The 56872-nt window shown below is 36.1% G+C and overlaps 7 protein-coding genes across 14 annotated transcripts; 5 read left to right on the top strand and 2 right to left on the bottom strand.

Annotated features, from left to right (window-relative positions):
* The first annotated feature begins 8817 nt into the window (after positions 1 to 8817).
* Positions 8818 to 9168, top strand: LOC138895404 (uncharacterized). Its single transcript, XM_070180090.1, has one exon. It carries the CDS (start codon positions 8818 to 8820, stop codon positions 9166 to 9168), a length of 351 nt encoding a protein of 116 aa, XP_070036191.1.
* Positions 9169 to 10241: 1073 nt separating this feature from the next.
* On the top strand, positions 10242 to 11404 carry LOC138895405 (uncharacterized). The gene is made up of 2 exons (XM_070180091.1): positions 10242 to 10501; positions 11116 to 11404. The coding sequence occupies exons 1-2, from the start codon at positions 10242 to 10244 to the stop codon at positions 11402 to 11404; spliced, it is 549 nt and encodes a 182-aa protein (XP_070036192.1).
* A 5641-nt stretch (positions 11405 to 17045) lies between these two features.
* Positions 17046 to 18401, top strand: LOC104090395 (uncharacterized). Its single transcript, XM_009595473.4, has 2 exons — positions 17046 to 17526; positions 17943 to 18401. Exons 1-2 carry the CDS (start codon positions 17108 to 17110, stop codon positions 18187 to 18189), a joined length of 666 nt encoding a protein of 221 aa, XP_009593768.1. The 5' UTR covers positions 17046 to 17107; the 3' UTR covers positions 18190 to 18401.
* Positions 18402 to 19562: 1161 nt separating this feature from the next.
* LOC104090396 (putative pentatricopeptide repeat-containing protein At4g17915) lies at positions 19563 to 26114 on the bottom strand. Of its 7 annotated transcripts, none has more exons than XM_018768853.3 (6): positions 25378 to 26114; positions 22767 to 24498; positions 22457 to 22647; positions 20835 to 20902; positions 20664 to 20744; positions 19563 to 20431 (listed from the first exon to the last, which is right to left on the bottom strand). In XM_018768853.3, the coding sequence occupies exon 2, from the start codon at positions 24470 to 24472 to the stop codon at positions 23090 to 23092; it is 1383 nt and encodes a 460-aa protein (XP_018624369.1). In that variant the 5' UTR covers positions 24473 to 24498; positions 25378 to 26114; the 3' UTR covers positions 19563 to 20431; positions 20664 to 20744; positions 20835 to 20902; positions 22457 to 22647; positions 22767 to 23089. The 7 variants fall into 7 exon arrangements, with proteins under 7 accessions (XP_018624369.1, XP_018624368.1, XP_009593769.1 ...); XM_018768852.3 differs by having other exon boundaries at positions 19563 to 20537; XM_009595474.4 differs by having other exon boundaries at positions 19563 to 20744; positions 25890 to 26114.
* Positions 26115 to 27444: 1330 nt separating this feature from the next.
* On the top strand, positions 27445 to 29509 carry LOC104090394 (large ribosomal subunit protein uL5z-like). Its single transcript, XM_009595472.4, has 5 exons — positions 27445 to 27577; positions 27673 to 27780; positions 27878 to 27920; positions 28678 to 28873; positions 29091 to 29509. The coding sequence occupies exons 1-5, from the start codon at positions 27575 to 27577 to the stop codon at positions 29284 to 29286; spliced, it is 546 nt and encodes a 181-aa protein (XP_009593767.1). The 5' UTR covers positions 27445 to 27574; the 3' UTR covers positions 29287 to 29509.
* A 3956-nt stretch (positions 29510 to 33465) lies between these two features.
* Positions 33466 to 34943, bottom strand: LOC104090393 (uncharacterized). Of its 2 annotated transcripts, none has more exons than XM_009595470.4 (3): positions 34403 to 34943; positions 34203 to 34304; positions 33466 to 33808 (listed from the first exon to the last, which is right to left on the bottom strand). In XM_009595470.4, exons 1-3 carry the CDS (start codon positions 34691 to 34693, stop codon positions 33728 to 33730), a joined length of 474 nt encoding a protein of 157 aa, XP_009593765.1. In that variant the 5' UTR covers positions 34694 to 34943; the 3' UTR covers positions 33466 to 33727. The 2 variants fall into 2 exon arrangements, with proteins under 2 accessions (XP_009593765.1, XP_009593764.1); XM_009595469.4 differs by having other exon boundaries at positions 34197 to 34304; positions 34403 to 34858.
* An 11279-nt stretch (positions 34944 to 46222) lies between these two features.
* Positions 46223 to 52173, top strand: LOC104090392 (uncharacterized). Its single transcript, XM_009595468.4, has 9 exons — positions 46223 to 46577; positions 47145 to 47273; positions 47347 to 47476; positions 47941 to 48061; positions 49078 to 49159; positions 49992 to 50045; positions 51086 to 51124; positions 51646 to 51745; positions 51822 to 52173. Exons 1-9 carry the CDS (start codon positions 46344 to 46346, stop codon positions 51947 to 51949), a joined length of 1017 nt encoding a protein of 338 aa, XP_009593763.1. The 5' UTR covers positions 46223 to 46343; the 3' UTR covers positions 51950 to 52173.
* The last annotated feature ends 4699 nt before the right edge of the window (positions 52174 to 56872 follow it).

The following is a 56872-nucleotide window of genomic DNA, read 5'->3' on the forward strand; positions in this document are numbered from 1 at the left end:
GTACCCTTCAGCAGGTACACTCAAAATCTCTCCCAGCTCCTTTGCATCAAAAGTGACTTTCACTCCTTTCACCGCACTGGTAACCCTTCCATCTTTTATCTCACAATTGGCCATAAACTCTACAATTTCATTTCTAGCCAGTCTGCCATCCATCTAAAGGACCATGTCCTTCCAGCATTGCAATTGTAACTTTTTCAAAAGCAGCACCATTCCTTCCTCTTCCAAGTCCCTAAGGAGTCTGCCTTTCAATATAGTCCTCTTTCCAAATTTGACCATCTTGTCTTTCTCAACATCATAATCATCTTCTTCTTCTTTTCCACTCCATTGTTCTTCCTCCGCAATTTTCACTTTTCTTGATTTCACAGTATACCCGATTCTTTTTGCCAAAGTGGATGGTTCAGCGGACTCTGACTTTGAAACAGACTTCTTAGTGGAAGTCTTGGCTTTCTTGGCTTTAGGAGTTAGAACTTCCACTTCTTCTGTCTCATCTTTATCTCGAAGGACCAGGTCCATATCATCAATGTCAATAGCCTCAACAGGCTCACCCATCTTCTTCTTTCCCTTAGCAACCGCTTTTCTTATACTTTCTTCTAAGGCTTTCTCCAATTCCGCCTCATTCTGCTTCTTGTGGTTCTTCCTCTTGTGGGAGGAATTTCAACAGTGACAGAAAGGGCAACCTTCCTTTTCTTGTTTTCCCTAGCAGTGCCAGGGGTTTTAGCCTTTGAACTTCCTTTCTTCTTTGGATTATAACACTCGGTCACTCTTTTCAGTAGGTCTGCAAAGGTTTCCTGTTCAGATGGAACAGGTTCATCTACATTTATCCCAAGTTGAACCAGCCCTCAGCAGCTTCACCTGACCCACTTCCCCCTATTTTCCTCACACTCTCTTCTATTCCAGCAGATTCCTCTCCCCAAACAACCATTGCACATGTTTCTTTGGTTACTAACAAGAGTGGGTGAAGAATCAACCACTCTTTTTCTATTTCCCCTCACAGCACTCCGAGCACCCTCACTCTCCTTTTCTTTTCCTTTTTCATTTTTACCACCAACCCCTCCAGACTCTGTAGTTTCAACACCTACTACCAGTACAAACCTATTCTCCAAATTTGTAGCAACTTCAGAAATTATTTCAGGAGTAACTTTAGGGACAAATGATGCATGTTCAGTGTCAGAAGAAACCGTTTCATGGACCTAGCTAGCCTTTAATTCTTTATCTAATTTCTTAGATAATTTGCTCCCAGCCACAGTCTTGCGAGCAAGAGTTTTAAACTTTACCTTTTTAGCCAGAGGTGTGGTTGAAGGTGTGATAGATGGTGTGGGTATGGGTTCCTTTGGTGGGGATGAAGGATTTTCAGAGGTATTTGCCATTTATGAGTTTGGGAGAATTAGACAATGAGTTTGTGTGAGAGCAGAAGATGAGAGAAGTTTGAGAGAATATTGACGGCTTGAAGGTTTAGAAGTGAAGAAACAAATTAACTCCTAATCAATATAAAGTGGTGGAATTCAATTGAGTAACGACTGCTTTGCAGAAGTCTAATCAAACTGCAAGTTAGTTTGAAAAGACGTTCAAGACTATCCCTAGAATCTAGGCACTAAATGCGGTTAGGATTTCTTTGAAATATAACTGGTTCATTTGTAATAGATAAGTCCAAAAAGGATTTGTGATTAGATGGGACTCTGCTTTTAATCATGATCCAAATATAGTTATTTCAAATTCTGCAAAGTGTAGAATACATACCTAGTGATCTTGACGAACCAGGTTCTTCACTGAGAATCTCTTGTGTAAGTCTAAATTTTCCAAGAAAATAGAGATAATATCATTAGAGAATAACAAGTCATTTTAGCACATGGCACAAGAGTATACTATAGAAAGTATGAGACTGAGCAAAATTTAATCTAATTATATACAAAGTTTACAGATTTTCTAACCCAAAAAAAAATCTTTTTCATTTTCATTTTTTTTATTTTTTTCAATTCTTTTTTCGATTGTGAATTTTGAACTGGTCCTTTTAGGTTATCTTAATCATTCCTAATTCTAACATGTTCCTTTTAAAGTGATCTCTACTTAGAGCTTCTGTAAAGATGTCAGCTATTTGTTTGTGAGTAGCACAAAATTCCACAGTGATCAAACCTTTTTCATAGTTATCCCTCAAAAGGTGATGCCTAACATCTATATGCTTAGTTCTCTTGTGATGAACCGGGTTCTTGGTCATACTAATTGCACTAGTGTTATCATAAAAAATGGGAATACAACTAACATCAATTTCAAAGTCCATTAATTATTATTTGATCCACAACAATTGACCACAACATGAAGCAGCAACAACATACTCAGCTTCGGCAGTAGATAAGACCACAGAATTTTGCTTTTGGGTGGCCCAAGACACAAGATATGAGCCAAGAAAGTGTGCCATACCTGAGGTGCTCTTTCTATCCACAAGAAACCCTTCATAGTCAGTATCAACATATCCTACTAGATTGAAATTACTACCTTTTGGATACCAAAGACAAAGGTCAATGGTGCCTTTTAGGTATCTCAAAATCTTCTTGACAGCAGTCAAGAGAGACTCCTTTGGATTCGCCTAAAATCTTTCACAGAGGCCTACACTGAAAACAATGTCAGGTCTGGTAGTAGTGAGATACAACAATGAGCCAATCATTCCCCTATACAACTTCTGATCAACAGATGAACCAGGTTCATCTATATCCAACTTTGTAGCTGTTGCAATAGGAGTGTCAATTTCTTTGGAATCTTCTATTTTAAAACTTTTAAGCAACTTTTTTACATACTTCTGTTGATGGATCATAGTTCCATTTGAATTTTGTTTAATTTGTAAGCCTAAAAAGAAATTAAGCTCACCCATCATGCTCATTTCAAATTCACTCCCCATTAATTTAGCAAGTTCTTTACTTAACTCATCGGTGGTTGCTCCAAAGATTATATCATCAACATATATCTGAACTACCAAGAGATCCTTACATTTTTCTTTCAAGAACAAAGTATTGTCAATTTTACCTCTCTTGTAGTCATGCTCAAGAAATTTTTTTGATGATCTTTCATACCATTCTCTTGGAGCCTGCTTGAGCCCGTAAAGTGTCTTGCAAGCTTGTACACGTGATCAAGACATTCCTTGCTTTCAAACCCCGGAGGTTGCTTGACAAACACTTCTTCTTTTAGATATCCATTGAGGAAGGAACTCTTGACATCCATCTGGTGAAGAGTGAATTCCATGTAAGCAGCAAAGACTATGAGGAGTCTTATTGCTTCCAACCTTGCAACTGGATTAAAGGTTTCATCATAGTCTATGACCCTCCTCTTGACTATATCCTTGAACCACTAATCTTGCCTTGTTCCTTGTAACTATTCCATCTTCATCAAGTTTGTTTCTGAAGACCCATTTAGTGCCAATTACTGATTTGTCCTTGGGTCTTGGTACCATATGCCAAACTTGACTTATTTTAAATTGGTTGAGTTCATCTTGCATTGCATTTACCCAGTCTGCATCCTGAAAAGCCTCAGCAACATTTTTAGGTTCAATAAGAGATAAGAAAGCATCAAAAGCACAGCGATTCTTTAATGAAGATCTGGTATTGATTCCAGAGGTTTGATCAGTAATTATGTTCTCAATGGGATGAGAACTTTGATACATGTAAGATTTCTCAACCAGCTAGTTTCCCCTTGATATTCCTTTAATATTTTGTTGCTGAAGAACAGGTTCATGGACAGGTTTCCTTAAGGTTTGAAGATTATTTCATCTTTGTTCTATTCCCCCTGTTATGTTGCCCTGGATGGAAGAACTTGTTATTTCCCATGTTCCTTCCTCCAGTGCAACTTCAGTCTGAGCTGTGGTATCATTTGAGTTTCTTACCAGCCCAATTGCTTCATTATCATATTCCTGCCTCTCAGAAAGAATGTTAGTTTCATCAAAAATCACATGAACACTTTCTTCTACACACATAGTTCGTTTGTTATAGACCTTATAAGATTTGCTATGTGAAGAATATCCTAAGAATACTCCCTCATCACTTCTGGGATCAAACTTACCTAGGGAGTCTTTACCATTATTGTGCACAAAGCACTTGCATCCAAATGCCCTAAGATGGGATATGTTTGGTTTTTTCCCTTTAAGTAACTCATAGGGAGTCTTCTCTACAAGAGTTCTAGTCATGCACCTATTTATGATGTAGCATGCAGTGTTTACAGCTTCTGCCTAGAAGCTATGGGGCAATTTACTAGAAACAAGCATAATCCTAGCCATATCTTCAAGTGTCCTATTCTTTCTTTCAACTATTCCATTTTGTTGTGGAGTACTAGGAGTAGAGAAATTATGATCTACGCCATGCTCATCACAAAATTCAGTAAATTTAGCATTTTCAAATTCAGTGCCATGATCAGACCTATTTGATGCAAATTGATTACCTAGTTGTTTATGAGTTTTTCTAACAAAAGAAGTAAACATGTCAAATGCTTCATCTTTAGATGTTAAAAACAAAGTCCAAGTAAATCTAGAGTAATCATCAACAAGCACCATCACATATCTTTTACCACCTCGGCTTAATATTTTTATTGGACCACAGAGATCCATATGGACCAGTTCCATCGTCCTGGTGGTACTTACCATTTTTTTGCATTTAAAAGAGGATCTTACATGCTTCGCCCTTGCACAAGCCTCACAAACTTTATCTTCCTTGAATTTGATGTTAGGCAACCCTATCACCAGGTCCTTGGAGACTAACTTGTTGAGTTGACTCAGACCGGCATGTCCAAGTCTCTTGTGCCAAAGTAGGGGATCATTATCCAACACACTTAAGCAAGTGAGGTCATTTTCTGAAAGTGTGGACAGATCTACAACATATATATTATTCACTCTTTTTCCCTGCAAAACAATCTTGTCAGTGGTAAGATTAATCACAAAATATTTGGTAGAGGTGAATGCTAACATGTTACCTCTATCACACAATTGTGATACACTTATTAGACTGTACCTTAGGCCATCTATCAAGTAGACATTCGAAATAGAGTGAGAATCAGTCCAACCCCAATGATCTCACATTTCTTCCTATTTCCAAAGGAGACATTACCTCCTTTGAGGTCCTCAAGTGAAAGGAACTAGTTCTTGCTTCCTGTCATATGCTTTGAGCAGCCACTATCCATGTACCATATCTGGCGGCTCCCCTTCACTTGGACCTGCAAAAGGAAATCAGGGGTTAGTCTTAGGAACCCAAACTAGTTTGGGTCCCTTTCTATAGGCAAAAGGATGAATCAAATTCTTTTTAGCCCAACTTGGTAGCGTATTCTTCCCTTGAATAAATTCTTTGTTCTTTTGACTTGCCTTTTCTTCTGTAGTGCATTCACTTTTATAGTGACATGTTTTACCACAGTGAGTGCAAATCTTGTTCTCACGGAGTGTGAGGTACTTGCTTTAGGGATCCTATTTAGGTGGCAGATTCCCAAAGCCAAGTCCTCTTCTGTTGCTACTATGATGTTCCTGTAGCCATGAAAGTGCAACAGAGGACCTGTTCCATTTACAAGTTCTGTCCAGCTCATGCTTGACCTTGCTTAGATCCTCCTTCAAAATTCTTACCTACTCATCCTTCTTATACAACTCATCTTTTAGTTTACCTACATTTTCTTCTAGAGTGAGTTGTGTGCAATCAGTTGTCTTCTTACCTATTCCTAATTTCAATTTTAGATTTTCATAACTAAGTTCTAGGGCATTTGACTCAAGTGTATGAACCTGGTTCTTCAAAGCGGTATTTTCAATTACAGTTTCACTAACCCTAAGTTCCAGGTTTTTGCACTTTGCTTTCAAAATCACACATTCCTTAGCCAGCTGTTCTTTTTCGTTGTTTACATCCTCAGATTCGTCAATTAAACCTAAAAGTAACTCAGATAGCCTTTCTTTAGACAAAAATTTAATCTTGTCTTTGAGATGAATTACACTTACCTCAGTTTCCTCATCAGATTCTCCAATGGCCATAAGTGCTTGTTCATCTCCATCTTCATCATCTGAGCTTTCATCTGAGCTTTCTCCCCAAGCAGCTACCATAGCTTTTGTTGATCCTTTGTTTTTCTTAGGTTGAACCTGTTCCTTCTTCCTGTTCCTTCGTTCAACTCTTTCCTTCTTCTATTCAATTTCTCATTGAGGGCAGTTCTTGATGTGGTGATCAGTTTTCCCACACTTGTAGCATCTTTCATTGGTTTGTTTTTCATGAATATTTGGCTTGCTGTAGCTTCCACTTCTAGAAGGACCATTTCCTCTCCTTAGGTACTTCTTGAAGTCCTTTGCGATCATAGCCATTTTATTATCTTCTAGATCAAAACCTTCAGTGATTTTGAGTGCCATGCATCTTTCCTTATTAGGTACATCCATCTTCATGGTTTGCCTCCTAAGTTCATAAGCAGTGAGATTTCCAATTAGCTCATCCAATTTAAGAGTGGCAATGTTCTTTCATTCCTGAATGGCAGTGATTTTGCTCTCCCAAGTAACTAGCAGAACCCTTGTCAAAATCTTCTCAACTCTGTCTTCTTCAGAAATAACCCTTCCAAGAGACTTCAGTTCATTTGTCAATGTGGTGAACCTTGTAAACATCTCTTGGATGGTTTCCCCTTTCTTTATGGTAAAGTTCTCATATTGAGAATATAGTAGAGTTCCTCTGGACCTCTTCACTTGAGGTGTTTCTTCATGGGCCACTTGCAGAGTGTCCCAAATTTTCTTAGCAGCGATACAACTTTGGATTCTACTGTACTCGTCTGGACCAAGTCCACAAACAAGCCATTTCTTGGCTTTAGTATTCTTCTCCCATTTCCTCAAATCCTTAGCAGTGCAGTCAACTCTTGTCTTTGGCACATCAACTCCTTCAGCATTTTTCTTCAGTGTAGCCATTGGACCATCAGTGACAATGTCCCACAGCTCATTGTTTTCTCATATGATGTGATCTCTCATCCTGTTTTTCCACCAGGAGTAGTACTGTCCGTTGAAGAGTGGTGGCCTAGCAGTGGATTGCCCTTCACAGTTTTCAAGTGGTGCACTCATCTTGATCTTCTCCTAAGGTGATAGCCTCTTCAATGATAACCTGCTCTGATACCAATTGATGTTTTAACTTCAATACCACACAAGGGGGGAGGAGATTTATATAGTCTCCAATTTTTCGCGTGCACTGATTATAGAAGGACCTAGTTCGTCTAAGTGTTCCTTAACCTACTATTGTTGAAATAGTAAATGCGAAAAGTAAAGAACACAAATATTTTTACGTGGAAAACACCTGGCTCAAAAGGTAAAAAAAACCACGACCTACTACTCAGTTGGATTTTCCCAAACACTCCAGTAAATCACTATGCCAAAACAGCATTTGCAAAACACTTTGTAAACCTAAGGATTAATTCTTATCCCGTTATGGCAACCAACCTTTAACTGTTGCGATAACTTCAAGTTAACTCTAACTTGAATACTCTGTGTACCTATTACAATTGCTTCTAGATAAAGCTGAAAGGTACAATATGAAAACATCAACTACAATTGAACTAGAATAAAAGACAGACACTTGGAACTGGTTCTTCTATCTGGTTCATGTAGCTTCAGGTTTGCACACTTGAATCACACACGAATTGCTTGCAAAATGCCTTGCTATTTTGCTCTCAATTCATGTTTAACTTCAGCTTTTGTGCGTACAGGTAGAATGAGAACATACTGCAATATATAGAGTTAGTATATGAAGAAACAACTAAAGTCCTAATGCTACTCTTCCTTGGTGAAAAAGTTCTAGTTGTTCTCAACTTCTAACTCCCCCCTTATCTTGGATAGTGTTCTTTTTGAGTAAGGAGTCCTTCTACTTATTAATTATATAACATTTTCGATCAGGAGATATCAAATATACCAAGTTAAGCCTATCTCCTTCACGTGCATCCCATATGCTCGAATTTGCCCGTGTCTGTGTACATAGGGGATGGACTTGGTTCATGCATGAGCTTCCTTTGTCAATCTTCAAAACAAACCTTCACTTGGGCCAACATTTTCCACGTAAAATTTTATTATGTTATTTACTTAATGCAGTGTGCGTGCATTCGTGAAAACTAATAGAGAACCTGGTTCTCTATTATTTGGTGGACCCTTAGTTTCTATCAGGTGTGTTTGGTATGAAGGAAAACATTTTCCGAAAAATATTTTCTAATTTTCTCATGTTTGGTTGGCTTAAATGTTTTGAAAAATATTTTCCTTATGATCACATTTTCCTCCAATCGGAGGAAAATATTTTCCTTATCAAGAGAAGGGAAAATATTTTTCAAAACTCCTTCTCAACCTTCCCCACCCTATTCCCCATCCCCTCCAACCCACCCCCACACCCACCACCACCCTAACCCAACCCCATGCCTACCCACCTATGTTCCTCACCCCCACCCCCACCCTAAATAATAATATTATTAATATTACTTTCTTTTCATGTTATAGATAGATTTTTTTTTTGCATTTCAACAAATGAGTATATTTTTTACATTATATAAAAAAGTATTTTGAGGGGAGGGTCGGGAGGCAAGGGAGGTAAAGGGAACAAGGTGTCCGCTGGTTGAGAATTGGGTCGTGGAATGTAGGTATTTTGACGGATAAGTCTATAGAGTTGGCAAAGATCCTCCAGAAGATGAGGGTCAATATAGCGAGCGTCCAAGAGACAAGGTGGGTAGGGTCGAGGGCGAGGGACGCGGGGGGGGTATAAACTTTGGTACTCAGGAGTCCAGAAGGGTAAGAATGGAGTGGGTATCTTAGTGGATAGGAAACTTAGAGAGTCTGTGGTTGAGGTTAGACGAGTGAATAATAGATTGATGATTATTAAGTTGGTGGTTAGAGAGTGCACCCTAAATGTCGTTAGCGCCTATGCACCACATGCGGGCCTAGATGAGGAGGTTAAACGGCATTTCTGGGAGGGGTTGGATGAGATTATGCGCCAGGTTCTACCTGCTGAGAAGCTATTCATAGGAGGGGATTTCAATGGTCATATTGGGTCGACTGCAGGTGGTTATGGCGAGGTGGATGGAGGCTTCGGTTTTGGGGAGAGGAACGGAGGAGGTACCTCGTTGTTGGATTTCGCTAAGGCTTTTGGGTTGGTGATTGCGAACTCTACCTTTCCAAAGAGGGAGGAGCATTTGGTTACTTTTCAAAATGCGGTGGCATAGACTCAGATTGACTATCTCCTCCTCAGGAGGTGTGACAAAGGGTTGTGCAAGGATTGCAAGGTGATTCCAGGTGAGATACTCGTGACGTAGAATGTGCTCTTGGTACTGGACGTTGGTATTATGTTGAAGAGGAGGAAAAGGTCTGCTCGAGGAAGACCAAGAATCAGGTGGGGAGCCTTAACTAAGGATAAAGCCCAAGAGTTGGAGGGGCGGTTGTCGGCTATAGGAGCTTGGAGGAGAAGTGGCTACGCGAGCACTATGTGGTCAACGACAACAGACTATATAAGGGAGGATTCAAGAAAGGTGTTAGGGGTCTCGACAGGCGTCGCTGGCGGATACAAAGGAGACTGGTGATGGAATGAAGTGGTCCAGGGTAAAGTGGAAGCGAAGAAAGCGGCGTACCTGAAGTTAGTGGTGAAGATGAGAGCAGTACGTGCATGGAGAGGTATAAGGTAGCTAGGAAGGAAGCTAAGTTGGCGGTCACGGAGGCTAAGACTGCAGCTTATGGTCGTATGTACGAGGAACTGGGGGGAAAAGGCGGGGAGAAGAAGTTATTCCGGCTGGCCAAGTTGAGAGAGAGGAAGGATCGGGATTTGGACCAAGTGAGATGCATCAAGGACGACGATGGTAGAGTATTGATGGAAGATTCCCAGATTAAGAAGAGATGACAAACTTAATTTCATAAACTTCTTAATGAAGAAGGGGATCGGGATATCGTGCTAGGTGAATTGGAGCATTCCGAGAGTCACCGTGACTTTGGGTACTGCAGGCGCATCAAGGTGGAGGAGGTCATGGGAGTTATGAGTAAGATGAGTAGGGGTAGAGCGACAGGGCCTGGCGAGATTCCGGTGGAATTTTGGAAGTGTAAGGGGAGAGCAAGTTTGGAGTGGTTGACTGGGTTGTTCAAAGTTATATTTAAGGCGAAGAGGATGCCGGATGAGTGGAAGTGGAGTACGGTGGTTCCATTGTATAATAACAAAGGTGATATCCAGAGTTGTAACAATTATAGGGGTATCAAATTACTAAGTCATACCATGAAAGTGTGGGAGAGGGTGGTTGAAGCGAGGGTGAGGATGTCGGTGTCTGTTTCCGACAATCAGTTCGGGTTCATGCCGGGTCGTTCTACTACAGAAGCTATACACCTTGTTAGGCAGTTGGTGGAACAGTACAGAGATAGGAAGAAGGACCTGCACATGGTTTTTATTGACCTAGAGAAAGCATATGACAAGGTTCCTAGAGAAGTTCTCTGGAGATGCTTGGAGGCAAAAAATGTATCGGTTCCTTACATTATGGCGATTAAGGACATGTATGATGGAGATAAGACACAGGTAAGGTCAGTAGGAGGTGACTCTGAGCATTTTTTGATTGTTATGGGGCTACATCAAGTCTCTGCGCTCAGTCCGTTCTTATTCGCCCTTGTGTTGGACGCGTTAATACACCATATTCAAGGGGAGGTGCCATGGTGCATGATATTCGCCGATGACATAGTTTTGATTGATGAAACGCGAGCCGGTGTTAACGAGAGGCTGGAGGTTTGGAGACAGGCTCTTGAGTCTAAGGGTTTCAAGCTGAGCAGGACAAAGACGGAATACCTGGAGTATAAGTTCAGCGCTGAGCCGGGGGAAGTGGGCGTGGATGTGAGGCTTGACTCACAGGTCATCCCAAGTAGAGGCAGCTTCAAGTACCTTGGGTTGATTATCCAGGGGGATGGGAGATCGACGAGGACGTCACACACCGTATTGGGATAGGATGGATGAAGTGGAGGTTAGTATCTGGAGTCCTGTGTGACAAGAAAGTGCCACCGATACTCAAATGTAAGTTCTGTAAAGCGGTGGTTAGACCGGCCATGATGTACGGGGCTGAGTGTTGGGCTGTTAAGAACTCACATATCCAGAAGATGAGAGTAGCATAAATGAGGATGTTGAGATGGATGTGCGGGCACACTAGGATGGATAAGATCAGGAATGTTGATATTCGGAAAAAGGTGTACGTGGCTCCCATTGATGACAAGATGCGGGAAGCGAGGCTCAGATGGTTCGGGCATATACATAGGAGGAGCCCAGATGCCCCGGTAAGGTGTGAGCAACTGGTTGTGGAGGGCAAGAGAAGAGGTAGAGGGCGGCCGAAGAAGTATTGGGGAAAGGTGATCAGGCAAGATATGGCGAGGCTTCAGATTTCCGAGGACATGGCACTTGATAGGAAGATGTGGAGGTCGAGTATTAGGGTTGTAGATTAGGAGGTAGTTGAGTCTTGTCTTATTCTGTACCGTTGTGAGACTAGTCTGGTAGGGTTTTTGTCTAAGCTAGCTATTGGCAATGTCATGTCTTACTATTTTGCGTTTCAATATCGGACCTATTTACTAGTTATCATTTTTGTTTTTGCTTTTTTTCGTTTTTGCTTTGCATCTTTCTTCTGGATTTCATGTTGTTCCTATTTTTCCTATGATTTCTGTGGTGATACTGATATTGTCTTATTTTGTCTTTTCGTCCTCTTGAGCTGAGGGTCTTTCGGAAATAGCCTCTCTATCTCTTCGAGGTAGGGGTAAGGTCTGCGTACACGCTACCCCCCAGACCATACTAGTGGGATTTCACTAGGTTATTATTGTTGTTGTTGTTGTTTTGCGTAAAAAGTAAAGCAACACATTAGTTACTTTGGGATTAGGTAAATTTTTAGAAAAATAATTAAATTCTTGAAAAAAATAAAGTCCTGAAAATATTGAGTATTGGTGGACGGGGGACGGGGGAGGGGCTGAGCAAGGAAACATGGGACTTGGGGGAATGGGGGTGAGGAGAGTAGCATAAAAAATATTTTTCTAAAAAATATTTTCTACTCACTAACCAAGCACTAGAAAATATTTTTCGGAAAAAGTTTTTCACTCACCAACCAAACAAGGAAAAATGAGTGATAAAACCACTCATTTTTTGAAAAATATTTTCCTTCATACCAAACACAACCGAAGTTATTTTCTCTTTTCAGCAATTTTATCAATGTGGATAATGAATACAAATGCTCCTATTTGTACTGATGAAATTTATTGAAATGTATCAGGGAGAAATTCAAAAATAGTCAGATTTATAAGTGATCATTCAAAAATAGCCACAGTTTTAAAAGTAATCGAAATTTAGTCATTTTTCATGTAAAGATAAATCTGAACGAAAACATTGTTCAAAATCCGGAAAATACTCCAGCATAATATACTAAAAATATATTGGAGTTCCAGCATAAGTATACTGGACTTCCATTATAATATACTGGAGTTCCAGTATAATATACCGGTCCAGCATAATATGCTGAAAGTTCAAACACAAGTGCTCCTATCTCCAGTATATTATGTTGGAACTTTCCGCGTGTTGGAGTTTCAACATAATATGCTAGAAGTTCATACACAGGTGCACCGATCTCCAGTATATTAAGCTGGAACTTTCAGTGTTGCAGCAAAATAGTGGCTATTTTTCAATGACATTGCAAACGTTGGCTATTTTTGAATAACCAGTCCGAAAACTGGCTAGTCCGTGCTATTTTTACAATGTATCAGGAGAGCAGAATACTTCTTTCACTATATATGAAAAAGAAATATTTCTTAACATGCAATTAAATTTTTTACCAGGCACGTAAAAATAAGTTAAAGAAAAATTCCAAAGGATCTAAACCTGTGCAATTACGAATTTTTAATTGAATAATTACTTGATTGAAAGAAATATAAGACCCAATTCATCTTTTAGTAAGGTATTTAACACGGGAAAAATAATTTTATATATTTGGCTTCTTCCAACAAAAAATTTTAGTTCTTAGAATAATTCCTAGGGAATATTCCAAAAAAAAAACACTAATTACCAATAACTAGCCATTTTAGTCATGCTATCAAAAATAGTCCCAAAAAATTATCAATGATATAAAACATTCAAAAAATATAGGCAAAAAAAGATTTTTTTTTTTCAATGGATATTATTGTTATCGTTAAAAACACATAGATAAGGCAATATGCAAAATTTGACGAAATTTTGAAGGTGACTTAGACTAGTTTGGAGTCAAAATTCATTATCAATGATAAATAATATTAAACATACGCAAAAAAAAGAGAAGATTGTTTTTCAATGGGTATGGTTGGAATTCGTTGAAAACATATAGATGACTCAATATACAATATTTGAGCAAGATTAGAGGTGATTTGGACTGATTTGGTATCAAAATTTATAATTAAAATCGAGTTTAAGAAATTCTTCTGTGATAAATTATCAAACATGTATCACGCATCTATCTCACACATAGGTACATATGTGATACATATTTTATACACATATGATACATAAATGATAGATATGTGTGATACACACATGATCTTCTTCCATGTTCATCTTGTGTATTTCGAGTTTGGCTCAAATTTCAATTCGAACCATCTAAAACCTCCACCAAATTATCCCAAAATTGAGATTCATACTCATTAAGATGTATCCAATCTATTTCAAAAATACCCACTCGAAATAAATTCTAATTTCGAAAACCCAAATTTTTGAATTCAAGCTTAAGCAAGTTTCAATAGCTGTCTATGGCTTTTTCAGTTTAATCCTTCGACCCAATCCAACAAACTAATGTTTAATAGTGATTTCTAAATCGAGTTAAAATGCTCAATTATCTGAATTTCAACTTAAAGGAATTAGAGTAGTATGACAAAATTGCTATAGTCTCAAAAAGTTTGAACTATCTTTGTGTATTAGCAAAATAGATGTGCTACAAAATAAATATGTGTTATTTTCAATAGAAATTTTATTTTGAACTAGTTTTGATTGAAATTGTTTATGGAGTAACAGTTTGGATAATTTCTCTCCTTGTTACTCGTACAAATTTGAGCCAGGTCACATAACAGAAACTATGGGCACTCATAGGAATTTTCTTTTAAAAAAATTAATAATATGTTCTTACGAACTACCTCTAAATCCTAGACACTAGGCAATTGATTAATTACATGCTTGTACGTGTGTACAGAAGAAATATTTACAAAATACTAAGCAATATTTTGTACAAACGTAGCCACCCACGAATCCGAGGATCTATAGGCAACTCTTGTGCCTCCGACCTACTGGGTAAAGTTTATAGGACTAGTCACATATTTGTTCGTTCGGTCAAAAATAAGTAATACACAAATAATATGTATAAAATATGTATAATATATTTGTAGAGGGAGTTTAAGTGGTCTGTTTGAGCATTTAAAACCATGCATATATAGCATCACCCTTAAGAAGAGATATGAACTTATGTGCATCTATTCAGGGTTCACTTGCTTCCTCGTAGTCTTATGTTGTTCGAACTATCTAAAAATATAATCGGGTGCATTTCTAGAGGATCTGACACGGGTGCATGAGGGTACATATTAGCTTGACTTAGAGATTTCTTGGTGAACTGCTATATGGATTCACACTTGCGGAGTTCTCCATCCAATCAAAGACCTCCATACCATAGAATATCAGCCTCGGCAAAAATGAAACTAGGGAACATGCTCTCTGTTTTCTCCCTGTGGTTACTATTAGAACATAAGCCAAGAAACTCAAAACCACAACACAATCACCCTTTATTACTAGTATTGGAGTTTTCGTCCAGTGATTCACACTTGAGTTTGTAGTTGTGGCTGCACTTAATACCGATAAAAATCTCTCGTTGTGTTTTATATATCAAATGAGCATATTGATTGAGGAGTGTAATCTCGGGCGTAACTATGTGTTGGAGCATGGGGCACGTGAACGGTGAACCCATGCTCCTCTCTCGATACTATATATAATAATGTTATATTTCTTAAAAATTCTTTAAATATACATGTGGACACCCAAGCTCAAAAGTCATGTGTTGCAATGATTATTGGGTGCACCTTTACAAGTGAAGTTAGAGGTTCAAATCTCAATTTGTAGGCATGTCTAGTTGTCCCTCTTCTGTTTTTAATTAAGTATTTTTTCTTCTTTTTTTATTTGGTTTATTTATTAAAAATCCACAAATCGAACACCTTGAAATCCTTGATCTCCTTTATTATTGCAAAATTTTATATAATTAAAACAAATAGCAGTAAATGATGTAGCACGGTTTAATGATTCCATCATTTTTTATATGGAACATAAGTATATATTAAAAAATTCACTAAAAATGCAAGAATTTTTTAATTTTAACCTATAATTTCTAAATGATAATGGTTATATGATAAGAACCTAAAGGTTGAATCCGTCAAATATAAATTTTAGATTCAACTCTGTATAATAGTGCATCCTTCTTGGAATCTTATATTCGCCTATGAATGTAACATCATTCTTATATTTTCTTGTGAGTTTGCAGATTATGCGAAATATGTGAGAAGACAGCAAAAAATGTGCAAATAAGATTACAGGAGAGTAGAATAATGGTGACAGAATGGAATCAAGGGGAAGTAGAACCCATAAATTCATACACAACCAGTTCATCTACTACACAAAATGCTTGTTTAAGAAGATGTCAGCAATACTTCTGTAATTTCCTGCTTGCCTGCTTAGTAATTTATTTTCTTTTTATTTTACATTCTTTCAACGCTAAGAAATAGACTCTGAATTATCTCTGTTTCTATTTTTCTACCAAATTCTCATACCTTGACTCTATGTATAGAAGGAACTACTTAATTTATATTTGTTCTCCTATTTCATTGTCCTTTTTATTTTATTTTATTTTTTTAGGGGGTGGCGTAATAATACTGTATTAGAGTTAGTTATTTTTGTAGAACTATCTTAGCTTTAATTTCATATTTACCGCTCAAACAAGCAATTAGACATTATTATTAATTTTTAGTACTCAAAATTCTCATCAAAGCACTCCAATTTGCTAATAATACCATTAACTTGTAATATTTTTTTATTTCAAGAAATATTTTCGACTCATGAACCAAAAACATTTTTCATGCAAAATAACTTTCATCATGCTAAACACACTCGTCTTAGCTTGTTTTATCCTGATAATCTTCTAAGTTCTTTTTCAAATGTTTTAAATGATAGATTTTTCATTTTCCAATGAATAAGATACAAAATATTACTCATTGTTTTCTCATATTTTTGAAGCATGAAGGTGGAAAAGACAAACTAAATAAGATAACAATGGGAATGCGTTCTTCCAGCAACGTTACAAGCCATCTCTTTAAGCACCTGCCATTCTCACATGAAGGAAAATATATAAACATGTACAAATTCATCAAAATCATCAACATATTATTTTTTTATTATTTAGAGCAGTGCTTTTAGAAGATGATTGCCAAAGCATGATGAGCAGCCAAAACAATTTTGATTTATATTTATTTCTACCACGTTTTTTACTTGGAAATTAAAAAGGTATTCTTTAAAATGAACTATTCCTAGATTTCTCCCATTCAAACTCGCACTCTCTGCCATCTAAAGTAATGGTTAAATTCTATCACCTTTCGTACAAATTCACCAATATAATACTATTCAGTATCGTTCAACTTTCTATATACAAGGAGTATATATTATCTACCCAATTATGTTAAAGCTTACAACAACAACAAATCCTTGTAATCCCATAAGTGGGGTTTGGGAGGGTAGTGTGTACGCAGACCTTATTCCTACATTTTGAAGGTAGAGAGGTTGTTTCCGATAGACCCCGGCTTAAGAAACGCTAAACAGGAAGTAACCAACAATAACAACAACAAGAAAAAAAACAAAGACACTACGTGTAATAAAAAAGATTTAAAAATAAGAAATACAAGAATGCTACTAGCAATAAAATTATGTTAAAGCTTGTTGCCTACTAAATAACGACCGGAAGCAAAGCATATTCAGGTGAAAATCGTGTAAAGAAGATATGCTTTTTCATTCATTTTCTTTATTCCTTCTTCCATGACTATACTTCCTTTATTTCCCTCAAAGTTATAATTCTGCACTAAACTAACCTTTAATCTTAAGAGTGTTTTTGGCAAATTATGCAGGATTCTGCAGCAAGCGGTGGAAATTCCAAAAAAGAAGAGCTTTCAAACTGTTCCAAGAATCCAGGGATGGCAGAAAATAAAGAAGCTGAGATAACACAAGGAGAAGTTAAGGAGACTGGGACAAAACAAGGAGAAGATGGAAATATAAATACTAGTACTAAATGTGGAGGTAATTCAGAGAAGGTTTCTAATAATGGAGAAGGTCAAGAATTAGGAGAAATAATATTAGAGAAAGGTACTGAAGTAGTAGTAGATATTGATGATGAAAATCCAGGAATGGAAAAAGTATGTCGTATTTGTCATTTGAATGAAGAATCCAAGGAAATAATTGAGCTTGGTTGTGACTGTAAAGCTGAGCTTGGTATTTGTCATCGTCATTGTGCTGAAGCCTGGTTTAATCAGAGAGGCAACAGGTTCCATTCTATCATCCTATTATTTTTCTTAGAAGTCTTCTTGTACATTAAAAAGGCAGTCTGGTGCACGAAGCATCCCGCGTTCACACAAATTTGGGAGAAGGACCGCACCCAAAGGCGTGTGATGTAGGCAGCTTACTCTAATGCAAGCATCAGTGGCTGATTTCACGGCTCGAACACGTGATCAAGAGGTCACACGGGGATAACTTTATTATTGCTCCAACGCTCCCCTTCACAATGACAGTGCAAAAAAAATTATGTTTTGAATAGTGTAGTTTAATTTCTCACTTATTACGTCATATACCATGTCTTCTTATTCAGATAATTATTTTTACTTATTAAGGACAAATTACTTGTAGTGTGAAAATTCTTTACATCGACATGGTATAAAACTTTAAATTCTATCGAATTTACAGATTATGTGAAATATGTGGGAAGACAGCAAAAAATGTGCAAACAAGATTACAGGAGAGCAGAATAATGGTGGTTGAATGGAGCCAACGGCCAGTAGAATCCAGAAGTTCATATATCACATCTAGTTCATCTACTATACAGCAGAATGGTTGTAGGTGGAGATGTCAGCAATCCTGCTGTAATTTCCTGCTTGCCTGTTTTGTAATGGCATTTACCCTCCCATGGTTCTTCCGAGTTGAAATTCCTTAACAAATAGACAGTTGAGAGTTCTTAATTTGTATCTGTTCAACTCATTGTAATGTCCTCCATTTGGAAAGGGGGTTGGGGGATTAAATGTTTATTAGCCAATTATACTCCTTTCACTATACTAAAAAAAAAAAAATCAATATTCTAAGTTCTTTTTATGAATGTTAAATCATAGATGTTTCATTTGTCAATGAATAAGATCTGCACAATTCGAATGTTATTGCTTTCTCAAATATGTGAAGCACGAAGATGCTGGAGTAGACAAACTAAATAAGAGAACAATTTGGGTATGCTTGGTTTTCCAGCAACGTTTCAGGTTATCTATTTGACTTGAAAATTATATATACCTAGTGAGCCATTATTTACGCGTAAAGTTTTTACAACTGCAACAAAGATCATGCTTGTTTAAAATAAATATATAAAAAACAAGAATTACAGGACCAATTTCTTGATATCAGACTCGCACCTTTCTTTGCTTGTGTAATCTGCTTCATTGACAGCGCTTCGTTTTTCCTTGGCTTCAGAGGAGTGTTGTTAGAAGATGGCAAAAGCATGATAAGCAGCAAATTTAACTCAGAAGGAATGAGACACAATTTATAAGAGCAAAAAGGAGCGCAAAGCCCCTTCCAGCTTTGCAATAGATACTTCACACTCTTGAGGCATTGCCCAGTATACACCAAAATATCCAGAAAACATGCCCATATCTGCCAAGTTTGAGAGCAAAGTAGCAGCAGATGATTGCAAGACTCTAGTCACTTCCATAGAAATAGCATTCACCGCAAATGTTGAATATCTTCTTCTGTAGAACATCTTGGGTCAAACAAGAATTGAGTGTCCAAGTCCACCCAAAGCAAGGAACTTTAGGAGGAGCTTTAGTTTTCCATAGTAGTTCGCATGGCCATTCTTTTTCCCATACCCTTGCCTGCTTCAGCAACAAAATGTAGCAAGTCACAGCTCCTCCATTTCCCAAGCATTAGAATTTCTGAATTATAATCGCCAGCCAGATTCAGAGAAAATGTCAACAACTACAGACTCCTTATTTACAGCTATGTTGTATAAATTACGCAAAGATATCCTTAAGACATCCTTCCTCTAACCATCTGCCTAGCCAAAATCTGATCATATCCCCTCTGCCAGCTTTTAACATAGTATTCTGGAGTTCATCCCATAAGCTGCAGATTTGTTTCCATACAACCATTTTATTTGGCTGTGAGACAGATTTAGAAGCTCAATTAACAGATTTACCATATTTAGTGTCGATCACCTCTCTCCACAAGTCATTTCCTCCATCATTTAGTCTCCACAACCATTTACTCAGAAGCACTTGTTATGGCTCTTTAGGTTTTTAACACCCCCACCCCCACCCCACCCCTCTCTTTTGTATTCTAACTGAATGAAACTTTTCTTATCTGAATTTTTGCTTCTTAATGAGAAAAGTCTTTTTCCAACTCTTGTGAGATATAGAACAGTGATATCTAAGTAGGAATACCATCAAGACAGTGTTTACTGAAGTGTCTGCTTCCAAAAGATAGGAACTGCTTCTTCCATGATGTTAGCTTCTTTTCACATCTATCAATTACCCCTTGCTATATACCAATGTGATTCTGTTTATCCCCAAGAGGAATGCATCTCTTAATCCTTTATGTTCCAACAAGTAATACTACACTTTTAGAAGAAATATCAGCATAAAACTTCCACTCACCTTCAATTAGAACAGGAAAACCGAAAAAATAAGTTCCAAGTAACCCTGATCCTACCCACTAACTCCTTTTTCTTCTGCCTTGGGCTTCCTAATGTCTTTGACTTTTTTTTTTTAAATGACAGTAGTGTCCAAGCCATTTTGCGTGCGGCTTGACTATTCCACTGGGTAGTTGCTACCTCCCACTAGCACATGTACCCTAACTCTCTCCATCAAAGCTAAGGCATATGAGAAGAAATCACCTAGTATTTTTTGCCTCCACTGGAATATGAACCTAAGACCTCTTGATTCTCCCCTCCACTTCATTGACCCCCAGGCCACACCCCTTGGGTGCGTCTTTGACTCTTTCCAATCTCAGATACTGTCATTCTTGCAGATTCAAGGACAAAATTACCTTGTAAGAATCAGCTTCGACAGTAGATGGACATAAATGCTTTGATGTGGAACTACTAGAGTAAGCTGTGGCCTTGGATAGGACATGCAACATTAAAAGGAACCAAAAACCACGCTGTTCCTTTTACAGTATTTTGCTGCCACATCCTTCTCCTGAGATGAAAATCATTTGTAATTTAAACTTGTGCACTGCCTTGCTCCGATAAGGGGTAAAAGCTTCTTAAATCGAGATAGGAAAGTGCTATCTTACCAAGAAAATCTACAAAAACCTCGGGCATTAAGGAGAATTAGTATAACGTAACAAATTTTGAGAGAAATAAATTTCCTTTCAATTCCTACCAAGGAAAGCTCTAAGTGATGGAGAAAATTAGAAACTTAAACTCACCAGATTAAGTACATGGTCTTTGACAGAAGAAGCTTTAGAAGCTGGCTTCCTTGTCCCAAATCTTTGAAGTTGCTCAATCTCCTATCATAGAGAAAGAGGGAGCAAGGAAAAAGTTCACACCTGAAGCTGCTATGAAAATCCATTCGGAAAATGAAGATGAAGGGAACTTACAACTTCAAACTTAAATAGACAAAGCTTGTCCTCCAGTAGTAACCTATTGTGCAACCGCATTAAAAAATCTGCAAATGATCAAAGGTATACCACAACATCAATTATCAATGAATTTGATAACAGCCAATAGTTGTGGTCAGTCTGGTCATCTCCAGGTTGTTGAGAGTTTGTCATATTCATTTACATTGTACCTCTCATCAAATGCTGAGACAAACTGACTAGAAGCAGGCATTAATCTATTCAGTTTAATGATGAATAATTACTCTATGTGAGATCTAATTGCTATAATATGTGAAATTATATTCTTGTTTCCAGCATGCATAACTGCAAATATGTTAAGCTTGAAACTTAAGAATGAAAAGGATTTCAAGCAAAGAATATAAACCAAACACTTTCAGTCAGAAAAATGGTGGAACTCAAAGTATAAGTTTTTACTTCCAAAGGGCTAAGCTACAAATAACTTGCCAAGAGAAAACAAGAGCAGTGTAGTGCTTTTATACAAATTATATAACATAAAACTACTATGTTTTCCAAAGATGTTTATAAACTACAAGAAGACTTGATAAGTTCAAGGCAGAAAGATGTGCAGGTCCTGATTTGGGGAAAAAAAGTTATACCTTGGAGAAAGTGAAAATTCTATTGATTAGTGCAAAATCCCCTGAGTACAAGAGCAAGGAAAACTAAATACATTAAAAGTGCTTGATGAGATCCAGGAATTGAACATTTGAACCAGTCAGATTAAGAAATTGAATTACATCCTTTAGAAGTTAATAGATGATAGTTGCAGAAGCTCCGTACTCTAGAATAGCTGCAAAATCAGATCTAGGAAAAGAATATCACTAAACCTTTATTCAATGCTATAACATTCATATATAAGATTCTTTTATCCATTCCTATAGCACAAAATCCAGAACTATAAATCTAAGTCACTTGTCGAATTATTAACAAAACTATAAATCTAACTTGAATAATTTGTTGAATTTAAATAACATTTAGTTAATCCAGCATCAGTTCAGAGAGAGAACCTCCATTACCTAAGCTTACCGCTACTTTCAAGGCTCTGTCTATGAACTACTTTTTCAGGTTCAGATCTAGACACTTCCCATTTTGGACGCTCCCAAATGTTTTGACACCATTTCCATTTCTATACAAACTTTCAGTTATTCAAATGCATTCAACTATTCAAACTTTAAAATTAGACATGATTTTTTCTCCATCAAATAAACTTTTCAGCATTACTTTAACATTTTCTTTTATAATCGCTCATTTAAAATATAAGTCAAATGAATATCTTGAACTCTGTACCAATGAAATACCATCATATAAAATGCTAGAAAAGAGGGAGTGTAACTTTTGGTTTGAAACACTGAAGTTGTTCTTTTTTACAAAAGGCCTCAAAAGAGGAACTGGGGAGACAGAGAGCATAAAAGCATGATGCATGTATTAACTGTATAACCGTGATCCCTACTAACTATCTAGCTTAACAGACCTTCGTTCCCCGAGTCAATTGGCTAGAATCAACACATCTTAAGCAACTTCAAACAGGAGAAAAAAGCATTCTGGCTCAAATATGTAAGACCAATTCATTTCTAGATAAAGGAAAAGAGGAATACAATCCTCACCTTTGATTTATCTTCAGCCAATCACAACTGCTTAATGATTTCGGATTCAGAGCCCAGAATGTCATGCTGCAGAAAAGAGTCACTCCTTGAACTGATTGGCTCAAGGTGAGGAATACAATCCTCACCTTTGATTTATCTTCAGCCAATCACAACTGCTTAATGATTTCGGATTCAGAGCCCAGAATGTCATGCTGCAGAAAAGAGTCACTCCTTGAACTGATTGTACTCTACTATCTAACTTTGGAATACAATACTAAACAATACACCAAAATAAGTGAAAAGAGATTATTTAGAAGTACAAATGACTTACAGTCCGACCCGCCTAGTTGTTTAGCATCTGTGATAAAGCATGCTTTTACTTCCACAGAATAACTCTTCACAATTTCAACAGCATGTCATCAGTATCCTTAGGGTGAGGGAAAGTATATAATTAACAACCTCCTGACAGAAGTGTCATTGTGTTTGCCTCTTACAAGAGGATCGAATACTTGACTTGAAACTGGTTACTGTAGGTTGTATTCTCAGTTGCATTAACGCTCGAGGTTTTTCAGCCTCCATAAAGCGTTATAGTGCAAAACCGTAGGCAATTAATAAGGTTAACATTTGAGTGGCAGCGTTGAGCACCATTCCTAATTAATAATGCAGTATCTTAGCCAATCGAATTTTAGACTGGACCTTCCTTGCTTCATGCGAAAACCCAGAAGAACGAAGGCCAGTAATAACAACACGTTTATTTGATTTAAGAATTCTCATGCCACCTCTAACACACGATAGTAATAGCTTAGATGCTGCACGAAACCTCCCAGCTTTGCAAAGACCATGCACTATAGTGGAGTAAGTAAAGGAATCTTTGGCATCCATTGATTCAAACATCTGCAAAGCATGATCAAGGTGACCAGCTTTACACAGCCCATTAATAAAAGAATTCAAAGCAACTAAGTTAGAATCAAAACCCATCATACTCATACAGTCCAAATGTTGCTGGGCCTCTTTGAAATTACCAGTCCTGCACAAGCCATCAATTAAGATAGTATGGGTGTACTTGTCAGATTCCAAGCCTTTTTTTTCCGCCTCGTACAGCAACTTATAAGCATTATCCAGCTGACCTTCCTTACAATATAGATTAATAATGTTGTTAAAAGACACCGTATCAAGGTCAAAGCCATTTGTAATGATATAGCCCAGGTACTCATTGGCCTCATTCATCCTCCCGGTTTTAAGTAACATACTAGCAACTGTACAGTAAGCAAAGGCATCATATGTATATCCTTTCCTTCTCATCTCTGCAAAGATTTTAAGGCCTTCTTCAAATTGTCTACATCTGAAGCAGCACTTCATTACTGTCGTATAAGTGATGGCATTTGGGATATGACCTGCTTCTACCAATTCATTGAGAAACTCTTTTGCAGTTTTTCCTCGACCTGACTTGCACAGCCCATGAATAAGAATGTTGTAAGTTACTAATTGGGGAGTAAATCCATGACGTTTTAAACTCCTAAATAACATTAGGGCATTCTCTGTATATCCATTCTTACAAAGACCATTCATTAATATATTGAATGTTGCTGGATGAAGAGAAATATCTTTCAAAATAATATCCTGAAAAACTCTGTAAGCCTCATCTGGCTTTCTCAATTTAAAGAAGCAATGCATTAAGGTGTTGTAACTCCAAATATCAGGAAGAATACTCATCTCAAGCATTTCATCAAACAGATCGAGACATCGGGATAACATGCAATATCTAGTAGCTCCAGCTATTAAAGAGTTATACGTAATAACATCAGGACTAATTCCAGCCTCCTTCATCCTATAAAGGATGGAATAACCTGCATCAATGCCAACAAAGCGGCAATATGCAGCAATTACTGTATTGTAAGTGACGACATCTGGTTGTACTCCGATTCTTATGCCATCAACTAGTACAGCTTCAGCTTTCTCCAATTGTTTCGCTTTGCAAAGAGATGCTATGCAAATATTCATTAACCTTGTTGATAATTTATCTTTGATACTCCACATCTAATCTGGAAGTTAAGAACTGCGACCTGAATCATTTTTGAACAAAATTATCAGACAAATCCTTTTCAGATATCAACTCTTTCTTTTGGAAGTACAAAATAGTAACATATTTTACAGTAAGCATTTTTGAGTTCAAATCGAAAGATGGACATGCCACCGTGCAATACTACTATTATCAGCAACCCAACATTTGAGGAAGGAGTCACCTGCTAAGGTACAAGGAGGTAGAGCTCCTTCTTTTTCAAAGGAGGATCCAGGATTTGGAAGTAGAGGATTTTTAACTTCTACAATGGCGGTCAGCCATCACTTGTGAACTGAGTCACGAGCAAGAAACTTTGGTTTAAGGACTGAAAGGGAGATAAATCTCATATGAAATACGAGAGTTAGAACTCAAAAGCAAGGAACTTTGGCTTGAGAGCGACAAGAATTTTCAGAGAACAAGAATAGATGCATTAACAAGCAATGTCAAGAGCCCGTCAACCATTGGCCGTCTGTACAAAGAGGGTAGGTAACAAGAACGAAGTTGCGACCATTGGAGGCTATGTTGATTGGGCTCTCCAAAAATGTTGTCGCACCCGTGTCGTATGCTCCAAAATTTGCACTATTTTTGGAGGATGTGTTGACACGTACCACACAACATTTTTTAAAAGTACGAGCAACATAGATTGAAGGATACTCAATTAGCAGAAACAATCATGAAATAGTAACTTATTTTACCCAAATATGAAATTGCAAAAGCTACTAGTCAAGCAATACCAACTTGTTTTATTTACTATTGATAAAAGATTTAAAGGCAAATGAAATCTAGAATTAGAATGGAATAGTATCAATAATAGAAATGCTTTGAATAGTTCATAAAAGTAAGTGTCAAATTAAAACAACAAGTACTTCATTTTACTTCTCACCTTGCAAAATTAATAGGAATAAATCTAGGGCAGCACATAAACACACACGAATTTAAACCTAACTTCAGACCTTATATCTGAATTTAAACTTATTCAAACTTCGGATCTTAGATTTTCCCAGAGAATTTAACTTTAAAATCTTCAAACCTCGATTGTCATTTCAGAACCGCATATTTGAAGTTGATTCTAAAGTGGCTAAACATTTAAAAACTCTGTAAATTTCGGCTATGTTTTAAATAAGGGACGGGTTATTTGCGCACTTCACCCTTCCCGGGAGCAATACAAGTTGCGGCCCACGTCAAAAATTAGATAGGTTTAGGGTTTTCTTTTTGGATCTTCTTCGCGCCATCAGTAGTACCCTACAACTCTCCCTGCAGCTGCAACATCTTCATTTTTCATATTTCAAGTCAAGGCAAATTCTTTTTTAAGGGAAACTAGTTTCTGAATAACAAAACTTGACCGTCATGAAAATCAATTATCCAGAAGAATCCATAACTGGAAAGAGTAAACACCTTTGGATTAGACGAGCTCGTTTCGACGGAGAAGGAAGAATGCGTTCGGATAATTAATGACCCAATCTCAAGTTGGTGCCGGTAGCAAAGACTACCGGGAAACTTCAAACGACACTTCGACGGCTACCACGGCAAACGTCGTTTGGATTCTGGATTTGGGTAATCATGGCAGCTTTGCGTTTTTGTAATTGGGCTGGGCCGCATTGTTGTCTATTGGGCCATCTCTTGTGACATATTGGGAGTTTTTACACAAATAGGCTATTCTGGTGTCTTGTTTAATTTTTGTCCGCGTTTGAAAAAATTGTGCTCAAACATCTCAAACTTCACAATAATTGTGATGCATGTGACGGAGGGCGGAGCGCTGAGGGTGGGTCAAGCATGATTGACAGGCTTCTAGACTACAAGCTTCTGAAAAAGGGGTGCATATGTTATGTTAAGGTGAATCTCACATCGGAATAGAAGAGGAAAGTGAAGAGCTTTATAAAACATGACGTAAGTTCACAAGGCAAGCGCGCTTTTCGAGCTTAATGTGGTAGCCCGAAAGACAAATTCGTGCAAGCCTACGCCCAAAGCGAATAATACGTACCATGAACTTGGTCATGACATTAATGTTTGTGGTGTAGAAGTTTGAATTCCAAAACACTCTCAGCATTCATGTATATATATTTCATTATGGGATAATTTTAGTTTGTAATGTACAAAAAAACTACAATGGGGTGATTTTACGAGTGGTACTTAAATAAAGTTAAATTCCAAGACACTATCTTGGAGTTCCAAGATAGTTTGTGTTCCACTCCAATAGAGTATGTTGGAGCTTAACACATGAAAGCATGAAACTCTACTATACTGCGTTGGATTCCATGTGTAGGGAATTATAATTCATCAAATGTGTTAAAGTTTCACTTGTAAAATTTCTAAACTACAGTAGAACGCGCTGAAGTGGAGAGTTTCTAACTCCAACACACAATCCTGAATTTTTTTCGTGTTTTAGTTGGAAATATTTTTTATCTAAGTTTTACTTCCATCTTAAAAATATCTATTTTTAATTAAACTTCAAAAGATTAACTAAATATTAATAAACAATCCAAAAACTAAACATCCACTCCACTTACTAAAAATTGACAGATGTGAGAAGTAGAGATGACACTATATAGCCACTAGTAACACTCCTATTTTAAAATATATGAAGTTATTAAAAATAATTTAAAGCTATTTCTTTTTCTTCTTGAAATCATCATACTCGTAATTAGACTCGTTCAGAACCTTAGTGAAAATTTAAAGTTTAATAAGTCAAAGTTCAAATATAGACCTTCGAGCCTAGAGTTGGATTTTCCTAAACCTAACTTCAGACCTTATATCTGAATTTAAACTTATTCAAACTTCGGATCTTAGATTTTCTCAGAGAATTTAACTTTAAAATCTTCAAACCTCGATTTTCATTTCAGAACAGCATATTTGAAGTTGATTCTAAAGTGGCTAAACATTTAAAAACTTTGTAAATTTCGGCTATGTTTTAAATAGGGGACGGGTTATTTGTGCACTTCACACTTCTCGGGAGCAATACAAGTTGCGGCCCACGTCAAAAATTAGATAGGTTTAGGGTTTTTTTTTTTGGATCTTCTTCGCGCCATCAGTAGTACCGTACAACTCTCCCTGCAGCTGCAACATCTTCCAGCAGAAACGCCATGGTATCTCTCTGCGATTTCCATTCAGTGTGTATTCATGTTTATCTTATGTATACGCCAATAACTTAAGCATTTCTTGTTGTGTAAAATGAGAGCAGGCTTCAGAGAAGAAACTGAGCAATCCCATGAGGGAAATCAAGGTTCAGAAGCTTGTCCTCAACATCTCCGTTGGTGAGAGTGGAGATCGACTCACCAGAGCTGCAAAGGTTCAGCCCCTTTTCACAACATCACCCTGAATTTATTATATTCCATTCTATTGATATTGATCCTAAAATTGGATCTATTTTTATTTTGATACTTAAGGTGTTGGAGCAACTTAGTGGTCAATCACCTGTTTTCTCCAAGGGTAAGACTTTGAATATTATGTGCTTTTAAATATAATAATCGGCACCTTTGTATTAAGGACATTGTCAGGAAATATTAGACCTGCACTATGAACATTTGTCTAATGAATGAAATGAGGCCTATGTATACTTTCAAGGTGATTGGTTAACATATTGCATTTGTAATATTTGGCCTTAATATATAATTAGTTGCAGTTTATGTGTTGGCGCGAATAGAGCTGGATAGATACAGAGGACTTGTATAGAAGACCCCAGTTAGTTTTGGGATTGAGGCCTAGTTGATTATAGTTTTGGTATTAAGGCCTGGTTGATTGATTGATTGATTAATTACAGTTTCAATGAAAGGTTGCGAGGAGTAACTTGTCTTTTTGTCTACCTGTATATGGAAGGCCCTTATTTGTGATGAATGAAAACCTCAAGCAACTAGCTATGTTAGTTGCACGTTCTTGTAATAGCACTGAATTTTTGTTCTTTTAGGCAACATAGATATGCTAGTATTTTTGCTAGATGTTGATCCAAGCCAGCCTTACTCACAATATAAGATTGTAGAAATTTGATGACCATGTTATTCACGAGTTATGGTTAGCTTAACTTGCTTCCTGCTTTTATTTGTGCATTGGCATGTGTGATATGGCTGGTGAATGGAATATCCACTGTTTTGTTTGTGGACATTTAACTGATTTTTGTATTTATCTTGATCTACCTGTTTGAAGATGATATTTAATTTCTCACACATGCTTGCATGGTTCTCATTAACAGCAAGGTACACTGTGAGGTCCTTCGGAATCAGGCGTAATGAAAAGATAGCTTGCTATGTGACTGTCAGAGGGGAAAAAGCTATGCAGCTACTTGAGAGTGGATTGAAAGTTAAGGAATATGAATTGTTGAGAAGGAACTTCAGTGAAACCGGCTGTTTTGGGTTTGGTATTCAGGAGCACATTGATCTTGGAATCAAGTAAGCAAATTGTCATCTAAGTATCTTTCCTGTTTTTAGCTTCATAATCAACAAAATTAGCTGCTTCCAACATTAGTCTGTTGATGGTATTCCTTGTTCATAACACGAATTGCCTTAAATTTTTTGCTGGAATTTCCTTGTGTGTAGCTTTTTAAATTATATATATATAAATCGTTTCTAAGCTGTATCATTCTGTTTTTTCTTGTCTGTTTCACAGATATGACCCTTCAACTGGTATTTATGGTATGGATTTCTACGTTGTATTGGAGCGCCCTGGATACCGTGTTGCTCGTCGTCGTAGGTGCAAGTCTCGAGTTGGGATCCAGCACAGGGTCACAAAGGAGGACGCAATGAAGTGGTTCCAGGTTAAATATGAAGGTGTTATTCTTAACAAGTCCTCAAACATTCAGTGATAAGCTGAGAGCCGGCTTCTTGATCAGTTTGTCTCCTAGCAAGTTTATGTTTATGTATTTTGTAGACAGACATCTACATTACTCCTAGAGGAAAGTTTTGGAAAGTTTTTATTAGTTGGTGTACGAGGATGTGTTAGTTCTCATTTTGGCATCAGATGAATTCAATCCATTTTTGTGGTCATGTTCTTTTGTTGCAATCTACCAGTATGTTATTAGTGTTTTACTGTAACTGGTCTTTAACTATGCTGGATCTAGAGATTCTGATCGTGTGCTGATGAAGCAGTTACTTGACAGCTGCATCTGGAGACGGTGTTGGAGATGGTTTTGTTTCTAAATCTGTATCTGCACTGTATACTTCACACAACTCACTGCAATATTTGTTGCCTGTGTAGCCATAAGTAGCATGACTATCCTTAAGAACTTAAAGAAGAGTGACTACGTGAGAAGTTACTGCATCATCAAATATTCAAATGGCGTCTCTCATCCACTTGATCATCTCTATCGCAATGTAAACAGCTTGGTATGAGGATGCACTCTCATTCATGACTCGCTCACAATTGCAATGGACCTATAACTTCTTGCTTGGCGCTGATAAAATTTCGGAAGAATAGAATAATACAGTGTGTATTCACAGTAACTTCACAAGATCACTTCTGAAATTTGTACTTATTATATTATGCTACTATCGAAATAAAGAAAACGTAAGACAACGCTGCAAACTTGGAATTGAAGGAAAACCGAAGTTTTATACTTGACGATATGAATGGTGTTTACATGATAAAAAGAAATTGGTGCAAACTTGATGGAACACCTCGAATATAATAGCACGATATTCCTCTGCATTCATAGAAACATAATAATTCAAAAGTCGCCTTAAATCCTTCGTATCATGAATCCTATTTGCTATTATCATCTGCTCAATGGACTCCCTAAAATCCTCTCTTGGATCGTAAGAAGATTTCTCCATTGCTATCATCACTATAAACTTGGTCTTTTCATCTCGCGCCTTCCTCCTCTCTTCATTTTTAGCCTCTTCTCTTTCTCTAATCATCTTATCTAACCTTTCTTGCACCATGGCATGTGTTAGGCTTGAAATGGTTGGATATCTATCAGAATTGGAACTTTCAGCTTCTTCTGAAGACGACGAAACACTCAGCCTACAACTGCAGCACAAGGCACTGCATCCCCTAAGTTGAACCTTCTGCTTCTTCGCTGCTGCCTTAGAGTTCTGCATTCTTTGAGCAGTGACACGGAGCTCTGATTTGAAGGAGAGATGTTAAGAGAAAATCATTTATGTAATTAGAAAGTGGGTCTTACTAATCATGATTATGTCTCAAGATTAATGAACCTGTGAAGATCACTAGGGATATAGGGAAACATTCTTTTAGCTCATAAAGCCTATGATGATGATGTTAATAAGATATTCTTGATTACCTTTAAAGATTGTATTAGGTGGCATGCTTTAGAAGCTGTGGTTGAAACAGAATCACCACGTTTCTATACACGATTAATCACAATAAGAAAGAAAAAAATGAATGAGATAAAGAAACAGAAAAGGAGCAAAAAAGTGAGAACTTTTGATTGTTTTCACATGCTAGTACAAGGTCCTATGTACTAGTTGATTTCAAGAATCTGGAAAAGCTTTGTGGTAGTGTGTGAATGAAATGGCTGCAGAGGGATAATAATTCAAGTTGATGAAACAGGAGGAGGACATTCTATTGTAGAAACCATTTGGCCTCATCATTGAAGATGCAAAAGCTCCTGCACAATAGACTTTACTAATCAACCAGTTGAATAAAAGTTATAAGAAAATGGATTTGGTTTGAACATATAGTTTTAATGTGAGTCAGATTTAACTTTTCTTTGCCAGAACCCACAGTTACTTTAGATACCTCATCTTAGTTGGCTACATCAGATTTGATCTCTGACTTTGCAGGGTGAATATAATATAGTAAATACAGAATTAAATCAACAAGAAAATGCAAAACTCCCATCAAAACCCAGAATTTTGGTCTACACAGCGTAAACGCCAATTATGAAGGACAACCCAGTACACGAAGCATCCCGCGTTTACGCAGAGTCCGTGGAAGGGCCGCATCTCAAGGGAGTGTGATGTAAGCATCATACCCTAATAATACCACTGCTCGAACCCATGACCTATAGGTCACACGAAGACATCTTTACCGTTGCTACAAGGCTCCCTTCATAAACGCCAATTATGCAAAAATTAAAACGTTTACTAAAAAGGCCTAATTCTTCTTGAGGACAATATCCATTGCAATTTGCAAGTAGGACCTGTGATACAAAATGATTGCAAGGGAGCACGAAAAAACAGTAGGGCCTATGAAATCATGTTAAAATATATAAACTCAACCCAGAAAGTAAGGCTAGTCAGTAGCTTAGGGAATATAGTATGCAAGATTCTAGGCATTAGGCTTCTTTATCCTTTCAAAACTGAGTAGGTGAATGCAAAATCATAAACTATGCTGGGTTCTCTGAAGCAGTTCATAAATAATAGACTTCTTTTAAATAAGTATTCCATCAATGATAAACATCTTCCTTCTCTTATGGAGCAATTCAAGAGTAGCTCACAAGGAAAGCTTGAAACTCAATCCCAATTCACTTATTTTTTGTGAATTTTGAGAATAATAATTTGCTTCTTATTTTGAAAGGAGGGTCATGTTCCACCCTGTTGTACTCATTTTCAAGTTTACAAATTTCAAATCTGGTCCAAGTATGGTCCCCAATTAAGAGCTCCGAAAGGAAAAAAGAAGGGAGGGAAACATTCAAGTTTTGTGTATGATCACATAGAACCACTCCACTATCCACATTTTTTGGTTCTAAGCTTGCAATGCACTATGGCAAGTTCCAATATTTATCCGTTATCACGTTTTTTGTTCAATGGAACTAAACTTCATTACATTCTTGAACTGCATAACAATTTGAGGAGATAATAAAATAAAAGGGACAAAAAAAGATGAAGTTAATTTTAAATATGGGCAAACTACAAAATTGTAAGTTCCATTTTCAGACTACCACTGATTCTAGAGTAAACTGACAAACCAGAGGAAGTTCAGTGTATTCGTCCAGCATTTTGCTGTTTCTGTCAATTTAAGAAAAAGAGCAGGAAGAGCTGTTTCTGTCAATTTAAGTGAGTAAGAAGAAGGGGGGGGGGGGATATAAGGCCATCATGTATACCCACATAATAAGCAATGCTTAATTAAGTCAAAGACGTTAAGAGGCCAGATTCAATTGATTCCTAGCCAAAACAACAAGTATAGGAGCCAAGACATTATTAATAAATGGAAGAACCATACCAAGCATAAGAAATGCGCCATACTTGCACCAAAAATAGAAAGAAGCCTACAGTATGGTGGAAGAAGAGCACATGCATGTGGGAAGACCTGATGGACAAGATTGATCTCACACTCCATGATGAGAGATTTATGAGCTTCCACCATTACAGAGTGGGAGGTGAAGTGGATACGTATCCCTTGCTTCATAGTCCATTGTAGGTTTTCATTGTTTCTCTAGTTTCAATGCTAATATTCACATGTTGACAGGTTTCTATGCTGCAACATAGCAGTAGTCTATCAGAACTTGCCATTACAAGCTCAGAACATTGTAATAGTTGTTGTCAAGTGAAAAAATGATAATATGGTGAAACATTCTATTGGATAGTTACTTTGGAGCCAATATAACGAAATCATAAAAGCTAACTTTTACAATCTATAATTAGTGAAGATTCAATAAGTTCATGCATCAAATGGTAAAGCAGAACAAATGCAATGAAGGCTTTCCTAGACGGAAGACATCAGTAGATTTGAAGCTTTAAATCCTACATATATTAGGAAAGATTTACGCCCAAATTTCTTCCATCCCATCCACCCTCACTGGGAAAATACTTGTGATTGATGATCACAACCCCTTACATTTTCTTTTGATAGGTTCAAAACCCCTTTACTTTTCATTTCTGTTAACATTTTGCTTGTTCAGTTTCTTGTTGCTTTTGTTATATATAAAAAAATGATCTTATTGCTAACTGCATTTCTCTTGCTTTTGCAACAGAATTAAAATTGGAAGTTTGACTTGCTACCAAATATAATACCATGGAGGATGCAACTAAACAAAGAGAAATACAATAATACACATGATAAAGGGCAACAAAACAAAAGAGGATTTGGAAAGTAAGCATTTCTTCTACATGATAAAATATTGTGAGTCAAGATACAAGTTCATCATAGCAGCTAAGATTTTCCTCATTTTACATAGCTCAGAACCAATCTCACATCCCTATCTCCAATGGCAGCCATAGCGTTGGTCTCAAACTACAAAAGTTTCTGCCCTAATACAGCTTACCCAATAGACAAAAAGAAAAAAGAAAAAAAACCTCACATGAAAAGTAATGATACAACAACAAGAAGCAATGAGAAGGACCACATTAGGGTATTACAAGTTTCTTGCCAGCATAGATGGTGTCCCCTTCAAGCCCGTTAGCCTCCTTAATTGCCTCAATTGAGACCTATGAAGCCAAAATATACATTCAATATGCTACCATGTCATCAACTGGTAAATGAAGATTTTTGTCATCTTTTTTTTCTTTGGAATAAAGGAGAAACCAATATTCTAATAAAATACTCAATCTTTCACATTTTATATGACGGCAAGATTAAAATGTTAGTAATTTGATTCATATAATATTTAGTGATATCGGAAAAAATATTAAAGAAATAGTTCAATAATTGATTTTGACAACGGAAAAGTGCAGCACAATTTAAAATTTAAATAGCTTAATGAATTTGAATTCTTAACAATTATAAAAAGCATAAAAAATGGAATGGTGAACATATGGAAACATCTCAAAATGAAAAGAATGTCATATAAATAGAGATAGAGAAAATAAAACGAACGCAAACCCCATATTGTCTAGAGAGCCCCCAAAGAGTGTCTCCCCGCTCAATCTCTATTACATTTTGTGAAGCTTCCTTCGCTCTTTTCTCCGCACAACAATTCGGTTTCTAAAAGAGCCACAAAACAAACACATTTATAAAAATAAACTTCAAATGATTGAACATAAAAGTTAACAAACGTATGCAATTACAAACGAGTCAACAACCTTGACAATGGGCTCAGGCTCTGGCTGGCATTGTTGAAGCACTTGAGGCTGAGTTTGAAGTTGAGCTAACTCAAAAACTGTTGCCTTTACCTCACTGCTTTGACTATTGAGGTTTGGATTATTGAAAGGATTGACGGCTTTGAGAATGCTCATTGCGATTCCCGAGAAAACCACGAACCCTGCTGCCTTTGCTATCGTCTTCTCCTTATTGTTATCGTCATTATCCTTGCCGTTGTCGGATCCATTTTCCGACGGCCGTCCATTTTCCCACATCGATATAATGTTCCTCATCGATCGATCTGTACTACGTCGTATTGTTGGAGTGTTTGGTTTGCGAGGGAGGAAAAAGGGGTTTTAGGGATTTCGGAATTCAGACAGAGTACTCAATGTGACTGAGGTTTGAATTTCGAGGGAAATCAGCACGCGCTCAGATTACGCGCTCTCTGCCTCTCTTCACGAGTTAAGTCACCTAACCATTTTTGCAACTAAAATCCTGTATCTCTGAAACATTTTCCCCTCAAATTTCTAAAAGTTTCTCCTTATCCCCTCCAAGTTCTGAAATTTTCTTATCATCTTAAAAAGTTATTGGTAAAGTTGATGTCATATGACCAGAAGGTCACGAGTTCGAGCCTTTTACAGAAATATAAGATAAAACTGTGTATAATAGACATTTGTGATCCGACCCTTCCCCATACCCACGCATAGCGAAAACTTAGTGCACCGGGCTGCCTTTTTAAAAAACTTTAAGATTGTGTCTAAAATATTTGTAAATCATTTCGGAGATATATATATTGATGATAGAATAAATAATAAATATATATTTGAAGTCATAAATTTATTAATTATAGGATAACATATTATACTAGCTATAGTCAAATACTTTGAAGAATTTAAAGATACATGTTATATGGAATATTATATTATGATATTTTTGGTGAGGTATGAGACGAGCAAGCAAATATGTACATGGGCAAATGTCTCGCCTCTAGATTTTTATATTTCATGATTATGTTGGGGTGTTTAAAAATTGCATCATCTGTGACATGTCCTTACTTAACCTTTAAAAACATTCTTTCTAAATACTTACAATATTAAAAATAATTAGATATGATTTAAATTCTACAAATTAGTCACACTAACTTTGAATAAATAAAAAATATAATAAAAATTAAGACGGAAGAATATATCACAAATAATTCCTTGTTGGATTGCCCAATGAAGGACACGGGCATTTCACTCAACAAATAAATAACCTTGTACTTTTATTCATCTCGGATTCGATTAATCAAGATTCTCGTCCTATAAAGCCCATTATAGGGAGAAGCTTTGTTGGAAATTTTTCAGTTATGTCAGCCCATAAGTAAGTTAGTACAAAAATTAGTCAATTCATAAAATATTATCAATATTAAACAATTAGCTATTTATAGCAAAATAAATTAATTTTTTGCTTTTTTGAGTGTGTGTTGTTGGAATAGATTAGATAGATCTTAAGGAGTTTTTTTTTATTTTTATAAATTGCAACTTCTATTTTATTTCCTTCCCATAAAAGAGTACATGGATGGGGACTTAATACCTTACCCTCTAGTAGATCATGAGAGTTTATAAGCCTAAACTCTATTATTCTATTACCATGACTATTTCTAGTTTGCGTAAATATGAAACTAAAATGGTAAGGTTGCTTGCGTGCTGCTGAATCTTGATTACGGAGGTTCATTATTAATTTTAGCTGCCTTCATTTGTCTAACCCTGAATGAAGCAAGTTTCCACTTGTCCAGTTGCATAAGTCCCCTAACCTGCTTTGGTAGATCCTCATACCTAGTGAAAATAAGTTCTTGTCAGTGTGTGTGACTGATTGTAGCCAACTTGTCCGCAACTATATTAGCTTCCATGTAGCAATGTTGCATTGTTATATTCCTTTCAATGATAATTCTCTTGATCTCTTCTGCAATTTGTATAATTCTCCATGGTGTTGTTGCTCCCTCATTCACGCATGAGGTTATCAGTTTGGAGTCTGTCTCTGCTACAATAGCGTGTAGCCCCCTTTGCCAGCATTGTTGCAGTCCATAGAGCATAGCCTTACTTTCTGCCAAGTTGCTAGTGCCTGGTCCAATGTATATAGAGTAAGCTCGTATGAATTTTCCATTGTTATCTCTAGTGACTCCTCCAATCCCACAGTTACCATCAATGCAACTACTATCACTATTAAGTTTGATAGCCAATGCCGGAGATTTTTGCTATCTAACCAATCTATATGCCATGTTGTTAATAGGTTGATCAATCACTTTTTGCAGCTGGCCCCAAGAGGATTGCATCTTTATTCTTCCAAATTTTTGTTTGATCAGTTCATGGAGAGTGTAAGATATTAAACTCTCTGATCTACGAGCCGAGGGAATTTCTTTTCCATATCTGCACGCACATATCGCTTTTCATAATTCCCATATTATCAAGGCTGGTAGGACCTTAATCATGAAAGCTGCCACTATATTTAAGGTTCTATGATTTCACCATTTGGCTACTAGTAGACCCAGATGCACATCTGTTACTTTTATTCCAAAAGGACCTGCAAACCTTGTCCAGATTTCTTAAGCCAAAATTCCTGAATAGAATAGGTGGTCCACTATATTTATTCCATTTATGGAGGTTGACAACAGTAACATCTAGCTTGGATGTTGTAACCAAATCTTGCTACCTTCTCATCGGTTGGAGCTCTATCGTTTTAGGCCCTCCAGGTTATGAAGGTCATTTTAAAAAGGCATATGCTTGTTCCATATTATATTGTTTAATATTCCTTAAGTTTTCCATTGTCTGAGACTTTCCCATGCAGGGGAGACTGAGAAGCTCCCAGTTCAGCTTGATGTCCATATCACTCTATTTGGTAGGTCTGGGTAAAGTCTGATTTTGTGTTGGTCCATTATATTCTTGACTGAGTTTGGTATATCTTCAATTATTGCATCATACTTCCAGTTGCCTCCTTTTAAGATATCTTTTAATTGGACATCTTTAGGTTTCATTCCTGATGGTAATAGTTTGTACCAATGACCTTGTTTTGACCAATTATCATACCAGAAAGAGATTTCCCCCTCCTCTAGGTAACCATTCAATGTTTTGTTCCACCTTCTCACCAACTGCACACAAAGCGTTCCAACTGCGTGATTGCCATAATCTCCATTGATAAACTACATGGTGTGTCCTTTTGCAGTATTTAACTATCATAAAATCTTTTCACAGAGAGTCCCTAGTTCTTAGATTCCATCATGCTTTGGCTGTGAATGAGTCATTTATATCTTTTAAACTTCTGAATTGGACGCCTCCTTCTTTATAGAGATAACACAGAGTTTTCCATGATATCCAATGGTGTCGATCATTTCTGTCAGAACCTCTCCAAAAGAAGTTTGCTAGAATTCTCTCTATTTGTATGAAGACCCTTTTGGGTGGATTTACTGTTTCTAATAGATGCATAGGTATAGTTTGTAAGACTTGACTAATAAGAATTGACTTCCCTCCTGTAGATAGTAGCTTATTTTGCCACCCTTTCACTCGACTTGTCACCTTATCTATTATTTCAGAATAATATGTGATTTTTTGTCTACCTGTAATTAATGTGCAGCCCAGGTACTTTGTGTGGAATTCCTTATATCTCATTCCCGTGATACTCTTTACCCTGGTTATAACACTTAAGGAGGCTCGGTCTTCAGCATGAAACGACTTCTACTTTTGTTTATTTTTTGTCCATAAGTGTTCTCGTACACGGTTAAAACATTCATAACCAGCTCCAAGGTTCTTCTGCGCCCACTAGTAAATAAAATTATATCATCTACAGAGGCTAAGCGGTTCACCTTTGGCCTATGTCTTTCCATATGGAAACCTGAGTACCTCCTCCAATTTTGAAGGTTATTCAACATCACTAAAAGAAGCTCTGCACTCAATACAAATAGTGAAGGTGAGACAGGTTCACCTTGCCTCAGTCCATTATATGATTTAAAGAACCTAAATCTTTGGCCTTTAGCTACCAGAGAGTACCAGTTGCTCGGAATGTGTGTATGTATTAGCTCCAACTATTTGTCAGAGAACCCCAATTTCTTCATTAGACTACACAGGTAAGACCAGTCGACCATGTCGTAAGCCTTTGCCATGTCAAGTTTTAGTACTACATTCCCTCCTTTCTTTGGTCTAGATGATTATTGGAGACTATTTTTTGTAAGATCCGCGTCAGTCAAGCATTTAACATCTTTGCAAATATCTTACTCGAAACATTACACATACTAATTGGCCTAAGTTCTAATAGTTTTGGGGGGAACTCCACCTTTGGAATCATTACTAGGCAAGTGTGAGTAAAGAATCTCGAGACAGAGGCCCTTTGAAAGAAGGAAACCACTGCATTGTATACATCTTCCGCAATAACTTTCCAGCATCTTTCATAGAAAAGGGCATTTAGTCCATGCGGGCCTGGGGCACTTTCTGTACTAATAGAGAAAACATAATTTTCGACTTCCTCCAGTGTAGGTATTGTTGTCAGCATTTCATTGTCCTCTTCTGTGACTTTTGGTGTTAAACAATCCAATGCAGACATATCATCTGGCGCTTCATTGTGATTAAATATTCCTAGAAAATGTTCTATTGTTGTTGTGGCAATATCTTGTTCACCTATTCTCGTTTCTCCATTATCATCCTGATTCTCTGAATGTTGAGTCATTTCCTTCTTCCTTTTATTACACCATGAAAGTATGTAGTATTCTTATCTCCATCCTTCAACCAATTTGCTTTCGCTTTTTGTCTCAAGACTACATCCTGAATTTTTAAATATTGATAGTAGTTTGCTTTCAGCTTATTTAGGTCTCACATTCTCTTGTCTGTGTTATTCAGTGTCAGTTCTTCCTCTAGATTCTCAATTTCTTTTTCTAGTTTCTTAGGCTCCTTATATATATATATATATATATATATATATATATATATATATATATATATATATATATATATATATATATCCAAACGCTTCCATAGACCAGCAACTCAATCTATGGCAAACCTTCCTTAATTTCTGATGAAGGATCCACATAGGGTTACCTTTATATGTTCCTGCCACACTTCTTAGACCAATTTGATAAAATCTTCATGCTCTGCCCAAAAATCTAGGAATTTGAAGTATCTTGGTCTAGTAGTATCTGATGTCTTCATGTTGATTAGTAGAGGTGCATGGTCTGAACAAAATCTTGCTAGATGTGTGATAAATGTTTCATTTAGTGTATCTGCCTACCATGAGTTTATATGAAGTCTGTCCAGTATTTTTCATATTATTTTGGTTGGTCCCCTGTTGTCACACCAAGTGTATTTAGCACTATAAAAACCTGCATCCTGCAACTCACAATCATTTATGCAGTTCATGAAATCGATGTTTTTGCTTAGGCTATATGGTCTTCTCCTAATATTTTCTTCTGTGATGAGAATTACATTAAATTCACCTACAACAGCCCGTGGCCCTTGTATGTTGGATTCCCAAGCTCTTAATTCATCCCACAATTATCGTCTCTCACGTGTGGTACATTTCGCATACACTACTGTCACATAAACTGGCGTAGCTAATGTTGTAAGAGTTATTTGACATGTCACCCGTTGATCTGAATCTTCTAATATATTCACCGATACATCTGATGACCAGAACAACCAAATTTTGTTTTTGTAATTTACGCAACAATATTGTAAACCTAATTGTAATTTGTAGTGTTCAATTTTTGTAGACCTTACCATTGGTTCTTGTAACGCAATAAAACGTATTTTGTATTGTATTTGTAAAGTTTAAGTTTTTCAAAATCTTGTTGGGACTCAATGCCCCTAGTGTTCCATGAAATTGTGTTAATTATTGGAAACATTAGGGGTGAGGTCCTTTTTTTCTGGCTTGTAGCTTTAGGTGATGGTCCTTTCATTCCACCCCTTTTGGCTATGATAACCCTTAGGGGAAAGGTTATTGAATTGTGAAATTTTTTCTTTCACTCCATTTCCTCCTGCCTATTCATTCTGAAAATTTAGCATTCGTTGAGGTCTTTATGCATTCTCATCATCCGATCTGATTTCCCCTTCCTCTTCGGTTAGGTTAACCATTTTAGCGTCTTGTGTTTCCGGGACCTTCTCATGATCTGTATTGTATGTGCCTTGCCGCACTTTTATGTGTGAAAGAGGGTCCCCTGATATTTGGGTTGGGGATTTTCCTGGGGTAAGTTGACGCACTTCAATTGCCAAATCCGTATTTAGTCCAACCCATCCCTTATCTCCTTGTATCTCTACTGTTCTTAAGTTCAGAGTTAGAAATTGGTCACCACCGTTTAATTTCGGACTAATTTAAAGCTCAAGTAAGTCATTTTGAAGAGAGATCTTGGATTGGAACCTCTTCTACTTCCTTGTAGCAATTTTCTCCACTTGATCCTCCTTAACATTGATCAGCCTTTGGCCTGCACTAAAGTCCTGATCTTCAAGTTGATATGGTACTATTGCAACATTTTTCTTTGTTTTTTTCCCTTTCATAGTCACTCCAGCCTTGCTCTTATTTTTTTTTCCCTTTCTCGTTGTTTTTCCTCTTTGTTGCTCGTCACTCTGTTATGCCTCGGTAGTTTTCTGATTTTCTCTAATGGTCTTCTCTACATCTATCATTTCTGAGTGAACATTGATTTCAGTAAGCCTCTTTTACGTTAGTTGTTCATCTACCATATTGACTTTGGCCATTTAACCTGATGGATTGGTCTTCTGAGTGCTCCCATTATTTAGCTCCCCATTCCTGGTATTTTCTTTAGCCTTTTTCCTGTTGTTCTTTGAGTTCTTTACTTCAGTCCATCCACCCTCATCCTCACCCATAATATTCTTAGTTTATTTGGTTTTCTGTTTATCATTTGTCCCTGGTTCTTCGCCCTTTGGCTGTTGCATTCTACAAATCGCGTCTGAATGACCCTGAATGCGACATTAGCATAATTCCGGGATATTCTCATACTCGATTTGTTGATTGAATATGTCTAGTTCACCGTTATCATCCACAAGTGCCACTTCTACTTCCTTCAAATTTGGTTTTGATAAGTCAATCTTCGCTCGAGCTTTCGCCGTAGTTGGCCTTGTTCTTGTCACCGTAGCCTTGTCTAGATCTATTAGAGGACCAATGGGCTATAGAATTATTTCCATTGATGCCTAGTCGTGGTAATGCTATGGTAATTCAGGGAGCGTCACCCAAATCGGAGCCAAGGTTGACTCCATATCCGCTTTGAAGTTCCTGGTCCATCGTTGAATTCTCATGGTGGTGCCACAAATTTGTATTGGGCGTCTACATAGAACCTCTTGAAATCCTCTTATTCCGTGAAATCGATGAACACATGCCTCCAGTCATAGGCCCCAATTTTGTTCGATTTGTTCAGGGGATAAGTTCTTTTGAAACCATCCCTTATTTTGTCAATTTGGGGACGGTTTCGAGAGAATTTTCCAACAATTGTCCACTTGCACTTTTCAGCCAGTAATTCATCTTCCTCTTTCAAGAAGACTACTCTCGCTTTCCCATCAATTAGTTCATAAGGCTTGTGTTCTAATCGTACATTCTTTCTGCCTGGCCCGTTGATTTTTCCTTCAACAGCCGCAACAAAATTGAATTGTGTTGAAATATTGTTTTCACTGTTCTTATTTGGGGTAGCTAGGCGCATCCCCTGCTGTTCGTCGGTGGCCATATGGCCGGTCAGAGCCGCCTTAGTGGGTAGGGGGAAGGAATTTGGGTTGATTGTTCTGTAGGGTTAATTGGCTAATATTATCAAGGAGTTTAAATCTTAATTTTGTGATGATTTGATAGAGTTTGAGGTAGTTTGAATTAAAAATTAGAAGTAGAAGATAAACATAAAAAAATATGATATGTGTATCACATATGTATTAGACCAAATACACATGCATCCACCTAAATTTGTCCAAAAATCTCACTTAACACTCAAACTAAAACCATGACCTATTAAACACTTAATCTTAGTTGAAACTGTGTCAATTTAACGCGAGAAGCTGACATGGCAGGAGATGTGCTTCTCACTCAAATTGAGCGCGTGAGCAATTTAAGCTACAGTACATGTTTTTGCCGAAAAATACAAAATTTCACCGGAAATAACTTCTTCTTCCAACCCATTTTTTCAAACTCCTTCCTTCTTCATGCCGTCCTGTTATTTTGTCTAGATTCAAACTATTTTTTCATTCTTCCTGTCAATCCTCACAATAATTTCAATTGTAATCCATTTTCTGCTCATCCTTTTCAGCCATAACTGAATGGAAGTTGATGAATAACATAAGCAGCCTATGAAGAATTTCTTAATCACCACATTTTTTACCATATCCCTTAAAAGTAATTTGACGTTTAGTACGACTTATTAGTGATTGAGTTGGGAGAGATCAAACACAAAGGAGAAAGAGACATAGAAGCAATTTAGCAGAAATTATCAGAAGCCAAGAGAGAAGCTGGAATGGTGGTGATGGAGTCACATGGCTAATCAAAGAGACATTGGATCAACTTCGACGAAAAAAATGGAGACTGTCGGATTTTTTTTAAAGGATATCTCTCTCTCTCTCTCGTGCAAAAAAATGGAGTTCTTCTTCATCATCTTTCAAATACTATAGACAAAGCCATTTGCCGGAAAAGACAAGTTGTTGCTGGAAAGATGAAATATTATCAGATTTTCATTTCCGATAAACTCTTCATGTCTCGAGCTTTCTTTTTTCTCAATCTTTGAGTTTTTATTTGCTGACATGTACTTTTTTTCATTGGCTGTATTTGCCATGTCAATAGCAAGTGTATTCACGCACTGAAGTTGGTTTATAATTGTCAAATTTGTGTTCAATAGGTACGGTTTGAGCATAGATAAAATGTTCAATAGGTCATAGGTTTTGTTTAGGTGTCTAAATAAATTTTTGAAGATATATTTAATGTGTTATCTAATATATAGGCCAAATACATATAGGCCCTTTCAATTTGTTTTATTTTTTCATTTAGACACTTTAACTATTCTTCGCTCCTATTGAACACTTGAACCTAAGCTCAAGTGTGTCAATTAGAAACAACTTGCTGACGTGTCACGTAGCATGTATCTCACTTAAAACAGAGTGCGTTTTGCTGGAAATTCTGAATGTTTCGCCGCAAAGATGATTTTCGGGTGACAAATTTTGAAGCCGTTTTTTACTAATTCCGGCAGCCACCATAGTCACTGCTGCTACCACTCCCTGTATCTTCTTATCAAATTCATACAGTAGAAAGTTTGGAGAAATGGAATCACTTTGATTTACGGTCCTGGATCTCTAGTAGATCTTAGAAAAATCATTTCTTGCTCATTAATGATGTGATCCACTATTTTTATAAAAACATCACGGTGTTATATTATCAACAGTTATTATTAGTGAGAAATGAGAAATGCAATTCCAATTAATTGCACTCATTCTGGTTAATCATTGGTTTTTGGACAGATTATTTCAATTCAATCTTTTTATACCAGAATTAGTATCTTCTTCTTTCACCACGGCCACTGCATCCCATTACTGCAGTTTAGAAAGGCAATTTAAAACATCAATTTCAGTGTTCCCCCTTCAAGCTATTTTTAACAAAACCAGCAGAAGCTGGCCACCAGCTCCCCCCAATTATTCTCCATTTTCTTATGCCATTTCCCAATTCTTCATAACGAAAAATAGAAACCGAGAGACAGAGAGATGTGCAAGGAAGTACCCAAATCAGAGAGGATTCTTCTTTTCTGGAGTAAGGCAGCACTCAACTTTTTGTCAAAAGATTCCGGCCGGCCTTCTTTTTTCCGTTACCGTCAGTCAATGTCACTTTTTCTGTTTAATTTCAGACTTTGACCCTTTTCATTTCTTCGCGTACGTGTCAGTTTTTTATTAGTTTGATCTGCCATGTCAGTGATGAGTGATATTCACGCACCCTAATTTGTTTAGAGTCGCCAAATTTGTGTTCAGTTGGCTCATTTTTGGTAGAGATCAAGAGCTCAATAGCAACAAACCTTAGTATAACTGTCCAAGTGAAAAATTCAGGCAAGTTTTAGGGGTTGTGTATGTATTATATATCTATGTATACATGTTTGATGTATGTAGTAGAAGAATTTTTTGAATTCGATTTTAACTAAGAATTTTGATATAAAATTATTTCAAATCACCTCCAATCTTTTTCAATTTTTGTATATTGACTAATCTATATATTTTCAATAAATTTCAACCATACCCGTTGAAAAATATCTCATTTTACTTAGATTTTTGGAATCCTGTATAATTTTTTTGCTACCTTATTCATGAATTTTTTTTCCCGTCTTGCATCTAATTTAGCTGATCATACTTAAAAATATGGAAGTAGATCTTTGCGTGTGATTCTTGGAGAGAAAGAACCTTTATTTATTTTTATATGTAGTGATTAATTTTGGTAAATTTATAATTAACGGCTAGAGGTTGATAAGTTAGGACTTATTTGAAACATTTCCGTAAGATTTCTTATATAATTTATAATGGGAAACTTTGGTCGCCAAAATTTCTTCATTGGTGGTTGCCTATACCTTTCACAAGATGTGATACAGATGTTTACAAGATGTGATGACCCAAATCCCAATGGCATAGTCAATAATGCAGCCTTTTGTTGCCCAATTGCTAATACCTTAGCAATTGGTCCAAGACTCCAAGGGGAGTTGGACAAATGATAGCAATATTTTTTTTAATTTTAACATTGTAAATAATCATGAACGTTCGTGTACAAATATATTTTTAGTTATATGACTATCTTATTTTATACATAAAAGATTTTCTATCTTTTACATATAATATATCTAAAAAAACATATATTTTTAATTTCAAAAGTGTAAATGGCCATGAAAGCCCATTTCCTCCGCACAAATTATGCTATCCAGAACCAAAAGCAAAGCCATTAAACAAGCATTAATTCCTTTTCAATTTTTTCCTATCACATTACATGGTATAGAAGGGAAGGAGAAGAAACCAATGACAGTGGTAAGAATAAAGAATTAATGTTGTTTTTATCTTCATTAACCTTTACTTATGCACCTAACAACTTGTTTGGATGGTTGTTATCTAATGTATTGTATTTTATTGTTCTTTAAATACAATGTTTGTTTTGATTGTTACTTAAAATCTTACTGTATCGTATTGTTAAATCTATCGTTTCGTAACGATAAAAAATGCCGGTATGGTGACGCCGTTTCCTTACTTTTCTCTCTCATCTTGCTCTTCCTTATTGTTAAATAATCATATTTTATTATTTACCCTGCTTTTTTATATAATAATTCTACTCCGTATCTTATTTTTCTTAATAATGTTGCAAGTTTATTTTTTATATTGTTGGTGCATGACATCATGAAACGACGGCAAACGATGCAATCTATCCAAATATTATATTTATGAAACAACACCATATAATATAATACACTACAATACGATACGATACATTATAAAACGATAAGTAACAACAATTCAAACAAGCCGTAAGAATAAAGAATTAATGTTGTATTTATCTTCATTTACCTTTACTTTTTCACCTTGTTCTATTTTTTATTTTCACCTTCTAGGCTTCTACTAATTATGACAAAGAACTTCAGATGAAGCGTGCAAGTAAATTCCTCCACGTTAAGACACGTGTCATTGCTTACAAAATCACGTTCCGACCTATGCCAAGCTGCACAAGATTCATTCTAAGCCTACTCTAGATTCTTAAAAAAACAAAAGGTTCTCAGCTTGCCATCTCATCATTTTTCCTTAATTTCTTTTTATTCAAAAATTTTCCCTCCTCATAAACTTAAATAAATTCTTCAATTACACGCTAAAAATATCCCAACCTTTTCCATTATTTCTGCTTTCTTCTTCTTCATTTTTTTTGTGTATCTTTGATCCATTATTGGCTTACCTCTTGATTCTTTAGAAGCTGTCAAGCTGTAAAAAAATGGCTCAATTATTGTCACCTGTTTGCACAGATTCCCTCAAATTACAAAACCCACTGCAGCTTTTCTCTTCAAGAAGTAAATGGCCAATTTTGGCTAATAATTTTAATAATTTGAATTGGAGCTCAGTTGGTCATTCTGGGAAGAAGAGAAGATTAGGGAGAATCAAAGTTGCTTATCAAGATTCCGCAGCATCTGAGGAAATTGCTGATGATTACTATGGTGTTTTGGGTTTGGTAATTTACAACCTATTTTTCAACTTTCACTGTCTTATTGCCTTTCTTTCCAATCAGTTAGTTCTTAATAAGAGAAAAAACATTCTTTTTGTGTAAGTCCAGTCATTAACTTTCAAAAATCAAAATTTTACTCTCTTTTTTTTTTGGCTGCCTTCATTGCCTTGTGTCTGGATATGCTAATTGAAGTTCTTTTTTGGCTTTTCATATTGTAGTTTCTGTGATTACTTTCAACAAAATACCATTAACCAACCTCAAATAATGGGTAAATTTTAACTGCTTATTCAGATGCTACTTTAATCCTCTAAGGAAAATATACTATCAGTCTATATTAACAAAAGGTATGTTAATTATTACAGTACTTTATGAAGAAGCTGAATATGCTGATGCAGACATGGCAATTGCACATATCTAGTATAATTTGCCTGTTTCCTTTATCGAAAATCCGGTACTATGCGTTTCAGTAATTAGTTAATACTAGTGAGGCAAAACCATATTTCAATGCAAACAGTAATTGGAGGTTATACTATTAGCTACCTTGTTAACTTTTCGTGGTCATTATGTTGCCAGCTTCCTGATGCTACACCCACGCAAATAAAGAAAGCGTATTATAATTGCATGAAAGCTTGTCATCCAGATTTGAGTGGTGATGATCCTGAGACCACGAATTTTTGCATGTTTATCAATGAGGTCTATGAGGTGGGTGTTTGAATATTTGATAATGCATGTACTTTGTGTTGCACTTCAATTGCTAATCATTGTAGCACTTTAGATTCTTAGTGATCCTGTGCAAAGGAGAGTTTATGATGAGATCCACGGGTACACTGCCACAGCAATCAATCCTTTCCTGAGTGATTCATCAACGAAAGATCATGTATTTGTTGATGAGTTTAGCTGCATAGGTATTATGCCTCAACTTTATTTGTTTATTTATTTTTTAAATTTCACTTCATATCTCTTTCAGGTAGCTAATTTTTTTTGGAGTTAGTTCATCTCCATGCTTTTAGTTTTGTTTTTCCTGGGACTGAATTCTAAAAGTCATGTCTGTACTAATGAACGAAGCTGGTTATCGGTCATCTGATGTGTTAACCACCTCCAATGGATTTGCAAAGCATGCTCTTTTACAAGGCTAGAAAAGCGAGAATGTTTGACGTCTCAATGAGTCTGGAATGCTGAAAGTAATTAGGAAAAACTGCATAGATTTTGTATAGTTTTAGTGCAAAGCATTATACTATCAGTTATGATTTGTTTCTAAATTTGTTGACCTCTGTTAAGGAAGTTTTGTCAATTCATTGATATACAAAGAGAAAATTTGCAGCACCTTCTTGAAAAAGTATGATTTAGAACACATCTCTCTCCTTCACAGGCTGCAAAAATTGTGCCAATGTTTGCCCAAAAGTGTTTGGCATTGAGGAAGACTATGGAAGAGCTAGAGTTTACGATCAATCTGGAAACACTGATTTAATTCAACAAGCTATAGATAGCTGGTAGGTTCTTGCTTCGTGGATGTAGCTGCTTATTTTGAACTTCTATATCCATTTTGCTAAAGGCCTAATGTAATTTTGTTCAGTCAAGATTCAAGTAAAATAGACATATACAGTTATTATTTCCTTTATGGTCTCTCAATGTGGTATGATCCTGATGCAAATCAAGTAAAATTGCAAAAATGATTCTGCAGATTCGCAAATATAAAGTGTAACTCTATAGCTTATATATGTGCATGTGATGCATCTCCTATTTCATCTTGTTTCGTTCATTTATTTTGTTTTGCCGCTATGAGATGTTTCCAATGTCATATTCTTATTTTATAGAAGGTTTATGACACATCCTATGTGTTGTTATACATAACTTGAGACTTGAGTCAATAGAGTATTAATTCAAAATGTGTATCTCCTTTAGACTGCAACGATTATACTATCTATTTCGCCTCACTAGAGTATTAATTCAAAATGTGTATCTCCTTTAGACTGCAATGATTATACTATCTATTTCGCCTCCCTTAAGAAGTTATAAGCTGGACAAATAAGCTTGAACTCTGCAGCTTAAGCTCTTGAGAAATGCATAGGAAGAGTGTCTGTTCGGAAGATAGACTAATGTAAACAAGTTTGCTTTAAGTGATGGACATATCTGCACTTTTAGTTTTAACAAAGATTCTTATGCTATATTAGGCTACTTTTCCAAAAGGAAATGAAAGGACACTTGATTTATGTATCTATATCAGATGACTTTGAAGTTCATCCAATGGAAAAGAAACTGATACATCCCAAATTGAACTTGTCCGGGGGCTGCAAAATCAAAAATGTTGTTTCTTCCTGAATATGGAAGATTTAACTAATCCTACTCTAAAGCATTACTTTTTTCTGTTCTCCTGAAAGTTACGTCTTATTTGTCGATTCCACAGTCTTAGGATCCTTAAGTTGTGTACTTCTGCTATTTCCATCTCACAGAATTTGTAGGAGTGAACGATATTGCTAGTCAAATTACTAGTTCTTTCTCTTTGCAGCCCAGTTGATTGTATCCATTGGACTTCTGCTGCACAGCTATCTTTGCTTGAGGATGAAATGCGAAGAGTAGAAAGAGTAAACGTGAGCTACATTTCTCACCTAATTTGGCAATTTCATGTCCAAAAGCACATCCAGTTTATATTCCTTATGATTTTGCTGCACTAAAATGCTCGATGACTTCTTAAATTGTTGACTGATGGATTCTACTGTGAGCATGTGTAATTCTTTTGATGTCAATAACCTATATTCATTCTTTTTGTTGACTGAAATTGCATAGTCGTCTAAAAGTTTTATAAACATGAAGTAGTCGGATACTGCTTTTATTAGCTCATTTAACTCTAGGCAAAGAAGTTGTAGTATTCGAAATACCTTAATTCACCTAGGCATAGTGAATTCACTAATCAGGCAAGCCCAGGGTTAAAAGACCATGGGTAAACTGCTCCTTATTTTTTGAATCAGCTAAGTTGGTGCCTATAAATGGAATATGAGTTTTCATCTCCAGCAGATATGACACACTCTCTCTCTTGGCTTGAGATCTTTTTGAGTTGCTTGAAGCTGAAATGATTTGTTGGTGCTGTAGGTGAATGTTTTAGCAGGTTGATATGATATAAAAGGATTATGTGGAAGTAACAGTCAGTTATTCAGACTAGTTGCAGAGGGATGCTTTTGATGTATTTCACTCTTTAAATATGGAAATAAATGTTCTACTTCCTCTTTATCATGTTTGGAGATGGTATTCTGTGATCTGTGTCTAAATTATCCAAAAAATTTCTTAAGTTTCTGTTCTAACAAGCTTCTAATGACTCTATCAACTAAATGAATATGCTGCTAGACTTTTCAAATTACTCGATCTTGTTTGATCTTCCTTTTATCTTGGTATCACGTGTAACATGTGTATTTTATGTCTCAATAGGTTGCCTTCATGCTTTCAGGAATGGGTGGTGGATCAGTGGATGTTTTCAGAATGGTATTTTGTTATTCCGTTTTATGTCTCTTTTGATGGTTCATTTTATCAATATGAGTTTAATCAATAATTGACATCATCATGATATTTTTGGCCCTGAAAATGTCCATAGTTTAATTGCATCTTACAGTGTTCCAAATTTGTGTATGATGGCTTTGAATGATCTATCTTCTATTTTAGTATCTTTTTTGAAATCCACATTCAAAGAACTCTGAGAAGCAGTTGCAGTTGGACTGTATTCTAAGCTAGAAATTTTTTATGCTTCAGTTGCAATGATATTGGAAGAAAGGATAATAATGTATTTAGCTGTTTGAACTGTACCCCTAAGCTAGAAACATTTGATAAATTTAGCAAAAAACAACTAGGCTGTAATCAAATAGAATTATTCAAGATCGAAAGCTTGAGAGATACACCTATAAGATATCTACTTTAAAGTGACTGATTAAATGTTTCATCTTTGCCAAATATATATCTAGAATATTTTATGAGCAAATATTTATTGTCATTATATTGTGAAAATAGAAAGCTGATTCGCCAAGAGAATTATCCATGAATATATATTTTCATGCCAGACTAAATTTGAAGAACTCTATTATCATAAATTATCATGACTGATCAATTTCAAGAAATCACTGTTTAGGACATATGTTCAGAAGGAGTTAGTCACTGTCTAACTCTAGAATGAATAGGATATTGTTCAGTACATCTCCACGAAAAAGATAGCTATATCTGGCTTGCATGCATTGTATAAGTTCTTATTTTCTTCTTTTTCAATATCCCCTATGTGAAAATTGAAATAGTTTTTTTTTCCAATGATATCCACAACTGTTCTGTTCTTCGATTTATGGAAACCACCAGTAGTTCTGTTATCTTGTTTGGACTTGTTGGAACTGAGATTCTTAGCCTCTGGAAATCAACTTATCAATTTGTTTTTGAACCTGTTCTAATAATGAAGCTATGTGCAGTTAAAGTTCAGCTAATTATTTGCTCTTCTCCAATTCGCTTTACACATTTGTATAATGTCAAAACACTTTACGATGCAGGCGAGCATCCGGTGGGAGAAACGACAATCTAAAGTCTTGGTAAGAACTACTGGCCCAAGTTTAAAGTATATGTCTATACTACCTTGTAATATGCATATTTAAATTCGTTTGTTTTGCTTCTGTTCAAAAATCTCGAATTGATTGTTAACCTATATTTCGTGATATGTTATATGTCACTGTGCACGTGGTCCATGTTGCAGATGGTTTACTTTTATGCATATTCCCGACTTATTTTGGTTATTCATGCATTAGGAAGTATTGATTTGTAATAAATTTAGGCATGATACTGCAATTTCCTCTATTATTTTGTTCATCATTCTCTCCTTTTGAGCAGTGCATCTCCGTGGTTATATATATTGCTTTGAATTTTATTTGTTTATGGGAGAGTTACCATAGTGGTATATTGCTAGCAATATTGGAAAAGGTGGGCTTGTTAGTTTGTTTAGTAGGGGGCATATAATGTTGTTTCTACGCGGATTTCATACTCGGATTTTTGCTCCATTGATAGCTGTAGCATTGTGATTAGATGGGAATCTGGTATAACGTGTAAGCTATCGCAGGAACAAGCTAAAATCAGAATGATGAAGAAGAAAGATTCTGAGAAACCTGAATCGTACTGGGACAACTTATGGGGCAATGCTAAAGACTACGCAAACACAGGTAGCGAAAACAAACCTAAATGAATTTGCTAATGTATACTATCTCCACATAACCTAATTTGGGTTGGTTGCTGCAGATGAAGAAGTGGAAGAAAGAACAAAACGAGCTGCAGCAGCTGCTCGAAGATGGAGAGAATACTCAAGGAGAGGCGCCGATAAACCTCCTACCTTTAAACTTCCAGAGGCCATCTCCAATGACAATTGACATACTACTTCCTAACCGATTCTCTAGCATATGGTACATGCATCTCACCTTTGTAATATATGGTTGTATATGATTGATGCATTTAGATATAGTCTGTTCATGATATATAGTCGCGGTGCCTTCCCACCTCAATGTAATTATGTATACCCAAAATTAAGCTTCGTATGTAAGATTAGTCATAATTCAATAAAAGTTATATAAGGAGAAAATGGAGAAAACCATAATCCAACCTGTGTACTCTATGCATGTTATTCATGATTGATGGTTCTATCTGATTACCTTAGAACCCCCTCCCCCCCAAAAAATAAAATAAAAAATAAAACACCCCAAAACCCAGGCAGGGGCGGAGAGACAAATACGGGTTCGGCCGAACTCGGTCCTTAATACTTGAAGTCGTGGTTCCAAAATCCAGAACCCATAAGGTTGGAATCTTAGCCTCGCCTCCGAACCTAGGTGGACCTTTTGCAATTGACAAGTTTATATTAATATGTGGTTGGTATTTTTAAATGATACTTCTTTGTCCTATATCTTATCCATCATGCAAATACAAATGGAAGAGCTAGAATATCCTTTAATACTCCCAGTTGAAAGGGTGAAGCATGACTCAAATTTGAGTTGTTTTATAAAGAGCAGTTTTTCAAATCTAATTTCTTTTCACTACTATTTTGTATGTTGACTTTGGTAAGTATATTTAACAAAAGAAATCCTCCATAATTTTAACATGGCTATTATTTTAAGTTGTTAAAGCATATTGTTTACCTACCCCGTCTATGGGGCCTTTTCTATTGTTCTCTCCTATAGTTGACCCTTTTTTAAGATATACACATTCAGATTCATAAAATTTATCTCTCAGCTGTAGCCTGTACGATGCTTCTGTAAGTATTATCATGATATACTGCTTAAATGTTGTTTACCCGAAAAAACGGATAGAGTTGAATTTATGCGTGGTTCTAAGGATACGTGGTATAACTTGGTGCAAATTAAAAAGATAAGTAGAAATATGTCGAATATTGACTGTAAAAAATGAATGAATACAAACTCAAATTGAGTAGAGAATGATTTATAAATAAACGAGATAAATCAATACCAAAAGCCCCAAAAAGGAAAATATTAGCTAGATGCTATGTAAATCTCAATAAATTTCCGAATATGAGAGTGTATGAATATATGAATGAATCCGTGAATGAATCAAAATTGAGTCCCGTGAATCAATGATAACTTACTCCTAATATAGTGGATGAATCCTACTTTGGATATAATTAAAAATACATAGTGAGGATCCCATGATAGATTAATTAATAGGCTTTTCCTTGATTTACGCCGAGATTCTCTCCCCAAATGTAATTATAACGGCTCTTTGGTCCCTTGGCTCAATCTCGAACTCGGCCGCTCTCGATCGTGATCGACCTCTATTCGTTCGACCTCTATATGAGTTCGATCTCGGTTGATTTCGGTCTCGATCGGTCTCTATTTGCTCGACCTCTTTCTGGGCTCGATATCGATCTTGGCTGATCTCGACCTTGGTCGGTTTCTAGGGCTCGAACTCAGCAGCCCGACTTCACTTCATAGCTCGATAATGATGAACCTCGATCTATCATGCTCCAATCTTGATTAATCACACGAAGGGCAAACTTGGTTTTGACCGTATACAAATATATAATTTTGACTATCAAAGAAGGACAAGAAAAAGTAAAAGAAAAAAAAGATTTGCAAAATAAGATGTTGAGAACTTTATAAAAGTGTAAGGTTTTCTTCAGTACTTGGACTTGTTGGAGAGTGAATTTGATGTTGTAATTTGTTATGTCAAATTAGAAACAACCTCTACCTTGAAGGTAGAGGTAAGGTTTGCACACACTACTCTTCCATGCTCCACTTGTAAGGTTATACTGGATTTGTTGTTGTAATTTGTTAGGCCAAACTGGTTGTCGCAGTCATAGTTCACTATTTGATGTCTTAATATTAATAATTGTTGTTCAAATTTGTCATCATAATTCTTATCTTTTTCTTGGTGGTATCACTTTCACTTTCACATTATTGGGTAGGAAGGGAGGGAGAAGCTTATAATGTTGTGAGCTTTAAGTCAAGTACTTGAAACTTCATGTCAACTGAAATAGTAGAAGCTTTTGGCACATTGTCAAATAATGCGATAACATAAGTATAGCTTAAATGGAGAAGTAATGATTCGTATAGTCGGCTTCAACAAATTGGTAGTAGTTGTTGTAGTTTGTTGGATTGTCAAATAATAATGAAGCTCGTGTTTTTTGACATCTTTGAGCTTACAACAAATTTGAAAATTTTCATGACAAATTATGCAAGCTGAGAAGCTGTATGTCGGTAAACCCTTTTAGCTGTTTAACTTTTATCCTTTTCTTTTGATTCTTGAATTTCATTTCTCCATTAAATCTGCTGAAAATAAATCATGGCCAGTCTGTAAATATTCCTTGTCAAACCAGAAAGTGTCAAAGAGCATCAGATTTTTTCCTCTTCTAAATAGCTGCCATATATGCGCACTTGGAAAAGAGACCTTTTTTTTTTTTTCCTAAAAGGAAATCTTGTAAAGTTTGTTGTATATACGTGTACACGCACATTCACGTATATAACTGAGCATATATTATTCGAATCGCATTAGCGGTTGTTTAGTACACGTTGGTCTAGAAGAATAAAAAAAATTAATTTTAATCCAGTAAGATATTTTACACACTTAGGTCTTCTACAAGGTAATTTTGTATAACGAACATTAATAGGTATCCTGGAAAAAAGATGTGGTAACTAACTTGATATAATAAACTAGTAAAAAATCTTTAAACGTATATAACTTATACTGTATCTAATTTCTATTTGATTTTATTGACCCTTTTACGTACTAAGCACCATTAATTGTAATATTACATTCAAAATAACAACACAATACAATGGTAATTACCATCCAAAGAAGCTGTTAGTTACTCCAATCATTGTTCTGTTAGGTGGAAAGTCAAGTCAATTAGTAACGATTTGACTGATTCACGTTGAAAGTTCAGTTAATACGTTTTAGTTTTATTCACTAATGTCGTTGTTATTTAAGCCACCTCAGTTTTCTCTCCCAATGTGTTTGTTAAGTACAAGATAATTATCACATGGACAAGTAGGGGTGTCAAACGGGCGAGTCGGATATGAGCGGGTCAAAATTGATAATTTTAAAAACAGATAAACTATCCGACCCGATCCGTATTTGAGACGGATAAAAAACAAGTTATCCGGCGGATAATATGGATACATGCCTTCTTGAATATGATCACTTTTGGGAGAATTCATAGTTTCCCAAACTTGAGTAACCCTCAATTTGAGGCGTTACAAATGTAAAAGTTAAACACATTAGTTATCCATTGGTTAATCATTTTCTAAATGAATAATATGGTTCTTATCCATATTCGACCCGTTTTTAAAAAGTTCATTATCCAACATATTTTTTAATGGATAATATGAGTAGATAACTGTTTTCTTTTAACCATTTTACTAGTTCTATGGACAAGTAAGTGCATTCTTTATTGATTGATAATTAGACTAATATAATAAGCTAATTGAGAGGTAATAACAACATTTAAAGCAGAGATGAAGGTATACAATGGATTGGTGCATTCTTTATTGATTGATAATTAGACTAATATAATAAGCTAATTGAGAGGTAATAACAACATTTAAAGCAGAGATGAAGGTATACAATGGATTGGTCATATACGGAGGCAGGATATTTCGATTTATGTTATTGTGTCAGTTGATGTGATATATTTACGGAGTTTAGGGAACATGAATTTTTCTAGCAAATACAGTCCTGTTATATATTCCACTCTTTATTTTTACCAAAGCATTTATCTATGTCTATCACAAAAAAAATAGAGTACTAAATTTACTATTAATTCGTCCACAATTACTTACTATATAATAAACACGTTAAATTACAGTATTTTTAAGTTTTGTGTTCAATTAAATGGAGGAAATAGACTAGGAATATAGGGAGGATATTCCAAGATAAATATCTTTTGGATGTATCTAGAAAGTTCTTGGCATGAAGGGTACTTTGATATGTGAATATATTATAGATAAACAAAGAAAGTCCACGTATAAAAGTCAGTATTGGTTGGTCTGCACAATGTTTTGTTGCCCTCTCGTCGATGGCACTCATTCAAAAATTGAATGGACCAATTCAATTTCTTGGAACTATTCCGGCGGCAAGTCTTCCACTTTCAACCAAGAGGTTCTGAGTTCGAGTCATCCCAAGAGCAATGTGGAGAATTTTTGAAGGGAGGGAGCCGATGGTCTACTCTACCCAGGATAGAAATAAGTTTTGTGTACACACTACCTTCCCAATACCCTACTAATGAGATTATACTGAATTGTTGTTGTTGTATTCTCCCATTTGATGATTTTGAAAAAAGAAAACATAAAAGCAAAATAATAATAAGAAGAAAAAGAGAATAGGAGGAGCGGATGTAGATTTTGGAATGGCTTAAACAGTAACAGGCAACCAATGAGTATTGGTATAAGCTACTATATCACTTGTGATTCCTAGATGTTCTTATTTTAAAATATAATTTCGGGCAATGGTTTTCTAGGTCGAGTGAAAATCAAATAACATCCTAATTCATTTGTTAGTAAAGGTGAAAATAACTTGGTGATTTCCTTTATCTGTATAAACTTTGATTAACAAAATTATTCGGTATAGTATCATGAAATAGTTAAAGAATACGCAAACTAATCGGAAACCATTTTCTAAAGATAAATTCTCAGGTTGGATAGAAATCAAATCTAAATATATTTCGCTCCCATTTGGTCATAAAATTTGTAAGCTTTTTTTCAAATATCTTTTTGTTTATAGATTTTAATAATTTTTCGCTGATTTTGAAAATAAAACTTTCAAATCACAAAAATATTTTTAGAGTAATT

The sequence above is a fragment of the Nicotiana tomentosiformis genome, chromosome 7, assembly GCF_000390325.3.
Source record: "Nicotiana tomentosiformis chromosome 7, ASM39032v3, whole genome shotgun sequence".
NCBI classification, from domain to species: Eukaryota; Viridiplantae; Streptophyta; class Magnoliopsida; order Solanales; family Solanaceae; genus Nicotiana; species Nicotiana tomentosiformis.

What these genes read in the sequence shown, in the direction of transcription:
- LOC104090394 (XM_009595472.4), top strand. An exon ending in ATCACCTGTTTTCTCCAAGG is followed by an intron (nt 27,921 to 28,677) that starts GTAAGACTTTGA and finishes TCTCATTAACAG; the next exon opens with CAAGGTACACTGTGAGGTCC. An exon ending in CACATTGATCTTGGAATCAA is followed by an intron (nt 28,874 to 29,090) that starts GTAAGCAAATTG and finishes TCTGTTTCACAG; the next exon opens with ATATGACCCTTCAACTGGTA.
- LOC138895404 (XM_070180090.1), top strand. Translation starts at nt 8,818, where the DNA reads ATGATTATTAAGTTGGTGGTTAGAGAGTGCACCCTAAATGTCGTTAGC.
- LOC104090395 (XM_009595473.4), top strand. Translation starts at nt 17,108, where the DNA reads ATGCAGGATTCTGCAGCAAGCGGTGGAAATTCCAAAAAAGAAGAGCTT. An exon ending in TTTAATCAGAGAGGCAACAG is followed by an intron (nt 17,527 to 17,942) that starts GTTCCATTCTAT and finishes TCGAATTTACAG; the next exon opens with ATTATGTGAAATATGTGGGA.
- LOC104090392 (XM_009595468.4), top strand. Translation starts at nt 46,344, where the DNA reads ATGGCTCAATTATTGTCACCTGTTTGCACAGATTCCCTCAAATTACAA. An exon ending in ACTATGGTGTTTTGGGTTTG is followed by an intron (nt 46,578 to 47,144) that starts GTAATTTACAAC and finishes TTATGTTGCCAG; the next exon opens with CTTCCTGATGCTACACCCAC. An exon ending in AACGACAATCTAAAGTCTTG is followed by an intron (nt 51,125 to 51,645) that starts GTAAGAACTACT and finishes AAGCTATCGCAG; the next exon opens with GAACAAGCTAAAATCAGAAT.
- LOC138895405 (XM_070180091.1), top strand. Translation starts at nt 10,242, where the DNA reads ATGTCGGTGTCTGTTTCCGACAATCAGTTCGGGTTCATGCCGGGTCGT. An exon ending in GGAGATAAGACACAGGTAAG is followed by an intron (nt 10,502 to 11,115) that starts GTCAGTAGGAGG and finishes CGGGCACACTAG; the next exon opens with GATGGATAAGATCAGGAATG.
- LOC104090393 (XM_009595469.4), bottom strand. Translation starts at nt 34,693, where the DNA reads ATGAGGAACATTATATCGATGTGGGAAAATGGACGGCCGTCGGAAAAT. An exon ending in AGCCTGAGCCCATTGTCAAG is followed by an intron (nt 34,305 to 34,402) that starts GTTGTTGACTCG and finishes TGGCTCTTTTAG; the next exon opens with AAACCGAATTGTTGTGCGGA. An exon ending in CTAGACAATATGGGGTTTGC is followed by an intron (nt 33,809 to 34,196) that starts GTTCGTTTTATT and finishes TTGGCTTCATAG; the next exon opens with GTCTCAATTGAGGCAATTAA.
- LOC104090396 (XM_009595474.4), bottom strand. Translation starts at nt 24,472, where the DNA reads ATGTGGAGTATCAAAGATAAATTATCAACAAGGTTAATGAATATTTGC.